Source organism: Gossypium hirsutum, chromosome D09 (genome assembly GCF_007990345.1).
Source record: "Gossypium hirsutum isolate 1008001.06 chromosome D09, Gossypium_hirsutum_v2.1, whole genome shotgun sequence".
NCBI lineage: Eukaryota > Viridiplantae > Streptophyta > Magnoliopsida > Malvales > Malvaceae > Gossypium > Gossypium hirsutum.
In genome coordinates, this window is record NC_053445.1 from 41228840 (window position 1) to 41299827 (window position 70988).

The 70988-nt window shown below is 32.7% G+C and overlaps 7 protein-coding genes across 10 annotated transcripts; 3 read left to right on the plus strand and 4 right to left on the minus strand.

Moving 5' to 3' along the window:
* Positions 1-2844: 2844 nt before the first annotated feature.
* Positions 2845-4872, minus strand: LOC107891348 (H/ACA ribonucleoprotein complex subunit 4). The gene has a single exon (XM_016816108.2). It carries the CDS (start codon positions 4687-4689, stop codon positions 3013-3015), a length of 1677 nt encoding a protein of 558 aa, XP_016671597.2. The 5' UTR covers positions 4690-4872; the 3' UTR covers positions 2845-3012.
* Positions 4873-12873: 8001 nt separating this feature from the next.
* On the minus strand, positions 12874-17390 carry LOC107891345 (GTP-binding protein BRASSINAZOLE INSENSITIVE PALE GREEN 2, chloroplastic). 2 transcript variants are annotated; one of them, XM_016816106.2, is made up of 5 exons: positions 17309-17390; positions 17082-17215; positions 15616-16985; positions 14062-14229; positions 12874-13476 (listed from the first exon to the last, which is right to left on the minus strand). In XM_016816106.2, exons 2-5 carry the CDS (start codon positions 17179-17181, stop codon positions 13126-13128), a joined length of 1989 nt encoding a protein of 662 aa, XP_016671595.1. In that variant the 5' UTR covers positions 17182-17215; positions 17309-17390; the 3' UTR covers positions 12874-13125. The 2 variants fall into 2 exon arrangements, with proteins under 2 accessions (XP_016671595.1, XP_040956622.1); XM_041100688.1 differs by lacking the exon at positions 17309-17390 and having other exon boundaries at positions 17082-17268.
* Positions 17391-19155: 1765 nt separating this feature from the next.
* LOC107891344 (UDP-N-acetylglucosamine--dolichyl-phosphate N-acetylglucosaminephosphotransferase) lies at positions 19156-24699 on the plus strand. The gene is made up of 11 exons (XM_016816105.2): positions 19156-19580; positions 20110-20197; positions 21171-21262; positions 21377-21495; positions 22670-22785; positions 22857-22984; positions 23072-23158; positions 23748-23808; positions 23906-23946; positions 24034-24154; positions 24363-24699. The coding sequence occupies exons 1-11, from the start codon at positions 19237-19239 to the stop codon at positions 24420-24422; spliced, it is 1257 nt and encodes a 418-aa protein (XP_016671594.2). The 5' UTR covers positions 19156-19236; the 3' UTR covers positions 24423-24699.
* Positions 24700-25882: 1183 nt separating this feature from the next.
* LOC107891343 (probable inactive purple acid phosphatase 16) lies at positions 25883-30107 on the plus strand. The gene is made up of 5 exons (XM_016816104.2): positions 25883-26586; positions 27465-27680; positions 27819-28092; positions 28459-28627; positions 29659-30107. Exons 1-5 carry the CDS (start codon positions 26328-26330, stop codon positions 29866-29868), a joined length of 1128 nt encoding a protein of 375 aa, XP_016671593.2. The 5' UTR covers positions 25883-26327; the 3' UTR covers positions 29869-30107.
* Positions 30108-43895: 13788 nt separating this feature from the next.
* Positions 43896-46365, plus strand: LOC107891342 (protein IQ-DOMAIN 14). 3 transcript variants are annotated; one of them, XM_016816103.2, is made up of 6 exons: positions 43896-44072; positions 44230-44324; positions 44408-44695; positions 44830-45060; positions 45238-45369; positions 45519-46365. In XM_016816103.2, exons 2-6 carry the CDS (start codon positions 44250-44252, stop codon positions 46029-46031), a joined length of 1239 nt encoding a protein of 412 aa, XP_016671592.2. In that variant the 5' UTR covers positions 43896-44072; positions 44230-44249; the 3' UTR covers positions 46032-46365. The 3 variants fall into 3 exon arrangements, with proteins under 3 accessions (XP_016671592.2, XP_016671591.2, XP_016671590.2); XM_016816101.2 differs by having other exon boundaries at positions 43899-44072; positions 45232-45369; XM_016816102.2 differs by having other exon boundaries at positions 43898-44324; positions 45232-45369.
* Positions 46366-48962: 2597 nt separating this feature from the next.
* LOC107891341 (glucan endo-1,3-beta-glucosidase, acidic) lies at positions 48963-50537 on the minus strand. The gene is made up of 2 exons (XM_016816100.2): positions 50277-50537; positions 48963-50120 (listed from the first exon to the last, which is right to left on the minus strand). Exons 1-2 carry the CDS (start codon positions 50446-50448, stop codon positions 49168-49170), a joined length of 1125 nt encoding a protein of 374 aa, XP_016671589.1. The 5' UTR covers positions 50449-50537; the 3' UTR covers positions 48963-49167.
* A 7949-nt stretch (positions 50538-58486) lies between these two features.
* LOC107891340 (glucan endo-1,3-beta-glucosidase) lies at positions 58487-59927 on the minus strand. The gene is made up of 2 exons (XM_016816099.2): positions 59778-59927; positions 58487-59565 (listed from the first exon to the last, which is right to left on the minus strand). The coding sequence occupies exons 1-2, from the start codon at positions 59866-59868 to the stop codon at positions 58613-58615; spliced, it is 1044 nt and encodes a 347-aa protein (XP_016671588.1). The 5' UTR covers positions 59869-59927; the 3' UTR covers positions 58487-58612.
* Positions 59928-70988: the final 11061 nt, after the last annotated feature.

A 70988-nucleotide genomic window follows, 5' to 3' on the forward strand; every position in this document is an offset into this window, starting at 1 on the left:
ATGAGTTCCCTTTGATGATATGAAAAAATTAAACCAAATTAAGGATTCAGTAACAATCAAAATACTTTGATAAGTTAATAGGATTTTTGTGTATGTGAAAAATAGAAGGCATGTCATGTGTAGTACGATAGCAGATGCCTGATTCAGTCCCTGACCAAATCCATGTAGGATAATTCATTTTCAAGTTAATCCAAGAATGCGATACGGTTTGAAGACTGCATGGTGGCAGGCAGCAGAAACTGATCTAGTCAATAAACAACTTCCAGATGGAACAACGCATACAGAGAAATAGGAAAAACAAAAAGAAAAATCCAAGTGGAATCTAAATGTTGGGAATTCGAACAGAGGTCATCAAGCTATAGTGTAGGGAAATCATGTTTGCAGGGTTATAAATCCAAAGATATCAATCATATTAATCAAACAACAATATTATTGGGAAAAAGAATTCATGAAGGTCGGAGAATTCAAGTAAAACTTAAAGCTGTATCCTAGTGGTCCCAGTCCCAGTCCCAGTTCCAGAGCTCTACTTTCGAAACAAATTGATTGCAATCCAAGGAAAAGGAAAGAGGTGAGCGTGTTACAGGGTAAAACTGAAATAGAAAAATAAAATAATAAGGATTAAACGGTGCGTTTAGTATGGAGGGTGTTAATGAAAATAGTGCGTATCGATTTAATGAAACGGTGCGCTTAGAGAGTAATGGCCTTAGTTCTTAAAGGGCTAACGAACTTTTGTAATGGTCACTTCCTTCCCTCTTTAAACAACTGCTGTAGGAGGGGGAAAACAGCTATGAATTTGGTTGACAATTCAGTTTTCATCTCTCTCTCTTCATTCTCCTATCTTCCTCTTTTCTTCTTTTTCGATTCAACCCGCAACAAAGGTACCAGAGCTCAAATGATCCTCCATGATTGGCGATGGGGTCACCACTCAGGTGCAAAAGGATGTTGGTATACTACAACAAGAGGTCACTAAGCTCCGAGGTGAACTCGCACAACGGGATTCTAAGTTGGAGACCAAATTCAAGGACGTGAGTTGAGATTTGAACTTCATAATTTGTTTGGGCAATATTTGGGGAATCCGACCCCTGCTGCTAGTAATGCAGTTGCTCCAACTAAGGGCAAGGGGATTTTGGGAGAGGATCCACCTGAATTTACTCCAAAAAATCCACTGGAAGCCCCCACTGGTGGCCCATCTCATGATCCCTTGCCAGATATGGGGAGTGCGAGTATGCAGTCTCGATTGGGTCCATTTGATGGTCTTGGTAGATCTCATAAGCTTGATTGCCCTCGATTCGATGGGACAGATTTTCGAGGTTGATGGTCTAAACTTGAACAGTATTTTGAAGTAGAGGGAGTGGCAGACAATGCTAAAGTTCGCACAGTAATGCTTCACCTTGAAGGAAGGGCATTGGACTGGCATCATTTTTACACTTACAGGGGGGCTTGCACAAGCGGAACTGGACCTGTTATGCTCGTAGCCTGCAGGAGAGGTTTGGATCCAGCGTCTTTCGAGATCCAATGGCTGAGTTAGTCACCTTGAAGCAGCAAGGAACCGTGGAGCGATATAATGATGCATTTCTCACTTTGTTGAATCAGCTGCAACTGCCCGAGTCATACGCATTGAGTATCTTCACCAGCAATCTGAAATTGGAAATTGGCCAGTATCTACAGTTGTTTAAGCCTCAATCCTTAGTTGAGGGCTTCCAGATCGCGAGACAAGTGGAGACTATCCTTCTCCATTCTCAGAAGAGGACTCTTTTTCCTAGTGTTGGTAGTTTTCCTCGATCTCTGCCTGTGCCTTCTCACTCTACTTCACCTGGTAAATCAAATTCTCCCACCTATAGCAGTTGTTTAAAGAGGGAAGGAAATGACCGTTAGCCCTTTAACAGTTAAGACCGTTACTCCCTAAGCGCATTGTTTCTTTAATTTCTTCCTAAGTGCACTGTTTCATTAAACTGATATGTACCGTTTTCATTAATACCCTACATACTAAACACACCGTTTAGTCATTATTTTAGTTTCCTAATTTTAGTTTTACCCCGTAATAGAGCGGAGTTATAATATGATACCCATGGCGCTTCAATTCTTTTGAAAAGCTAATCAAATACAGCTTTTCATTTTTCGTAGGATTAATGGGGCAAAGAAAAAGAAAGGTAAGAAATTGTTTCCCCTAGTAGTTGATTGAGCTCAGCCCAAAAACCGTAGCCACACCCATGGCGATGTGAGATTTGGTTTCATCACTTCTTACCCTACAACATTAAATTAAATTACAATCAAACGAAATGGCAACATATTTGGTCGGAATCTTCCTGCAGCACTTTGGAAGTACGTAAAATTTACTTACGTCGCCCACCCCGTTTTAGGAGCAGCATTGATTAAAAGGAACAAAACTTATATTTATTAGTTGGTCTTTCTTATTTAGTTATATATCAAAATATGTTTCTCTTATACTGCGAGAAGTTACTCATCTCATCCTTTAACCCTTTAACCATGCAGTTGAAGACCTCTGCTCATGAAAATAAAATACATTTTGTTATTTGCAATGAGAATAATCAGATTACTATCATTACTAAGCTTTACTCAAAAGATCAAGATAACAATAGCAGCAAAACCCATAAGCAGACATGCGCAGCATATTCACAAGTTAATCCTAATTAGTAATGGAGACCATGTTTTCATCACAAATGAAGGCACACATTCATCTATACAGCAAAGCCATGTCAAAGCATTAACTTCATAACTTAATCTTATCTCTTCATCCAATGAACAAATCTCCTGAAAATGGTTAGATGAAGACAGGTGGAGATGATAGGCAAACAAATAATGATGTGGAATAAAAGAAAAACATTGCAGACAATGAACGCATTCCATTACATAAAAGTAAATCATAAAATTGTTTATGCCAAAAACTACATTGAGAAACTGCAAAACACTTCTTAAAAAGGTTAATGTAGGCACCAAACTGCAAAACAATTTGATTTCCTACTAAAAGGAAATGTTTTAAAACCTCATCACCTATTCCTCTACTGCATCTTTGCTTTTTTTCTTCTTTTTTTTCTTTTCACTTTTATCATCCCCTGCACCATTAACAGCAACAGGAGTCTCCTCGCTCTCCTTGCTCTTCTTCTTCTTCTTCTTCTCAGACTTCTCTGTATCTGGTGAAGAAGCTTCAACCTTATCCTTGTTCTTCTTCTTTTTTTCCTTCTCAACCTCTTCAGTTTCAGCATCATCATCCTCTTCACTCTTCTTATGTTTCTTCTTCTTTTTCTCTTTCTTCTCAACTTCAGCTTCACCTTCCTCAACCTTAGCTTTCTTACCAACAACCGGAGCAGGGCTATCACTGCTGTCATCCAATTTGCGCTTGCGCCCCTCTCCATCTTCCTTTTCCTTTTCCACCGCCGCAGGTTCAGCAGAAGCTGCTAGGCTGGCAACCATAGAATCCCCACCAGTTGGCAACGCGACATTTCTTAACCACTCTTTAGGAGTGCTGTCATTTGGCTTTCCATGCTTATCCAATTTGCCTTCTGCAATCAATTTCTTCTTCATGGATGCAGTTGGCCCCAAGCCCCACTTCCTCGGATAAGTATCCCTGTCCATAACTACCCTCTTAATCTTTGCCACCACACCATGATCACAAGTAGCCATAACCGCAGTGGTCATTTCAGCAATTCCCAGAGCAATTGCCTCTCCTTTTGTCGTCATTAACACAACTTCCTCCCCAACCTCAATGTCATTCTCAAACCTCAGTAATCCAGGAATCATCAACTTCGCCCCATAACAAATAGCATTAACAGCAGAGTCCTTCACAACCAGCCTCTTATAACTAGTCAAAAGGACTTCAAGAGGCATAATCACCCTCCTCAAATAAGTCTCATCTCTATAATTATCATAAACCCATTGAGCATCCATAACATCATGCATGGTCACCATATTATCTTTCTCACCTAAAATCCCAGACCTAACCCTCCTAAGTTCCTGCATATGCCCACCAACCCCAAGAATTAATCCCAAATGAACACACATAGTCCTAACATAAGTACCCGCCTCGCAAGAAATCCAGAAAACAACCAAATGCCTATCCACATCATACTCAAGAAGCTTACTTTCGTAAATAGTTCGAATCCTAAGCTGTCTTTTAACGGCCGAAATCAAGGGCGGCCTCTGAAAAACAGCTCCAGTCAAACTTTCAAGAGCCCTAGCAACCTTGGCCACGTCGGGCACTTTGGAATGCAAGCGAGCAACACAGACATACTCTTTGCCTGCACCCTGCTGGGATTTAACAAGCCGAGTGGCTCTATCGATGCATACAATAAGATTCCCAGTGACTTTGGGGTCCAAAGTTCCACTATGGCCAGTCTTTTCGACCCGCAAAATACGCTTAATCCAAGCAACCACTTCATGAGAGGAAGGGTTAGAAGGTTTATCAAGGTTCAAAATACCGTACCTGATGTACTCAGCAAGGGGACGCTTGAGGGGAGAGAAACCGGAGGGAAGAGGAGTGTAGTGGCCAGTTCGAACGTTGAGGCGGTCGTAATTTTTTAGAAGGATAGGCCACTGGGAAGTGTCGATGGAAGGAGTGGTGGTCTGGGGTTTGATCATGAAATCTTGGTCGGACTCTTTGGCGTCAGCATCAGCCGCGGTTTTTTTCTTGTGCTTTTTCTTTTCTGAGCGAGAGAGCTCAACCTCAGACATGGTTGCCTTAGTGTGTGTGTGTGAATGCGTATTAGGGTTTTTGAGTGGGTTTTAGGGAGGGTGAAGGAGAGAGGAAGTGACGGTAAGGAAGGAGAAAGGAAATGGAAAGGATTTATAGGGTTAGGGTTTTGGAGGTTTTAATTATGGGCTGGGCTGCTGCCATTTCTACTACTCCTACATTTCCTTTTTCTTTTTCTTTTTCACTCTCTATATTTAAAATAAATCTATAAACTACACTAGATTATAGGTGAGTGAAAAAAAAAATATTTTAAAATTTATTTAATAATGACTATTAGTGTAAAGATAAAAAAAATGTTTAAACTTGTGTTAAATGAATATGTTAATTTTAATTTTTTATTTAAAATTTATATAAAAATATGTAAAGATAAATTTGTCATTGCAATACTAGAAAGAGTGTATTAGTTTACAACAAGTATAGCTATATAACAAGTAATAAAAATGTCAATTAAATCTTAGTTCGACTGGTATGGGTATTGTTTGTTGCCAATAAACAAGGACATGGGTTCGAGTGTACTAAAGTGCATTATCCTCCTATTTACAGATTGAGAAGAGGCTATGAGATCAAAAACGGACCACCAAAATCCAATGTTCATATTTAAGTTATTATAGCTCAGAAAACATATATGAACCTTTAGACAAAAAAACTTTTGATGACTTTAATGTATAAAAATTTTGTTTCATATTGTAAATATTTTTATTTGATTAATAAAATACTTACTTCAATTTTGTTCAGGGTGAAAGTGAGAAAGAGATGTAAGACAAGACAATGACTGTGAACTGGAGTTTGGCCATGTTTCCATGAGAACTAGAGGAAGAGGTGAGTTTGGTGTTTTTTTTTTTGTTCCTGTTGACTATATTCTAAGTTAAGCTTTCATAATTCATTGAAAAATTAATATGTGTAGTGATTTAGTTTTTTTAATCATCTAATGTGGAACTTTTCTTTTATTCTTTTAAAATTTTAAAATTATTATTTTTCTAGTTACATTCTACTTTATTTTTGGGTTTATGGAAGTGTGATTGGTTGACTTGGTCTGATTGGACCACATTTGTTAGATTAGTTTTGTGTTTGTCTCCACGGATTGACTGAGCCCTTCTTTTCATTTTTCCACTACCGCTTTGCAAACAAACTGAAGATAACAGCCGTGGAACTCATTTGAAAAATAAGATTCCATTATGTTTACTCCTAACAGAGTTAAAAGGTATACCACATTTTAATTTAAGATTAAATTGTGATTATTAAATTTAACAAAATTAAAACGAAAATGCTAGAATTTAATTTTAAAATCTTTTAAATCAAAATTTAGGAAGAAAAAACTGAAATTATTTAGTGATTTGGTTAATGAGTTTTTAATTATTACATAAATAAATTAATATCTTTAATATATTAAAGCTTTTTTTTATGAAATTAGTTTAGTATTTTGCTTTTTTGAATATTGAATTTAAGAGACAAATTTTGTAAACATTAAAGGTTAAATTTGTTAAATTTTTTATATTTAGGATCAAAACGATAGAATATGTAAATATTAAATGATTAAATTTTTTACTAGACCAATAAAAAAATTCATGTCAACTTTTTGTCACTCGGCAACTAATGAAAGATTGACTAAAATATTTAATTTCGAAAAGTTTAATGGTTAAATCGAAAAATTTAATAGTTGAGTGACCAAATAGAACAAAATCGATAGTTTAGTGACCATTTCTAAATTTTACCTATTTATTTTTTATGTGTTATAAACTATATGTAAATTTAATAAATTAGACGCTAAAGAAAGGAAAAAAAAAAGGTCATGGAAGTCACGAATTTCGTCTGAAGAGACAGAGCATACGGAGAGAAACAGTAAAAAGATGAATGGTAAAGGTAATGGTAATGGTAATGGCTTTGCCCAGACTCTCTTATTCAGTGGCCTATGCTTCCAAAAATGATCATGGCTTCAACTTCAATTGAGGAGATTCTAAAATGGAAGATCATTCCTTAGAGCAACGGGGTACTCCGGTTGTGCGAATCAATTAAGTGTAGAATCAACAACTGAGGCAACCTTTGGCGCAAAGCATTCATTATTAAATCAATTGCTTATAATACCTTAGTTTCCAAACTTGTGGAATCTGGAAGATGATTTTGAGTGTATCTATTTGGGGTATGGGTTCTTCCCCGCGAAGTTTTAAGATCATGGGTTAAGATAGCGGTGTGTTTACCTAAACCCACTCTTAGAGTCATTACATAAGTTTTGTAAGTTCTGATATTTTTTTTGACACAATGGCTAAATTACTCATAACTCCTCCCCAACCCATAAATAAGAAGATAATGCGCTTCAACGCACTCAAACTCACATATTTCTACATTGACAATAATGTTCATGCCAGTCGAGCTAAGACTCAATTAGCAAAAAGGAAAAAGATCTAGAAAACTCACCAAAGAAAACAATTTAGGTCAAATTTCACATCTAGTCCCTATGCATTTTCTTTTTGAGCAGTTTAATTCTTTTTCTTTAATCTTTCATTTTTATTTTCTTTTTCATTTTGTTTCTTTATTTTCCTCATTCTTTTCCTTTTCCTTTTCTTTTTTTTACAAAAGATTTGAGAAGTAAAGAAGATAAACTTAATTTGTTGATTAATATCATTGTAATAAAATTACAATAAAATTATAATAATAAAATTAAATCCAAACAATAAAACTAAATCCAAATTAATTTCTAAAAATTAAAATCCAAAAAAATTTTAATTCATCTAAAAAATAAATTTTCAAACAAATTTAAAATACAACCTAAATCTATAACCAAATTTTACTTTGTACTCATTCATTCTTACTCTTTCACTTGCCTAACTTAAACAAGCTAGAATTGAATAAGGAAACTCAATACGGTCAATAATAGCTAATCGCCTACAACCTTTTTTAACATTTGGTTGTCATCAATGGCGAATCTGGGGGGCTGGCAGGGACCCGACCCCCTAAAATATAAAATTGTATATTTTTTATTTAGCCCCTTAACTTTGAAAAGTTTGCCCCCCTTCTAACTTTGAAAAATAAAAAATATTTCTTTTTTTTTTGTCCCATATCATATGGGTTAACTTTTTAGTTTTAAATATTTATATAATATATTACAACATTCTTTTTTTTAGATGATAGTTGGTCACTTTTTAATTTAACATTAAATATGAATTTAGGTTAAAATTCAATTTGTTAACTAATGAAAAATAAGTCTCTTTTCCTACTACTATTAACGACTACTATTATCAACATTTGTCCTCCAAACGTGGCATTGAGTTCATCTTCTAAGGTTTTTTTCCATCTTTTTACAATTTTACTATTGTTTTTATTGTGTTTTAAAGTTTATAGTTTAATTTTATTTTATAGTTATTAATTTTTTTTATCTTTTAAGATATTGTAGTTATGAAGTTGAAAACAATTGATTCGTTTTTAAAAAAGGAAAAGTGCAAAGACAACACAATCACCTTCAGAAGCGTCACAAATAGAAGTACCACCTTCATCGTTTGCTCCTTTAAACTCTGGTTCTTGTCCTTCTAAAATTTTTAGAGTTGAAGATGAGGCACTTGATTTGTCTAACTTATAACGTGAACCAAGGTTATGCAAGCAAATATATGAGTATCTGATTAATATGCGTGATGGAATTCAAAGAGCTTATATTAAGGCTGGAACATATCAACCTATTCTTTCAAAATATCCTGCTTCTAATTCAAAAAAGCATTATCATTATTTTCAACCATCATGGTTTAAATAATTTTCCTAATTAGAATATTCACCTTCTAAAGATACTGTATTTTGTTCGTCTTGTTTTCTTTTTAATAGCAATCCAAGTAGTCGTTTTGGATCAACTACATTTACTCATAATGGCTTTAGTAATTGGAAAAAAGTACATGATTGATGCAATTGTGCTTTTTTGACACATATGAGAAAATATCTGAATTCATTACATAACAATGCACAACGAGCTTAGGTAGATTTAATGAATCAAGCTTGTAATGCCCCCTACTTGGCTTGGTCGCCAAATCCGAGTATCGGCTGTTGTACAACGAAAATGGCTTACTTAAATTTTCTTAAACAACTTGAATTTGAAACCCAATAGAAATTAGAATTCATATTAACCTAGTAATGGAACATTAAATTTTTGTTCTCAATAGTCCTGTAATACCCCGAAAATTACTACAGTAAGAAAGTAAGATATTATACTTAATATAGTAAAATAAGAAAATAAAATGACAAAAAAAGAAATTTTGAGTTATGTAAACATTGGGAAGTATATTATGATATATTAATTCAAGAAAGGACTAAATCGCAAAAGTGAGAAAAGTTTTGTGGCCCAAGAGTAAATACTCAAAATTTGAAGGGTTAAAGTGTAAATATGAAAAAGTTGAAGGACTAATAGTGCAAATATTTTAAGGGTGGAATGATCTAGAAACTAAAGAAAATGGATGAATTAGGACTAAATTGAATAAGTGAAAAAAGTATGAGGGGTTAAATCAAATTTTACCCAAATAAGTGATGAGTCAATGAAGGAATTTTGAAGAATCATGAGGGGCAAAATGGTCATTTAGCAAGGAAGATAATTTTGAAGAGCAACGATGATATTGGTGATATTTTAAATTAAATAAATAAATAAATAAATATTAGTTTATTAATATTTTTATTTGATTTTTAATTATATTTTATTATTATTTTATTTAGTATATAAGGAAAGTAAGATGAAGAATTCTCTTCATCTTTCCATGCTACAATAGTAAGAAGAGAAAAGAAAGAAAGAAATTTTCTTTTCTTTATAATTTGGTCCTTTCCTAAAAAAATCACCATTTTCACCAAGAATTTCAAGAAATTTTCATAATCACCAAGAGAGAAAAGTGATAAGAAGATTATGGAGAACAAGAAAATCATCTTGGATTCAAGAAAATGGAAGTTTGAGGAGAGAGAAAATCAAGTTAAAGATTGAAATCAATAGGATAAGATCAAGATTTCGTAGATACTCGTGAAAAAGGAAAAATAGCGGAATAGTCCCTGAACTCCTGCAATTATTACAATTCAATTCAGGTAAGTTCGTATGGTTAAACTTTAATGTTTATTTATTAAATTGATGAATGGTATTATGTATTTATTCATATCTATTGTTGGAAATAAAATTATTGTTAAAATATAAAATTGAATTGAATGCTCAAAATGAGTGGAACACGGGATTAATTACAACCGTTCTGTGGAAAAGGATGAATTGACGGTATATGCAAATGATGAATTGACGGCAAATGTACCCAAGTAAACCGAGGTTCAGCATTTGTTGCAAACTTTCGTGTTTACTTTTCGTTTAGCTCACACGAGCTTCTGCTAACTCATATGAGTTTCCGTTTAGCTCTTTTGAGCTTCAGTTTAACCCTTATGGGTTTCCGTTAAGCTCTTACGAGCTTCCGTTCAACCCTCATGGGTTTCCGTTTAGCTCTCATGAGCTTCTGTTCAGCCTTCAGGCTTCTGAAAACGATATACTCAAATCTGTAAGTCGTTCTTCGAATAGTAAATTATCAGGAGTTGTCTTGGATGATATATATGTATATGAAGAAACAATAAAAGATGATATGTATCATGAAATATATATATCAATATCTTAATATGTTGATACATGAAAATTATGTAAGTTGAGACGAGTAATAAATTCAAGTGTGACATTTTGAGATAATAAGGTTATTGATGTTGAAATTATATGAAATATGTCCAAGTACGCTAACAAGTGTTGTTGTTTGACGCTTAGGCAAGTGCCAAATTTCTGGTTGAATGGTAATATATTTAATTACAAGATGCATTGAAATGGTAAGTGCTCAAATGAAAATATGCTTGTGCTCATGAAAGAGTGGTAAGGTTTAAGTTATGCAATTTCTTATGAAATGGGTTATCATATGATTAATTCGAAAAAGGTCTATGTTTAAATGCACTAGCTTGTAACTATGGTTGAATGATATGTTTATGATTGGTGTGTTATGCATATGGAATGAGTGTGAAAAGTAAAGAAACACAAATAAAAATAAAGAAATTTTGGAAGAGTTAAAGTTGTTGAAAATCCTATTGTGCTAGGAATAATATGTATAAGTGATACTGTAGATTTATTCGCTTAGTGAGTTGTTAAATATAACTTCATGAGTATTGTGGTATCAATATTGGATTATTCTTGATATGTATAAATTTCATATTTAAAAAGAAGTATTATGATTGAAGTTTATACGAGCTTACTAAGCATTCATTGTTTATGTATTTGTTTTCCTTTACTTTTCAGATTATTGGAAACTCAATTGGGTTGGAAGCTTGTCGGAGTTGTATCACACTATCCATTGGTTCTATCGGTACTTTCGAATGTTTTGATTTTGATTATAATATCATGTATAGGTATTTTGTTTAATGATGGCCTATATGTAATTTGTTGAGTTTAGCCACTTATTTTGGCTTGTTTTGGATGTCTAATTATGGCTTGTTGATATGTGTAATGTTGATTGTAGATTGACATAGAATTGGGTGAGAAATATGGCTTGTAAAATGACCTATTTTAGTCCACACGGGTAGAGACACGGGCGTGTGTCTCAACCATGTATGACACATGGCCAGGTGACACGGCCCTGTGTCCCATGTATCTTAAATTTGCACAAAACAGAATGTTCACACGGTTTAGCACACGGGCGTGTGACTTGGCCGTGTGACCAAAGTTAGTATACTCACACGGGCACAGACACGGGCTGGGACAAGGCCGTGTGTCTCTATTTCGAATGCCCACACGGCTTGAGACATGGGCATGTCTCCAAACCGTGTGAGACACACAGCCGTGTGACCCTTGCAGTGTTGAAAATTTTAAATATTTCTGAATTTTTTTTGAGTTTTCGACTTAGTCCCTATTTGTTTCTAATTCATAAATTTGAGCCTCAAGGGTTCGTTTAAGGGACAATATGCATAATTTTGATTGGTTTCTAATATGAATGTTAGATGAAATGAAATGTCTAATAATTAATTTGTAAACTCCTGTAATAGCCCATAACCCTGTTCCGGTGACGGATTTGGGTTAGGGGTGTTACAAGTCCAGTAAAAACTATGGTCATAGACTCAATAATGCACTTATACAACTTAAACTCTGAGGTGACGCCTCCATGAGTGCCCCTCTATTCACGTGAATAGCTACAGTGTGCTCGTCCCTCTTGATACCCATTACGGTAGAAATCTGGCTTGTATAAATCTAAACTTAAATTTTATTTGATATATATCTTTAATACTAATTAAGTGATAATTAAAAGATAAATTCAATCTCTATTTATTTACTTAGACTTTTATTTAAGATATAACTTTATTTTATTATAGTAATAAATATGAAAATGAAAATATCATAATTTTTAAAATAATATTTTAACATTAATTATTAGTTATTTTGACCTATTGGTAGCGAGTATACTTAGACTTTTATTCATGTTATAACTATATTATAGAGTGAACAAAATTATCATAACTTATTTTTAAATAGAGTTATAACCTATAACTAATAATTCTAAATTAAATTGTAAAAAAAATTTAAATGTCAATTTAGTAATATGGTAAAAGATAAAAGATATTTTCATAAATTCAAAAGTTTTTCCAAACTCGTGCTTTTATATATACTATAAAAGATTATAATTTATAAATAAACTCTATCTAATATAAAATTATTATTTATTTAATAAAACCGAAATTCTTATTCATAAATATGATGAATCTTATAAATAATGAAAAAAGATTTAAAATAACAAATTCAATAATACAATAAATAATAAAGCCTATATCTCCAAACTCATTCTTTTATAAATAGATAGATAAACTGACATTACTATTTATTAGTCCCCAAATAATGCCTAATTTTATTTTATTTTTTAATATCAAAGAATGCTTAGATGATTCTTGCTTAAAGGGAAACTATACAGAGTACAAGGCAATCATCCATGCCATACGCCCTTCTCACTACCCCCTTTCATTTTCCAAGGATCAAAACTGCTCAAAACCTCTTATGCCTATTGGCAAGTGCTAAGAAATTAGGTGCTCTTTAAATAAAATTTGTTTTAAATATTGTGAATGGGAAAAATAAAGATTGAAAGGGATTAAAAAAACACAAGTTAGACACAGAGAGTGCACCATCTAATCATGCAAAACCAATCAAACGGTACTAAAGTGAAAAGCAGACCTACCAATATTTCATTTGTTGTAATTGTGTCGTACATAAAAAAGAAGACCCCATCAAAATTCTTCTTTCAATAAGGGAATCAATAAATTTCTAACGTACACTGCCTTTGTGGTTAAGCTTTTGGAGATTTCAGTTTCAACAGTTGAGATAAGCAAGGATCGAATTCCCTAAGCCTATAACATGTAACCGAAAAGAACATACACAAAACGCAACTTATTACGATAACTAATCCATCTCAAGCAGAAACCTCAGAGAGGTCGTCTGTACTTTCCTCAAACTTTTTCCTTTTTTGGGATTCTAATTTACTTTGGCTGCCAATGGCATCAGATACAGCTTTTGGTAGCCAAAATCCAGGTCTTTCAAGAAATGGTGCCCGGTCAAGGACTAACGGCTCTCTCAAGGTTATCTCAACGCCATCATATGTCCATAATGCCAAAGTTGCTTCACCCTTGAGACCCAAGGAGAACCAACCTAACCCAGCTGCTGCAATGTCTATGGTGTTTACATCCCAACTACTTCCAGACACTTTAACTTCCCTCTCTTGCCATTTCCCTAATTCAGAAGCTCGGTCTTCACCAATGGGTGGCTGAAGAGGAAGTCAAAAACAGTAATATTAGGCCTTTTATCTTTTATGCCATAACTGTAGTTACATAGTCAAATGCAGTTAAAAAAAGGCAATGTCATCTCCTCCATAGCAATGTATTTTCATTTCAGGATACAATAATTTCCCTCAAAGAAGCTATAGAGGAAATAATTACTCGAGTAATCGCTTAAACTAGGTACAAATTTCCCAGTGATCTCATACTGTAATTAAGCTCTCTGGGTAGGCACAACAAGCCTCCCAGAAATCCTTCTCTTTAAAAGTGAAAATCCCTTAATCTTGGTTGCAGAAAAACCAAACTTTAGGCAATAATGATCACTAAAAGTGGAAACAAAGACCAAACAATTTCCTTACCGGTATTCTTCTATTTCGATTTTATGAGGATATTATTCTAGTTCTTTAAACACCATATAAAATGAGACGACACCCTTCAAAACAGTTTAAGAGCCTATTGATTTAGAAGGGTCCTTGAGCAGCAGTTAATGCAACCAGCACAGTGAGAAACAATCACCAATTAGCATAAGATGGACAGAAAATACAGAAGAGAACGAAATAAAAGTATACATATACCTGCAACCTGATACCAACATGGTTCTTCCATATTTCATCAGCATTTTCAACCTTTCCCAAGTGCAGAGAAACATTTGGCGATGCCCAAATTGTAACATAAATTGTTTCTACTGAAGCATAATTTAGATCCAGTCTCATCAAGCCACCAACATGGACAGCTTGTCCTACCTGCATATTTTAAAAATCTAAGCATTAGACTTGATAATGTCCCTATTTGGTTGCATTGCTACCTTAAAATATTGCAAGCTTGAAGCAACAAAAGGTGTAAAGGTTTATTACTGTGGACAACAGACAATTGAAACTAAGATAACACTGGAAAACACAGAGGTGACAGGGAAACAATGAAAGGAAATCCCAGTTATTCTTACATATAATATTGAACTTTTCAGCATAGAATGACAAAGCATTCAGCTAAGGAGGTTCAGGTGCATGTTAACTAAGCATAATGACACAAGATTTGTCAATCTATTATCATCTCGGTTTGCTTTTCCCTGCTTCATTCTCTTATGACCATATATCAATAGACGAAGCTATTGTCATTGATCATGAAGGGGCATATAAACTAATGCACTGGATTTGGCCCCTCAAACTCATTGAAACATCCATCTTTAAAAGTAACTTCATCTTGGTCTAACCATCATCATAAAAAGTTAGAAATTACCAAATGAGGTAGTGTGAAGACACGTTAGGTGTTTGCACATCTAAAGAGAATGCTGATAAACACCCTTATAGAATATGTGGTTTGGCCTCTCAAACAGATTAAGGTGCAAATATTATGAAACAAGCTTCATCATATTGTAAACCTGCACAAAGGAAGTTAGAAATGACCTCATATCGGAGAAGGTAAGGGTAGTGCCAGATGATGATAAAAAAAAAAAAGGCAAATGGAGACACATTTCAGGTCTTCAGGCATGTGAAGTGAATGTCTGAAAATGTCCTCAGAAAAGGTTGCGAGTGACCACATCAAAAAAGGGAGGGGACAGAGAAAATAAGACATTGGGGATGGAGTACTATTAAAGAGGGCCTCTTTTCATTAATCTTACTACAGAATGACTAAAATAGTACGTAATTGTGCCATATAGTCCATGCATAGCTGACCTTATGCAGTGGAAAGGGACACTGTTTGTTATTCTTGTTACTGAAAACACAAACGGTATTATGAATAAAGATAAGAGACTCAGTTATTCTCGTTACTGTAAACAAGCACTATATAAAGAATAAAGATCCAGAACCCAGAAGCCAATTAATTGAAGGCAGAATGAAGATGCAGAGGAAGAGGAAGAATATACAGCCAAATAAAAAACTCAAGATCAATGATATGAACTCTTTCAATGCATTATATCCCTGATGTGCAGTACATCATACTCCCATATTTCATAAACAACTAATCATAAGATGCAACAATCAACTTTCACTTAAAAAACTTCAGTAAGTTTAAAGCACCGGGATTCTATTCAATTTTAATTGAAAACTAGACCTTCACAAAATAAAAATAAAAAAATCAAGGGAAAAAGGTCTAAATGTGCACAGTGATGATAGTAGGAGGAAACTTGCCTTCACCCTATATGTCCGAGGTTTTAGCTCCTTCCTTATTTCAACCATCTTCTGCTCATCCCTGTTTAATCTCATAGACATTAAATACGGATGTAGGAGCCCTGGAGTATCATACATCTTTGCCTTGGCCGACAAAATTCCACCAATTCGCAAAATCCCAAGAGTTGTCCCAGGAACAGGAGCTTCTGTAAGCCTTGTTATATTTGCCTTTTCCCTCTTAGCAAATGCATTGATAAGAGTAGACTTCCCAGCATTTTGAGCCCCAATAACCCACACATTACCTCGAGGACCTGCTAATTCCTTTATGAATGCCAACAAATTCTTCACACCCAAATCCTTACGGGAACTAACCAAATATACCCCATTAAGCTTGGGTGCCCCTCCAGCCTTGGCTCGGTGCCTAACCCATCTATCTAACCTAGTAGGTGAGATTTGTGAGGGGAGAAGGTCAACTTTTGTAGCCACTAGAACAAGTTTTGGCAACTTTTTGGAAAGTTTGGAGTCATTTTGGGCATTTTCCAACAACTTGAACAACGAATTTGCAGCCCGCTTTGGAAAGGAACCATCAAAATCAACACAATCAACAACCATAACGACAACAGTAGCACCAGCATTCCCAGTAGGCTTTATCAACCTAGTTGCTATTAGTCTATCAAAATCAAAATCAGGAATCAAATTTTCAACAGATTGGTTCTTCACCTGTCCATAGTTCCTCAAAGAATGACATCGCGCGCATACAGTAACCTCTTCTTTCTCCTTCTGTGCTTCCCGAGCCATCCTTTTCCTTTCTGCTTTTGACAATCTCTTCCTTTTACTCTTCTCCATAATCTCTTCTGTAATGTTACCATACCCAACACTTGCAGGAGCAAAACCATCAAACTCTATATCATCCTCTCCTTTTAAAAAATTAGCTTCCCATTCATCAGAATCCCAATCAAACCCATCCCCCTTTCCCAAATTATCTTCTTCTGTATCACTTCCCTCAAAATTTCCCTCAACTTCATCCACAAAATCCTCTTCTTCTTCTTCTTCAACATCATCATCATCATCCAACCCTTCAAGTCCACCCTCAAAATGCTCCTCCAGATCCTCTACATTCTCATTCTCCACTAGTGTCCCCTCAACAACCTTTCTTTTCTGATAATACCCCGGAAGATTAGGATCTTTATCTTGCATAAAGACTCCACAACCAGGGCAAACAGGCCCATAATTCTCATCCTCATCTCTCCCCTCACTCAAAACCGGATTCCTTCCTCTTTTAGGTGAGATTTTACCACGAATTTTCTCTGTTGTTCGATGAAAAGCTTGGTCCTTTACCGCTAAACTAATAATAGAAACTCTGTTTCGTTTATTCTTCTTGTCACCCACTCCTGCAAAAGTAGTGTTTTTGAAACTTGGGTTGTATACTAAGCATATGAAAGAAAGTAAAATACAATACAGACATACCAATTAGCAAAGGCAATTACCAGAGAAGAAGCAAAGTGGGGTTTTCAGTATACTTCTTGTGGTGTTGTAATGGAGCTTAGGGGTCAGCTTGACTATTGTTGTTGATAACAGATATGCCATTTCTTCAAGGTACAAAGACTTCAACTTTCATTATCTATCCAATCCAAAAATCAAGAGATGAGCAAATCAGAAAAAACATATGAAAATACGAAACTAGTTGGAGTACCAATAAAACATATAAGATTACCGTCAAAAGAGCAAAACCGAAAACGAGCCGGAGGGCTTACGATGGGCCAAAATGTAGAGGGTTAATATAATATTTTTTTTCCCCGCAACCAGCAGTTTTATTTTGATATTATTACTTAAAAAATAATAATTTAACTATTTATTTATTTTGGTATTTGAATTTGGTAAATTGATTATTATTTTTATCTTGAATTGGAAAAATATAAAAGTTTGCCTTATGGTTCTTTGAGATTTTACCATGTCTTTAGGTTGACTTTTTTTTTTGACATGATATAATTTTAAAATATTTTATATTTTTTAAAATTTAAATACCTAAATAGATCTAATTGTTAAGTTCAAAACATAATTACAAATTTTAAAGACAAAAAATTACATTAATCCAACTTTTTCTTTTTTGAAAAAAGAAATCATAGATTCAATAAGGTTTCCTTATGCATTCATCAAAGGTTGATAGGCAATGTAGACTTGTTGTTCTGCTCGAAAAATGAGATGTTTGGATAAAAATATAAGCCCAAAAAAGAGTTTGAAAAAAAAATAATGTCTATTTTTCTAAATGGGACGAGCTTTGGGTAAGCTTTTTCAGCTTAGCCCAACCAAAATCTTATGCCCGTTTATTGGACCTGACTCGAAAAATTGGCTTAAGATTTTGCTCAAGCCTAGCCCAGATAAAAATACTAAAATTCGGACTTGGCCCGGTTCACCCATATTAAATTTTATATTATTTTTAAAAATGTATATAATACATCAAAAATACTAAAAACATTAAAATAAATGTTTCCCAACAAATTAAAAATAAATTAAAAAAATATTTAAATAACACTAAGATATGTGCTACTTAACAAATAAATGTCTTTAAAATAGTAATAAAATTAACAATAGAATAAGAATTATACAATATCCAAACAATAACAATAAAATAGTAACAACATAATAATGCAATGGTAGCAAAATAGTGATAAAACAACAAGAAAAAAAAAGAAAACAATAAATGTTTTTTTTATTACAAATTTTGGTCAGGTTAGGCTCAAGGCCAAAAAAATCTTATCTAAAGCTCGATTTATTTTCTAAATAAATATATTTTTTTTGTTATAACTTATTTTTCGGGCATATATTTTCACCCAAATTTTTTCATTTATTGGACGAGTGGCCCAACTATAAACAGGTTTAATAGTATTTTACATTGATAAAATGTATTTTTCTTTATCATAGTTATTTTTTTCCTTTCTGAAATTGAAATTGGAATTTCTTATGCCGAATTATTTTTCTTTGACAGTATACACATTTTTCATTTTGGCATTTATTTACTTTCACTTCAAAGGATGTTAAAAAAATGGACCAACCAATAATGACGTGCCAGTTGTCTCTCTATTATGGTAAAATTAAAATAAAAAATATTTTTAATTAAATGAAAATGAATTATTGTTGAATTTTTTTTATAATTTTTAAAAAAATTATGAATTTTATTATTTTTTAGAATTTTATCATATTTTTATATTTATTTAAAAAAATTTAAAATTATTGTTAAGGGTAATGAAAATTAAGGAATCAATTACTAAAATTTAATAATTCAAAATATTAGTAATTGTTGTATAACTTTGATTGAAATATAATTTTAAATTATTGAAATCAGTTACCCGAAAAAATAATCCAACTTGTAGTGAAGGGTAAAATATAAAGTAACCCAATAGTAATTAAAGAGGCAGTCGGATGCATGTAGATAGCTTACGTGGAAAATACTTGACACCTAAGCATGAAGTTGGGTTTAGTGGCAATATCTGGTTGGTTCAATGACGCCGAAAATGCCCAGTCCAAGTCTTCTCATCAGAATAACATAAAATAAAACGACTCCATTTAATTTCCCTAACTTTAGATCCAGTGAAAATTTTAAACAAACTAAAACAAAATTTGCAGAGAAACACAGCAGCAGCCATGGCAGCTCGCAAGAGAGCTTCAGCGGCAGATACAAAGCCAAGCCCTCCTCCTCAAACCCAGGAAACAACCACCCAAATTGACCCGCCTATCGCTCCACCTAAGAAAGCCTTAATCTTCAAATTCTGTCTTTTCTTTTCAATCCCATACTTTTACCTTCTTTACCAACACTACACGATCGAGCAAGAACTCAGGAGATCCATCCTTATCAATGCTTCCCTTTGTGTTACCGGCTTCTTCCTTACTCAGAGAATGATCCCTGTTGCTTCTAGATATGTTTTGAAACGCGGTTTATTTGGATTTGATATTAACAAGAAGGGTACCCCTCAAGGCACTGTTAAAGTGTATGTCCAAATTCCAATCTCTCTCTTTTTTTTTTCTTATAGGAAAATAAAACTTTGGGTTTTAATTGCTTTTAAATTTTGCTGATTGAGGTATGTTTTAATTTGCAATTTCGATTGGTTTAGCTATATTGCGTTTGGATTTTGTTCAAGATCATAAGCTGAGTATACTGGCTAGATCTTTGTTTTTATTATTTTTATTATATATATGTATATATAACTTACTTGTTTAATAAATGTCTCTGTTTTATCATTTTATTGTCAACTCAATGACTTGTTGAATTGTCTTTAATTTAGACCCTCAACGTTGGTTTACTGTTCTTTTTAGAACCTTTGTTTGATACTATTAAATTCTTTTTTCTCCCCTAGTTCTGTTGGTAGTGCTTGCAAATGCTGATATTATCTACCATCATGCTTTCGAATCATATGCTCAAGTTTGTTTTTTCTTTTTCCATTCATGAAATTTATAAGAAAAATGAAGGAAAAAAAAAGGTAACACTCTAATTAGTAAAGGCTGCTTCGGATTCTGCAGGCCCGAATCATTGGGAATTGTTGTAGGCATTGTTTTCTTGGTATTGGCTATTCTATTCCAGTATTTTAACTTCACAGCTGATTCAAATGTAAGTGTGATATTTCCATGAAGTTTCTTGTTGCTCTTTTCACATTTTTTTTTTGATTTTTAATTTTGCAATCTGCAGTTGTATTTTACAATATCAATGAAATAGTTTATGACATAATTCAAACACTAGCTATGGGTGGTACCATTTTTAAGGGAAGAGAGTTGACAGTTTAACGTATAATTATTGGTGCATTCTATGGAAGTGAAAAGTGGGGTGTAAAGGGTAGCGACAGAAGGAAAAATAAGTAAAAGATTGAAAATGGGAACTTTATTAGAATGTGTAATTAAGGCAAAGTGGTGTAGGCTTATAGCAAACATAAAATAGACTAAAACTCTAAACTCGTACGTTATTCCTTATGACCAACTGAACTAGTTCTTAGTAATATTTGTTCTTATTCTTGTATTTTCATTGGATTCTTGTCATATTCCTTCCTTAAACCAAACATATATTCAGCAAAAGCATGCTATTGAGTTTTTATAGACTGCTTCTGGTAGGTTTTGAAACAAGGATAAGGATATTGATATACTATTGTTATTTGTTATTCAAGTAGAGTTAGATGTAAAAATATTACGTAGTTGAAGTCATTCTAGAATATAATTTCACTTCTTCAAATCTTTCTTCTGTTGTTAAGTTCTGTAATTGAGTAGAACAGAGAGAAACTGTTATGTACCTGACCTCAAGTGGTTTGGCTTAAGGCCTAGTTAACTTGAGAAAAATGCTGGGAATGTTGAACTTTGAGATAACTCCACTTTATTCTAAGAAACTTTTATTCCTTGTTCCTTTTTTTTTTTTTTTGGTACTTGTCACATTTAGCGCTGTTATTATTCCAACTTTAAGGTAATAAAAATTTTGTTTCTTGTATAATAATTTTAGTGCGAGTTCTCAATGCATTAGGTCTGATGTTTAGCTTATTCATGCAGAGTTTAATGTTTTATGCAATTTAAGAGCAATCTGTTGCCTATTGTTTATTCAGTGGCTCGTTGAGTATAATGCAGCCTTAGCATCCATCTGCTTCATGATTTTACTTGGATTTGTAGATGATGTCCTGGATGTCCCTTGGAGAGTGTGAGTATATCCTTAGCCTTCTGGTTTTCAGCCTGTTAATTATTTGGAAGGACGTCTATGGCTTCTGAACTAATGCTTAACAAGATCCTCACTTTCTTTTTTTGTGAAGAGCAGGAAACTACTACTACCGTCAATTGCTGCACTTCCATTGTTGATGGCCTATGCTGGACATACAACTATCATAATTCCAAAGCCTCTTATTTCATATGTTGGGCAAGAGGTGTCGGATCTAGGTATGGAACAGTACCAAGTTAATATGGCAGTAAGAATAAGAGCTTTTTGTAATGTTGATGGTGTTTGTTCTGTTGGTCTCATTTTCTTGTGGTAGGATGCCCCATTCTCTTTTCTTTTCCTTTAGGGTCATCAACCTAACTCTAATAAAAGCTATAATCTCAAAGTTCTGGCTACTGGGCATGTGGGGTCATCTTTAGTTCAAATCATTTAGGGTTTTTACCTTTTCAAATTATTTCAATGGAGGTTCCAAGTTGTTGATTGTGGCCAGATATAGGGGCCTTTTGGTTAATTCCCTACCAGGTGACCCTTCTGTTCATAGATTAAGCAGAAGACATTGTGTATCTTTTTAGCTCTTCCTTGATGCACTTTTTAGCACTTAATTTTTAAAGTAAAAGTACGGCTGGACAATGATCAAGTTCTAAAACTTCATTCTTTGTTCTCTTCAAGGGGGGAAAAAATTGCCGTGGCACAATGATATTAAGAATGGTAATTGGTTAGTTGAATACTTACCCTAGGATAATATATTATGGAAGAAACTTGGCCTGGACCTATGGTTTAATTATGAACTTAGTATCATTGAGCCATTCCAAGCAATCAATCAGCATGATTTGTTTTCAATGATGAACTGCATCATAGAAAGTAGTCTGTACATACTTGCTAACATGCAAATATATGTACTTTGTCCTTTTATTTTCAGACAAATATTCGTCTTTGAACCAATGACACTCCAAATTTTTACCATGTTAAAATTGTGTCTATATGCTCATACACGTTGGAGGGTACGTGAAGATATAAAGGAATGTATTGAGATATGCCTTGGATATAGTTAGAGTTAACATTAATCTTTTTGTATGAAAAAACAGAGGGCCAAAATGTTGGAGTCAACATTAATCTTTCTATGCGTGAAAAAACAGTGGGCCAAATATAACTATAATTTTTTATGCAGATTTTAGAGTTCAATTTGGGCATAAAAGTTGCCTTATCTTGTGTTATCTTCATTTTCTCTCCCATTTTAAGATACCTTTTCAGGATTAATTCATTTTGAACTTCTAGAGCTTTTTTCATTCTTTTTTCTTTAAAGAAGGAAATCTCAATTTGTTTCTGTACATAGAGCATCAAGTCAGTGGGCTGTTTATCCTTGCAAGGAACTAACAGTTAGTTCTGTTGTGGCAGGATGGGTGTACAAATTGTATATGGGGCTTTTGGCAGTATTCTGCACAAATTCAATTAACATTCATGCTGGTTTGAATGGCCTTGAAGTTGGGCAAACAGTTGTGATTGCATCAGCTGTAAGCATAAACACTAATGATATTGTAAATCTGGCATTGTAGTGCTCTAACTTCTTTTTGAAATTTTACAGATTTTGATACATAATTTAATGCAAATTGGAGCATCTTCAGATCCTGAGTATAAACAAGCTCATGCTTTCTCTATTTATCTTGTGCAACCCTTACTAGCCACTTCCTTGGCCTTACTTTCCTACAACTGGTAATAATCCTGGCATTTTGCTGCCAGCTGTTTGCAACTTCTTCTTGGCTAATAGTCTTGCTAATGGCTTTTTACTCTTGTTTGTAGGTATCCTTCTTCAGTTTTTGTTGGGGATACATACACATACTTTGCTGGAATGACCATGGCTGTAGTTGGAATTCTGGGACACTATAGGTGTGTGTTCCTTGCCATAGGTTTCATTTGCCTGGTCTTTGTTTACATACATGTACGCATGAATGTATGTATTGTGTCGGCATGTCCCTTCACCCAAATGTCATGATAGTAAACTCAGTGTTTTCCGAGTTCTGAAACATTCGGGAATTAACGCGTCTTATTTTTAAGATTAAAAAAGAAAATAGTGATGCAGTAACCTGGCAAGTCAAATTGAAGGCCATGATTTAAGAAATGAACTTTATTGTCTATTAATGGCATGTTGGGTCCTAGAATATCTATCCCCGACAAAACAAAACAAAATTAATGATTTTACCGTTGTTCTTTTTCTTTTTCATTTGATGTTGATTTTTGGCACCTAATTACTGGGTAATACAATACATATTATTTGGTTAGAAGCAGGTACCGCTGAGTTATAAGCTTCATGCTGCCATCTGCTATTTTGCTGTACTTGGTGGTTTATTGTTTATTTTCTTTCATGGCGACTAAAATATTTTGACTTATCATCAGCAAGCTTTAAAGTAGAGGGGCTATGCTTATAAATATTGATTAAATTTCTTTGTTCTTTCTGCTTTAAAATCTCTTGTTCCAGTGAAACACTGTTGATTTTCTTTCTTCCTCAAGTGTTGAACTTTCTCTTGTCACTTCCTCAGGTTTGATCTACTGCTCTCTCTCTCTCTCTTACTATATATAACTTGACTAAATAATGTGCAAAACATCTAATTTGCATTTTCATAAATTCTTTGTTAGCTTTCTGGCTATGTCAAATGTCCCCGACATCGTCTTCCAAGGTAACTCTTGATACCAGTATCAGACTTGGACTGCAAGCATCAAACTTTTCTCATCTCTTTTATCATTAATGGCTTTTGTATCTCTAGATTCAATCCTGAAACTGGATTACTTACTGGAACACGTGATGGTACACTCATAAACTTTTACTTGAGAATGGTTGGGCCGAAATCAGAAAAGACGCTTTGTATCCACCTCCTCCTTGTTCAGGTGAGTTTTTCATATTTCCATTCATTCGTTTTTATGTCATCTAATCCTAACAAGGAGTTAGCTAGGTTCTGGATGCTCTGAAGATAAACCAATTTAAGCAAACATATAGCTTGTGATAAATAGTTGTAGTTAGAGTGTGTAAAGTTGAATGATCTGTGAGTACCGTGTTTGTTGACCAATGTCTTATGTGGTTTCCCATTTTCACTAGGCCCTAGGATGTTGCTTCTGTTTCTTGCTGAGATACTTGCTGGCTGGTTGGTACAAATAAGGTGGCAGCTTTAAAGAAATGCAAAATACATTTGCTATACGGGTTTGTGGTGTAGAACAGGAGAAATGGTTTTTTCAGCTGAGAGAAATGAGCCTACTATCTTGACATACCATTTTCATTTGACAATTTATATATTTGGTGGAAGACAAAGTTTGAGAATATTAGATATGGGGAAACCAAAGCCTCAAATACTGTATTTTTGTTTGCGTTAGGAGGTCCGTGTTTAAAACTGTACATTGAGTCATTGATTCACATAAATTTTAACTACTTTTTTATATATTGGGGAATTCAGAAGAGGATAGAGGGCTGCAATTTGCAATTTTTTTAGTGCCCATTATGTGTTTTATTGACGTCTTGTTAAAAAATTTCACTTTGTGTATCAATTATTATTTCGACAATCACAGAAATTTAAAAAAAAAAAATTATTAACGGTACAATAGTTGGTTACTTGGTTCAACAATTTTATATATATATGAGTTTTGCCTAAACAGCAATCCAAATCAAGTTTTAGATGAGATATAAGTTTAATCCACTTATCAAATTAGATATTTTCAAACAAATAAAAAAAAACAATAATGAACTTTTTCTCCAATTCAAACAAATTTTTTTTAAATAAAGATATCCGATGATTGGGATTTAAAAAAAAAAAACTTGCTTGACTCATTTTTAAAGTTGCGCTCCTTAGGCCTACTAGGGACTAGATTGTTATACATTAGTAGTCACCGGCTTGAGTCCTAGAAAAGATATGGGTTTTCAACCCACGACCCAGATAGATTTCACTTGAAGATTAAGGGTTAGGTGAATCATGAGAGGATAGTGAGGTGGGTTCGCCAATAAGAGCTCGTAGACACGGCTTGCAAAAGGAGGTCTGTGAGCACGGGTTGTAGATCGAGCTAGATCACAGCTTCAGTTTGCATGCACCCAAGGAGTGCGCAGAAAGGACCGTGTGCCCCATAGGCCATCCAGACACGTGTCCAACAAGTACGAGACCCGCTCAGTATATTAGTCTCAAGAACAGAAAGGACTGCGTGCTTCGTAGACATGTGTCCAGTTGGCTTGGAGTTCGCAGAGGATGTCAGCACTAGAGACAGAAAATGTCAGTGCCAAAGGCAATAGAATAAAGACAAAGTAGTGGGACCCTACTATGAGTTGAAATAGTACTTGTAATCGCATGTATAAATACCCCAACATTTCTATCAATAAAACATGAGAAAATATTACTCAACACTCTACATTTTAGTTAAATGTTGTAAATATGTGCATTAAAAGATTCAAAATTTTTCTATTAAAAGATTATGGTAAAAGATCATTCTTTTTAATATTTTAATAAATTTGTTTATCCAAATCTAATAAGTTGAAAAGTGCTATTAATTTTTTAAGATTTAATTTCTATTCTTATTTGTTGGTTTGATATATTTTAAATGTATTTATGTGACGTATGATGGATAAAAAACAAATCTGTTAAATTGACAAATTCTAATAGAAATAAATGAATTAGGATTGATTTTTTAAATGTTAAAGTAAGTTATAAGATTAGTATGAAGATTGTGAAGATTGATTTGGAGCGTGGGTTAAAGTTCGTAGTTAATATTTAGATGAGAGGAGATGTGAATGGGTATCAAAATGGAAAAGAAATGTGGAGTGTGAAGATTAATATAGAGAAAAGAAAATTGGTGTAGGTAATTGAGAAAAGTGGAGGAGCGAATGGGGTGCCTTTAGGACTGACTTTCACAAGGTAAGGTAATGGTGTTATACGTCATTTGATAATTACAATTTACAAACCAACGGGAATATCCCATCCCAATATTCTGTACACACAAGGCTAATTGCTTTGCGCCATCTCCAAAGCTCCTCTCCCACTATTAACCTCTTCAAACAATTTAACTCTCTCTATCGCCCATTAAGATGCCTACCTCCTCCTATTTCACCATTTTATCCAACTCTTGTCTGGTATTGCTCTTCCAAGCTTTCTTCATCTCCATCGCCGCATCTTCTGATCGTCACACGCCGGAGAACCATATCCGAACACGGGCGGGTGCACCCTTTAAAGTTGCGTTATTTGCCGACTTGCACTTCGGGGAGAACGCCTGGACGGATTGGGGCCCCAAACAGGATGTCAATTCTATCAAGGTTATGTCTAGTGTGCTGGACACTGAAACTCCAGGTGATTTTATCTATCTATCTCTTTATTTATTTATTTTTAAGTACATGGAAAACACCAAAATTATAATGGTTACATAAAAGAGAATACATGAGTGAATAAATGAAATATAATTTAATTAAGTTTTAAAAATTAAGAAATAAATAGAATAGAAAGATGGTGTTTTCTATTGATAAGTAGTACAATCTTTATCAAATGATTTTCAACATCATTTCAGCATATTTAGGGGTTTTATTTTCTTAATCATTTTATATACATACATCAAAGCATGTCATGTGACAACAATTCATAAGGAAACATATCTTACAAGGTTTTTTTTTTTGGGATTCAATAATTGTGGTATTACACTAGAAAGGAATACATCAGAAAATGTAACTCTTATTTTTATTATTTTTTTAAGATGCAGAGTAATGTTATTTTTATTTTATCAAATTTTCAATAATTAAAATATGAAATGTATTTAGTTCTTATTTTCTTATAATAGAAGCATGAAAAATAAAATTAAAAATGTTTCACTCAAATAGGGGTTAAAGATTTGATATTTAAAATTGTTTAAAAAATACTTGTTGTGTTTTATGTACGTGAACCAAGTTGAATTCATCAATTAAAGAATTTTCCAACTTTTTCCAGCATCCCACCTAAAACTAGTTAGTAATATGTCAACTAAATATTTTACTGTTTTCTGCTATCCACAGCTAAGGGCAAACATATCTGTACAATTATCTGATATTATACCTGGTTAAAATAGGGCACTGAAAATGCCTGGAATAAATTTTGAAACAATATCCTCTTTAAATGAAACTAAATACTTAATCCTACTACTAAACCCTGCTTCCTTGTTTATGTATTTATTCATTATTAAGAAGCAACATACTTGACAGATTTTGTAGTATATCTTGGAGATGTTGTTACGGCAAATAACATCCCAATTGCAAATGCAAGCTTATATTGGGATCAGGCAATTTCTCCAACAAGATCCAGGGGCATTCCATGGGCTAGTGTGTTTGGAAACCATGATGATGCACCCTTTGAGTGGCCAATGGAGTGGTTTGCAGCCTCTGGAATTCCTCAGCTTGTTTGTCCTGTGCTGAATTCGGGTAAGCAGCTGGATGATCAAAATGAATTCCCATTAATATTCTATACAATGAAACCTAACAAGTAAGAGGTAATGAAACTTAGGTGCTTTCAGAAAACAATTACTATTTGTTTCCTGAACTCAAGAGTTTCTTTATCAGGTGAAGAATGTAGTTTTAGGGGAACATCACGATTGGAGCTGATGAAAAATGAGATGGATAATAATGTCTTATCTCTTTCTAAAAGCGGACCTCAAGATCTATGGCCAGGTATATCCAACTACGTACTCCAAGTCTTGTCGAAGGAGAAACCACATACGCCTTTAGTGTATCTCTACTTTCTAGATTCTGGTGGAGGTACCTATCCAGAAGTTATATCAACAGCTCAAGCTGACTGGTTCAAGCACATATCTGAAGAAATCAATCCTGATTCAAGGTACAAAAACGGGTGTCTTCTCTCTTTGATTATTTGAATAGTTTTTGTTGGTGTCTTATTGGATAGGATTCTTGAAAAAATACTTGAAATTCTTACTGATTTTTACGTGTACATTAGGTTAGATAACAAGGGAGAGAAATGAAGTGGAATGGATGGATAATTTAACATATTGGTCTCATGACATTAGGCCCAAGAGGAAAAGAAGACATAATTTTACCAATTTGATTAAATTGTGAATGAGTTTATTTCGAGTTTTGATATCTTCTGAACAGAAGAAGGATGCTCAATTCAATCAAACAGAGAGCGTGTCTCAAAAATCTGATTTTCTCTATGTTTTGTGACAATAAAAGAAATGTTATTGTACAGGGTCCCAGAACTAATCTTTTGGCATATACCAAGTAAAGCTTATAAGAAGGTGGCTCCTAAGTTCAGAATACACAAGCCTTGTGTGGGTTCCATTAACAAGGAAAAGGTTGCTGCTCAAGAAGCTGAAATGGGTATCATGAAGATTCTTGTTAAAAGGCCATCCGTCAAGGTGATTTCATGGATAAATATGCTTTCCTTTTTAGAGTCCTATAAATATTGTCTCTTGAACTATTCTCTGGGGTTGGGGGCGACAAATTTCTAAGGTCTAGACTTAAGATTTTCAAGTTGGAAGTTGCAATTTCTAAGTTTGATTGTCTTTTGGAACACAAGCAACATATATAGCTATGTTACTTATATGCATGCAAAATATAGTTAGGTCAAGACAAAAACACGCCAAGTGATGGCAACTGCTAATATTTGGGTCTCATAAGGGTGGGGAAAAATAGTAATTTCTCAAGAAAGTTCATTGGAGTCTTTATATATATACATGTGTGTGTGTTAAAGTTTGTCTTTTCCTGCCCTCCCCTCATTCCGAGAACCTGCGTCATGTATTCTAAGTGGAAATCTGTGCATTAATTATCAAATATGCTCAAAATAATTTATGGCTAAGCTCAGACTTTACCAGTGGGCCTTTCCATTGCTTGTATAGCAGGGCAGGAAATCCTTACTCTTGAGATTTAATATTTTTCTTAATATTTCTTTTCCATTTCGATTCATGAACTAATGGATTGCTAATAATACATAGAAAAGGAATGAATGTTCTTACTATCTCATTTGGGATCCGGTTCTTGGGCATCTAGAGAAGATTCAAATCTATTTGTAGCTCAGCTGGTCAATGTATACATGGAGCCCCTATCAGACATCTTAAATTGTTTCTTTGTTCTAGCTTGTGTTAGAAGAAATCACAATATCTAGACTTACTAAAGCCATTGCTAAAGGAGTATGCCATGAACCAATTACTGCAGCAGAATTAGATTAATCTGGAAATTTAGGAATGTCAACTTTGCATGTTTATTTGAAAAGGTGAACTGAAGAGAGTCCAATGCAATGAAACTTGGAAGAATAGTTTGAGTAAAATACTTGGTAATTTTGCTATATGGACCCGAACTGTATGTAGTAATATTCATCATCAAATCAGAAAATGATTCAATTAGGTTGAATGGATGTTAACTTGTTAGTTTTGTGAATGCATGGTGGCAGGCAGTGTTTGTTGGGCATAACCATGGATTGGACTGGTGTTGCCCATACGGGCAGCTTTGGCTTTGCTTTGCTAGACATACCGGTTATGGTGGATATGGAAATTGGGCTAGAGGATCTAGAATCCTTGAAATCAATGAGAGACCCTTCTCTATAAGCTCTTGGATTAGGATGGAAGATGGTTCAGTTCATAGTGAAGTGATCCTGAGTTAATTCTCAACAAATTATTAGTCTCCGAGGTATTGTGTCCTGTTTATGCTATATTTATCTGCCTAATCATTTTATTGCAACTAATTTCTTCTTCCGCAGATGGTAAAAAGCCAATGTAGGGACATTTTAAGTTACAAATTTGTGCAATTTATAGGGAGATAGAAATGTAAAAGTTATAATATGAACACTTATGGATGATTCTTTTATTTTTTGAACACAATTAAAAATGTTTTGTTTTTTTATCTTTCGGAAATGGCATCTCAAAACATTTATTTATGTTGGAATATTTTCAAAATATATAAATGAAAAGTTATAAGTAAAAGTTATGTCACTTTGTTATTAATCAAAAGTTGTCACATTTATACTGATGAATTATGCCTCTTAAATTCAAAAGTTAGATCACTTAATTATTAACAAATAGTTATAATTATTCAAGTAGATATCTATTGAATAATTATGTTTATTGCTAAAGATATGACTATTCATTCGGTAGTTATGTCCCTATAAAAAGACATAAGACCTCTTATAAATAGGAGAGAAATTTCATTTGTATGACACACCTAAAAACATAGAAATAATTTTTTTCTATTTCTCCCACCATTTTTATATTCATGGATTGTTTTATAAAGAATTTCTAAAATTCATATCTTTGCTATGCTCTGCTTAGTGTTCAATGGGCTGTTTCCATCAATACAAAACGTAGATAGTCATTGGGCTTTATTGTATCTTCAAGGTTCACTTGGCAGTAACTTTTTTACACATCATAATATAGGCAGGAGCGGATAGAACTTTAAAGAAAGTGGCATTGATACATGCCTTGAAACCTTCATTAATTTCTCCTAAGTTTATTTTATCCCTACACACCAAAAATGTATGTCTGTGTGTATTATTTTCATGAATATAATATTTTTCTATTGTAGATAATATTTAGTCATTTTTACTGAATCAGATTCATTATATGTTATATTACCTTATGTCAAAACCTTTTTGAAAATCGACTTTTTATTTTTAAAAAAATGAAAATGGAGTCGCCACTAATCTTTTTTTAATTAGGTGTGATTGGATCACCTCAACTTGGTCATTTTAATAAAATGTTAGATTTACCACTTTGATGATTTTCGGTCTACAAAATTCAAGAAATGGGTTCAGGAGTCAATTACGTATGAGGAAGGATTAGTATCCTCATAATGCCCAAAATTGGTACCTAATTGATTACTTGATGTCTTAGTGTCGAAAGTTGAGAACTCAAGGAAAATTTAAAATACGATCCCCTTCCTGCATGACTTGATTAAAATATCGCTAACTAAATTAAATTTAATGGAGAAGGCCTTATCTCGAGTTAATCGAGAAGGAAAAATCATGTCCCATAAGTTAGTGCACGATGTCTTGAATCCTCGAAAACAAGAATAATCGCCATTTGATTATTACCTAAATCCTATGTGCTTTCATTTTAAAAAGGATATTCGATTACTTTGGTTCAAGGAGAAAGTCATATTCCGTAAGTTAGGAGCACGACCCATCGGATTCCCCAAATAAAGAATATTGCCTCAGTCTTAAATCATTTCTTATGCGTTTGCGCAGAAAAACAGATGAACGTATGCAACAATATTTTCAATTCACGATGATGGCAAAATTATGATATTGACAAAATAACAACCTAAATAATAAAATGAAATGACAATAATATGATGACTACAATAATAAGAAATAATAATAAATAAAAAAAATTATTCAATTAATACTACTATATAATAACGATAATAATGGTGAAATAATATAAAAATGCATGTTAATAATATAATTACGTTCATTAAATATTGATTTTTGAGCGAATTTTAACATAAATAATATTAATTAACAACGGTTATCACTTAATAGTATTAATAGTATCAATAATTAAAAAAATAAAGGACCGAAATAAAATAATCAAGAAATTCAATGGCAAAAAATTAAAAAACAGCAAGTACAGGGACTCAATTAAATGAACAGGGGACTAAATTGAAACTGTGACAAAACCTCAAGTATAAATAAATAAAAATAATAAATAAAAGGGTTAAATAAAATAATAATAAAATACAGGGACCAAAAGGGTAAATAATCCCAAACCCAGTACACGTCATTCCCAAAGGGTCAATAGTTTGGGGACTGAATTGAATATGTAACAAAATTTAAATTATAAATCATAAAAACAATAAATATAAAGGATTGAATTAAAATAAAATGGAAAAGTACAGGGCCTCAAAGGGAAATTATGCCAAACCCATGTCGTTCAATAGTGGGTCACAAGACCAACTTGCAAGGAAATTAAAATTATGGGTAAAGATGAAATAAAATAAAAGATGCGGGACGAAATTAAAAACAAGCAAAAAAGCGGAAGGGCCAAAACAACAAATATCCCCTCTCTTTAAAAAACATGCGGATCTTGGAAGGGGTCCGGTCGAATATTCGGGTCGAGCTCGAAACGATGTCGTTTTGGGCGTCTGAGGCCAAGCACAAAACGACACCGTTTTGAAGGCCTATATAAGATAAAAAATCTAAAAAACAATCGTTCTGAATCAGTTTTTTTTAAAAAAAAATCCTTTTCCCTTTTTTTTTTCTCTAAAGCTACCCTCCCCTCCAGTCACAGGGCCGACGAGTGTCCGCCGTGGCCACCAATCATTGGTGACGGAGACTGCTGCCTCCGGTGGTCGAAAATTGCAAAAAAAAACCCTTTTTTGAAACCTTTTTTGTGTAGAACACTTTATATTCATAAGCATTATAAGCACAACCAATAAATTTTATTCATATTCAAGAACATACACTTATGCTACTTACCAAATTTATCTATTATCAACACTGTTAACTCAATATACCATTAACTTATCAAATTACACATCTCTTCACATTAGCTCCTTTCAAATATCAAGTCACATTACAAACATACATACTAAATTCATTCAATATACAATTTCAATGTCTTAGCTCATTTCTCTTATCAACTTACTCATAATGCTACACATGACATTCTTTTTTATAATTCAAAACAAGGTAAACATGGCTAGAATCCTTAAATTACCTATTAAGCTTACCTTTTTTGAATCACCATGAACTTATTTACTTTACCATACATAATAAAGGACTTGTAAACATATACATGATCACACTAATTCATTAACATGTGCCAAGTTCATCATATAACAACATTACTTACTCATTGCACTTACAATCAAATTTATAACCAAGAATTATAATAACCACTAAGAGAATGAATGATTAATAGTTTATGGAATTAAAGGAATTAAGGTAAATTATTATGAACGAAATTGCTATGATAATATTGATAGTGAATTTGGGGAATTTATAATCCAAGTTAATGAAATTTATTATTAAAGAAAAAGATTACTATACATGTATTGAATTAGTGAAGAATTAATCATTGAGAAATGTAGTATGAAAATATTTATATGAATAAAGATATTCACATGTGAAATTATTGAGAATTCATATATATATTTGAATGGTATTCAATGAATAGAAGAGTATTAAAAATGAGAAAGACATGTGAATTGCCTATTCAATTGAGACATGAAAATATGTGTATTGCATTAGTAAACATGGTGTGAATTAGTTTAGATCTGATTGGCATACCAATAAAAATTGAATAGCACGCTTAATATGATGTGTATGGGATACAAAGTATTCGAAGTACCAATTGCACTTATGTGCCATAATGTGTTGCGGGGATTATATTATGTGCAATGCACTCATATACTTTGGTGTGTTTTGTATGGATGCACCGTTGGTAAAATTGGTGTGTTTAGTTGAATATGATTTTGTATATCTAGCTTATATCCACCAACAATTTACTAAGGGGCTATTATCAAAAATTAATTTGAACATGAATCTATGTTGTTAATAAAAGAGATAAAATAATTGTTATAAATATGTACGTAATTAGTAATTTCCATGAGTCATTTATAAATTGAGTGAGATTTTCTATTAATTTTATGATATTACTAAGGGGTTTAATGTTTTAATTTATGAGATTTATATATGAATTGGTAAGTGGTAAGTTATGAGAATTCATTTGAGTACTTATCAAGCATTTTGTATATAACAGCCCAATTTTCAGTGGTGTTAGAAATACTGGTTTGAGACCACTAAATTCGACAAGTGAGTTTGATTTATTATTTAGTAATTATGATTTAAATGTGATTTTAGAAAGATTTGTGAAATAGTGATTTGAGTTTAGAAGGAATTATTAGGTTAATTGGTTTTGAGAACGGGGTATTTAGACCTCAATTTTATAGAAAAATATTTACGGAGTGTCATTAAGTTAGTATTAAAGTTTTGTCAGAAAATTTTAACATTTTGATAGCTAATTAAATAAGAAGGACTAAATTGAAAAAAGTGCAAAACTTTCTAATTAAAGAAATAGTGATTAAATAGCTTAAGTGGTGAATAAGGAAGGACCAAAAAGGGAATTAGACACTTATTAGAAGGCTGAAACGACATGTGCAGAGAAAAATATTGAAATTGGATGAATTAGGGGTAAAATGGTCATTTAGAAATTAAGGTAAAAATTAAAACAATAACTAAATTGAAAATCTAGACATTTATTCATCAATCTTCAGCCAAAAATACCATAGAAGAGTCTCTCAAAATTTGGTTTTTCTTATTTTTACACCATGTGAGTTCAATTCTTGCTCTTTTCATTTACAACTAGGTCCAATTATCTATTTCATTAGTTTTTGATTTTATGAGTAATTTTGAAAGTTACCATTGATGAGTGCTGGATTTTTGTGATGAATTAATATGGATTTAGGGCTTTAATTTTGTTATATGATGATTTTATAAAGTGAATTTGATAGATATTAATTTTAAGACTAAATTGTGAAGAATTTAAGAATCAGAGTTTACTATTAAATTTTTATGTATCAAAGGCTGTAAGATAGCCTAGAATACTTTGATAAAGTGTCAATTGAGAAAAGTTAGTTCATTTGGTAGACTAATTAGTAAGGGACTAAATTGCAAAATTTGTAAAAGTTGGGGTAATTGTATAATTTCAAAAATTATAGGGTACTGATTGTAAAGAGAATTGAAACTGAAATATATGCTAATGCATGAATAATTTTATATGTTAGATCAAGAGCCCGTAGATCAACGAGAAAAAGGGAAATTAACAGAATAATCATTGAACTACTACAAACTTACAATTTAACCTAGGTAAGTTCGTATGGTTAAAATTTCATGTTAAATGTTAAATTGAGGATTGGTATTATGTAATTTTTCATATCATGTGTTGAAAATAAAATTATTGTTAAAGTTATAAAAATTGAATTGAACGTTCGAAGCAAAAGGAACACAGGATTGAGTACATTTGTTTTGTGCAAAGGAGGAATTGATGGCAAATTACCCAAGTAAATCGGGGTTCTGCATTTGTTGCTAACTTTTGTGTTTGCTTTCAGTTTAGCTCTTATGAGCTTCAGTTAACTCATATGAGTTTCAGTTTAACCCTTTTAGGTTTCAGTTTAGCTCTTTTGAGCTTCAGTTTAACCCTTATGGGTTTCTGTTCAACTCTTATGAGTTTCTGTTTAACTCTTATGGGTTTTTGTTTAGCACTGATGTACTTTTGTGCAGCCTTTGGGCTTCTGTATACGATGTACTCATATCCGTAAGTCGTTCTCCAATTTGATAAAGGCTGGTAAGTGACATATGGAGTATTATTGGAAAAATTAATGATATTATCGATTTTGAGATGAAATAAGTGAAATCATCAATTGAAGTTGTGATTGGCAGGAAATGTATAATGAACGATTTAGCTAAATGCATCATTATAGTATGTTCGGTAAGATTTAAGTTTAAAGCCAACGAACTTACTAAGCTACATTTAGCTTACTTGTGTTGTTTAATGTTCTTTGTAGATTTTTGAATAGTCGGGAGGTTGGATCAAAGCATCAAATCTCACTATCCAACTTGCTGGTAGATTTGGCTAAACATTCTATGTTTTATATGGCATGTATAGGAATTTAAATGGATGTATAACCATTAAAATTACATTTTGGCTATGTTTGATATTAACTTTATATGTATGGTTTGTCATGTTTGGTATAAGTGTTGGTATGGGTAATGAATGAATTGGAGTAGCATATTAATATAATAGTTGCATGTGTGAATTAATTTATGTTCTATTTTAGATTGTTAGAGTATATGTGATAATATGACTATAATAATGATAGGATTGGTTGTTTTGAAGATTTTGTTATGGCCTATATGTATGAAATTTGAGATGTGTAGGTTGGAGTCAAGAATGGGTGAGAAAAGAGGCCATAAAATGGCCTATTTTCGTCCATATGGCTAGAGACACGGGCATGTGTCTTAGCCATGTGTGACACACGGCCTGGCATATGGGCATGTGGTCTGGCTGTGTGTCCCTTGTACCTTGAAATTTTAAAACATAATACCCAGGTTTTTATACACAACCTAGCACATGGGCGTGTGGCTTGGCTGTGTGATCTTTGCACCTTTCACACGGCCTATCACATGGGCATGTGGATGGCCGTGTGACCCAAGTCAGAGAGTTACACGGGTATGGACACGAGGTGGAACATGGTCGTGTGCCTTACATTGAATGCCCACACAGCCTAAGACACGGGCGTGTCACCTCACACGCTGGCCACACGAGCGTGTGTCCTCTGCTCCTAAGAAAATTTTTGAGATTTTGAGAAAAATTCGTTGAGTATCCAGTTTAGTCCCGATTCACTTCTAAGGTGTTTATTGGGCCTCGAGGGCCTATATAAGGGTCAATATGAGTGTTTTATGATTGGTTCTTAATGTGTATATTAAATATTGTGAAACGTTAGTATTTAATCCGTAAAGTTTAGTAATACTTTATAATCCTGTTCCGGCGACAGATAAGGGTTTTAAGGGTGTTACATTGTATGCTTAGCACATTTGTTGTTTTTTTATGCGTAAGTTGAAGATTGAATTGAGAAAGATAGTAATCATTTTGTTGCAATTTCCATATCACATCACATCACATCACGCAAGCGCTAGCAAGTTAATCTGCCATAATTTAGTGTGACAAATTAAGCCCTTTTCATTACTTAAGAAGCTTGTATTCAAGTAATTTTATGTCCTTTATGTTTATTTCTAGAGTTATTTAGTTTTAATTTATATTGAACAAAATTGAGTTTTTAGTGTTGCTTTATGACTTTTAAGGCCGATCTAGGCCTAAGGAAGAACTAACAAGATGATTGAGTGTGCAGGAAGATATTTTAGGTCAATGAGTCAGTGGACTGTCTCGGATGTCGCAACATTTAGAGGGGATGTCGCAACAACGAACTTCAAATCGAGAGGGGGAAATACAACCATCGATGTTGACAACAAACTTCGAACCAATAGGAGGAGCATTTGGCGTGCAATGTAGAGACACTAGCTATAGGTGTTGTGACACCAGCCCGACGAGGCCCAAAATTAATGCAAGGTGTTTTTATCCTTACAATCATATTTAACTTGTTAATCAGCCTGTAATTGATCTAATTAGGTCATTCTACACAACTACTATATATATCAGCTCAAAACAATAGATTAGGGGACTTTTCGACAGTTTTCTTTATACAAATTTCAGTTTTGCTTTCAGTAAATTAGGGTTTTTGCTTTTATGTTTTCTTAGGAAGATTTCTATTTCGAAGTTGAGACGATTGTGAGGGAGAATGTTCCAAATTCGTGTTGTTAAATTGATTCATCAATGAACATTCTCTTTCCCTATTCTTTTATTTATATCTCTTTTGTTAATTTCATTAATTGAATGTTTGTATAAATATTGAATGTAACTTCTGCTTTATACATATGTCGCATGAATCGATTGTTTAACAGATTAATTGATTAAGTGAATAATTATCTAAAATTGGGTATTTATTCAAGTTTTCTAAAGAACTTAGTATACTAGGATTGACGACCCTAGTAAAATATTGAGACAAGGAAGACCGAAAGAATATCCTGTTGGGTAAGCCTTTAGTAGACTTGTGTTGAATGGTGAGACCGAAAAGGTATCAATGTGCCTAGGTGAGACCGAAAGGGTATATTAGGAAGTAACTCTTAGCGAAGATGAGACAGAAAGGGTATTCCTAGTTAAGAGTGGTAAATAACTCAATTAAGGGTAGTTATCGGCTTAGTTAATAATTAGTGATTCAATTGATTCTAGGCTATGTAGCTCACATCGTTGAAACTAAGAATAGGAAATTCAACAGTACGTAGGTTTAGTTTAATCTAATTTGTTTTATTACTATCTTAATTTAAAATTCGCACTACTAATTTGTGACTCAACTAGATTAGTAATTATTTTCAAGTAATTAATTTAGTAATAATTTTCTCTAATATAACAATTCCTTGGGTATAATCTTTGAAATACCTTCCAAGTGTTTCGTTGTAAACAAAATCTATATTACAATTTGACTTGTTTGCTTGCATATACCGCACTTCAATTCTTTATCTAAATTGCATAACTAAAAGCCCTAACACATGTACGTCAGGGTGCAATCAAGTTGTTGATGTCGTTGTTGGGTTGTAGTATAATGATGAATATTCCCGCCTGTTATGTGGCGACCGGGGTTTGATCCTTGGCAAACAATTCGAGAGAAAGAGAGAGAGAGAGAGATTTATTTTTTGTGAACATCATAAAAGGCACAGTGGATTAATGTACATAAATGATGGTATTGGAATGCTTTATGTTCCAAGTGCATGCATTGCTCTTTCCGCAACCTTTATTTTTGTTTTGGTTTACATTATCCTAATAGCTGCACTATGAGCATTTTAAAGTTAAAATATTTTGGTCTTGTTGTATAATATAATAATTATGAAGGGATCTTTTAATTACGAAAAATATATTTTGTTAGTTAATTATTTATACTATTATAATGTGTTTTGGTTAAATGTGGTAAGACCAAAATTTGTGTATAGCAAACTTATCAATTAAGGACAAATATGGAATTTGCTAAAAAAAACTATCCACTAAGCTATTATTTATTATTTTCATTTCATCCATACAAATAAATAATTAACCATATTCACTTAGAAATCTTAATTATTTTTCACTTTTTAGTATTTATTAATCATATCCTATTTGTCTTATAATGTTGTATATTCAAAAGAGCTTAAATAATGGGATTGATCCCTGCTGATGGCATGATTTCTTTCTTGGATGAATGATTGCGATGGGTTAGCCTTTGACTGCTCAGTCCAACTTTATTTTATGCCACATTCAATATCTAAATGTTTAACTAAAGTAGTTATGAAATGAGAATGGTAATCATGCCTACCAATGTTTGATCCAAATCTAAAGTTTAAGCCAAGTGTTGGCAATATTTGAACAGCTCAAAAGCTACTTTTTTCCATGTGTATAATTACGACAAAACCACCATTAGCTGCTGAATTAGGCATAACAAGTTTTACAATTTTTTGATGGTCATTCTACAACTCCCCTGCTTTTTTCTAGGACTACTTTGGTATTTAATTTAATGTAAATGCAAGAATAATTGATGATTCAGAAAAGTGGTCAAAGTAGAGTTGTCAGGCAGCCTTGTTTGACTTCAACCCACTGCAGTTTCACTTGGGGAAGTGAGGGGGCATGAAACATAACCAGGGTTTGGTCCAATGTTGTGTACATCCTAAATACCCACTTCCACCATCTAACATCATCAAAAACAAAACCAAATATCTGCTTCCATAACCTTAGAAATGTCTATTGTTAAAAATTTAGGTGTCTCATCACTTGTCAATCCATGATTTATATGAGGAAATTTCACCCCCAAAAATTCACAAAACATATTTAAAAATAAAAATAAGCATTATTTAGTAGAATTGTAACTGAAAAATTAATTAATTGTCATATCATTTTTTAGTTAAGGATATATACAAAAGTAAAAAATTTATAAATTAGTTAAATACTTACACATTTTTAAAATGCGCAAATATTTAACTTATTTGTAAAAATAGAAGCTTAGCTTAAAAAGTAGTATTTCTAAGTCAAGAATAAAGATCAAATAAAAAATAGTCAAAATTTTTAATTATTTCTTTTTGATACACAATATTTGTTAGTGCGTAATTTCGGTAAGAAAAATCCCGAACACATGGATGGGGCACGAACAACAACTCAAAAAAAAACTATACAATAGGACAAGACTCCAAGACGTGTATCAATACACAATATTTTAGGTTCTATTCGCCCTCACATGTACTCGGTATGCAAATAAATTTCAAGCAAATGAACCTTGAGAATACAATAAAGTCCGGTGACCATTTACGTTTTACATTGACAAAAATAGTCCACTAAACACTGAGAAAATATAACAAAAAAATCAATTTTTATAATAAAAAATTTGCAATTTTTTTTATAGAATAATCTAATAATAGTAAAAGATGAAGGAATGGTAATTAAAAAAATTTGAGAATTTTTTGGTATGTTTTACAAATGAAATCTCATTTTCTTATGTCTCTTCGTAAAGACATAACTTTCAATAAGTGCATTTTCTAAATAATCACTCTTTAAAAGAGACATAATTATTCAACTAATACCTCTTAACTTTTCAAGTAATATTGCTTGAATAATTATAATTCTTTGTCAAAAATCAAATGATATAACTCTTGATTAAAAATCAAAAGATATAACTTTGATTAAAAATCAAAAGATATAACTTTTGATTAATTACACCCTTTCATTTATAGTTATTGGAATATTATAAATATTTGAAAATGTTTCAACAATATTATGGGTGGAGAATAGGGGTAACACGGTTCGGATCCATGTCAAATAAACGTCTAACAAAAACTTTGACCACCATTCCATACAAGTCAAAATATTAAATTACTATAAGTTCTTATAACATAAATCTCATTATATTAACTTCTAACCTGGAAAAGTTTGACTAAAGAATATGTTGAAGGTGTAAAGGACTTATGTTGGAATATTTACTTACATCAATATTAAATTTATTTTTTAGATAATTTCTAATTTTTATCCTTATAATAATGATAATAATACTCATCCCTATACACAACCATCAAGTTTCCACATCACATCTTAATGGAGCCATACCTCTACAACCACCCTATATACAGTAGGGCATCATTCTAATGGGACCTGCGTTAAATCTCATCACAAGAAGAGAAGGTCTAAGAAGCCTACCAAAGTTCTACCGAATCACTTGCAAGAAACTTTCTAAGCTCATAAGAACCCCTAAAACCACCATTCTTAATGGCTTTCTGCACATTTCATGGTGTGAATCGCCCTTGTTCTAGTGGCTCTCTGTACCCCCTATGGTATGGACCATTGTAGCTACCCACCTTTAACTTTTGTGTTGTAAAAATTGATGTCGTTTGTGGAAATTAAGGGTGGGTTTGGATGGGCGATACGTTTACCTGCGATTAGTGTAAAAACAGTGGTGGCGGTGAGATTAGATACTGTAGCGAAATTGTAGCGTGAGACAAAAAGTAAACTAAATGCACCGCACCGCACCGCACCCAATCGTCCATTCAAACCCACCATAAGAAAAAGGTCATGTCTTTTCCTAAGTGAGGATCCATAACTCAATCCCCTCAAACTCTTTTATCTTTTTCCATTTTGGGGTCTCTTGATCATTTGGGGTCTTCTGAAGTTCTCAATATTTGGGTTTCTAGGAGCTTTCAACTTTGGGGGAGAGAGAGCAAATATGTCAATAGAAGTACTCCTTCCACCCTCAAGTAGCGGTCAAAAAAGGGGACAACAGGGAGCTTACTCTAGCAAACCGAGAGGGCTTTGAGCACACTGAGGGGGACCTTTACCTGCACATTAGGAGACCTTTTGCTAGTACCCCAAGGGGGCTTTTTGCCCACACATTGAGTGGCCTTTTGTCAATATGCCAAGAGAGTCTTTTGTTCGAAAAACATTTAGAAAATATGTGAGAGTCGACGTTGTGGAATTTTAAAAGTATTAGTGTTTCGAGAGGATAAAAAACTACGGGCAAAGATAATTTTATTATAATGGCAAAAGAATGAAGAGTACAAAAGATGGAGATAAAACTAAACCCCAAACCCCGAAAACAAAGAACCCTCAAAATGTAAACACAAAATTCTCTAAATGTGTTATGAGTTCTAATCTCTAAATGGGGTATTCTTTTTAAGGTTGTAAAAGAGTCTATTTATAGGCTAAATTTATATCTCAAATAATAATAAAATAATCTAAACTAATCAGTGTTTGATTGAAACAAATAAGCAGAGTTTAACTAGAAGATTATTTCTCAAATTTGACTGAAAATAAGAGTCATACTTCACAACAAAAGTTTAATTCTCATTCGGAGTATGTAATTAATTAAATTGGAGGAGTTCAAGTCCAATATTTAGAACTTTCCATACCATATGGTTGTCGGGTTCAAGGGGAGAAATTCTCTCACATGCTACGACAAACATGCCCTAGTGGGCTAGTTGGGTCGGTTCATGATCAATCCAATTTTATGAGCTTACATCTTTTTATTTAAATAATAAAAAATAAAAAAAGCATATATTTAATTAACTCAATAATTAAATGTTCCTCCAAAACGTAATTATTATAAATAAATAATTTAATTAATTTTAATTGAATAATTTACACAATTCAATTCTAATTTTATTAAAATCATGTCAACTTTATCATTTTAGAATTTATGTGTACACTTATTTAAATATCCAAATAAAATTAAAATATGATGACTACATGATTTAATTTTCACTTTGAACTAAATTATTTAATTTATCCATCCAATTAAATAATAATCCAAAGAAATTAAGTTAACTATAAGTCATCTCTTGCATTCTCGAGAAAGTGAATTTACTACATGTAGTAATTCACGTAACCTATTTCTCATTCATTCACAGTTTTTATTATGCATCTCAGAAAGAGTTATATTAAGCTAGCAAAAGGATCGATCAAAATATATCATTAGGGTTTAAAAATTTTGTAATTAGGTTTCATCTCTTTGTTTATTAATTACAAAATTATTTAGTTATAGAGTCAATCTACTAAAAGTACCCTAATTGATCTCCTTATTAAATACCATTACGAAAGCTATATATAGAGCTTCTGTGCAATGATTTTGCCATACGTGTGCTACCATCATAGAATATCCATGATCCCTTTCAGTTAAATATGTTCACGTAATCCGATCCATTTTATCTGATGGTTACAATTGTAACTTCCATGATGAAAATGATTATTAGTCATACTATTAATGATTAACCATTTGTCCTAAACAATTTACCCAATGTCAAGTCTATTTTCATTATCCATACAATGTCAATAAGAGGATACTATTTACATTTGTCATCGAGCTATAATTTCACTATTGTGATGAAGTAAAGTCATGCGCAAATTATGTACCCAACATGCTAACTTTCGGCCCACTACCTTAAGAGCACTAAGTTTCCAATATATCAAAACACATAAGTCATACACACATGGTTATTCACTTACTCATAATTTAGGTAAGTCACACTATGAACATCATAAGTGAAAAAAATTCATAAATGGATCTAAGATAAATTGAACTTGAATATTGTTTGATGTATTGTTAGTCCAGACAATCACATCTATGTTTCTGTTTTTAGGAGTCAATTTAACTTTGACAACTATGACAAGTTATCTCCCTAATTGGAATTATAGATGATATAATAGTCTTAACATGAACCAAGCTCAATCTGATTCCAAGGACTACAAACAATTTAAATTACCTACTACTATAAATTTTCATCATGCATTATAATCCGACCATATAATACAACTTAATATTAGTTAAATTTTAAGTAATCAACGAGTCAATATTTACTTATTCATTTTACTTTATATGCAAAAGCACCATTCTGAACAATCATACAAAAATAATCATGTGGTAATTTTTATATATATTCAATCAATTTAAAATTTACAAGTAAACTATGACGAAATCACTATACTAAATTCTAGTACTAATTAATGCAAAAACATAAACTTTCTTTCTCAAGTCCACTCATTTTCGGCCAGACAGCACGTGGTTCATCTTTGTTGAAAAACCAAGGCAATTTATATATATTCAAACCTTCAAATTCATTCGTAGGGTTAAAGAGCATTGACCCACTCGGATCATCATCATCATCATTCACCAAAACATAAATGGCATGCTGCTGATGGGTGTCCTTGAAATTTATTCAGCCATTTCAATGTCATGAAACAAGGAATTCAGGTCTGTTCTTGCGTCTTCTTTCTAAATGCTGATGAAATGAGGAAGTAGGATTCTTTACAGACTTTGATTCATACAAATTGTCAACTCAGCTGCAATTTTTCACAATATTGAGATATTCTATCCTTTTGTTCTCATACCATCTTTCCTAATTGATTAGAAATTTCCCATCAACTTTCAATGGGAAAGAAAAGGTGCTGGTTTAGTTGGGTGAAGAAGATATTCGCTTCTGATGCGAAACCAAAACCGGAAAAGGTTCATTTTTAACTCCTTTTTTTTGTTGTTGTTGTTGAGAATAATAGCTTTTGGTTTATAAAAAGTTTGATTGTACTTTGCAGAAATCAAGGAGGTGGAAATGGATTTTTAGAAGACTGAAACTAAAGCAATACCACCCTGCACTTCCCCCACTTCAAAAATCATTGTGTGAAGCAAGGGAAGAGCAAAGAAATCATGCTTTAAACGTAGCCATTGCAACAGCTGCCGCAGCGGAGGCTGCAATTGCTGCCGCCCAAGCAGCGGCTGAGGTTGTGCGTCTCACATCTGCCTCTAACCCTTCTCATCATTTCACTACAATCGACAGAAACTTGGCTGCTCTTAATATCCAAACTGCTTTTCGGGCACACCTGGTGAGCATGCATACCTTTCAAATGTTTGCTCTTTTTATCATCTAAGCAGCCTGCTTCCTTGATGCTTGGATTTACCAAATTTATACATGTTGTTCAATTTGGAATTATATGAATTTCAAGTCACTGTGGAATAGGCAAGGAAAGCACTGAGGGCATTGAAGGGAGTAGTGAAACTCCAAGCTATTGTTCGAGGCCGAGCTGTGAGGCGTCAGGCACTGATTAACCGGAAGTGCTTACAGTCTGGTACAAATATGTACCCAAAGGTGAAGGAGAAGAGTACTTCTCCAACTAGAGTAATTTGTCAAGACAGCAGGAGAAAACAGAGTCTCATGAACAAAGATGAATTGCAGGACAAAGACATTAAAGTATGTTTGATAATTCAACTCAAAATATTTATTTTACTATCATTATCAATGCATTTGAGGGAACAAATGAGCCACAATGATCAATCATTTGCTGTAGACTTAATGTGTATATTGTATGAACTCTGTTTTCTTAATTGGTGACCTTTGTTCAATAACTAAACATGTTGTCAGGGGCAGTATGCATGCAATAGTGAAAAGAGCTGGAATGACAGTGTGCTTTCTAAACAAGACATTGAAGTCAAATTTTTAAGAAGCCAGGAGGCAATGGCCAAAAGAGAGCGTATGAAGAAATACTCCTACTCCCATCGGGTAATTTCATCTCATATATTTGGTGATTATCAAGGGAAAAAACAAATTCCAACTGTCGCCATTCTAATGACCTATTCCCAAATAGAGTGCAAACTTTTGAGTATGTTTCCTGTTTTTGTTCATAGTTAACTGACTCATTTTCCCTTCAGGAGAGGCTAAATACTCGTATGCTTGATGAATTGGTGCACGTCAAAGAAGCTAAAGCTGAGGCAAATGAAAGGGATAGAGTGATGATTTCGAAACTGGATGTGCCTTCAAATTTGAGTACATGGGAAATCAATGGTCCACCTCATGTTAGACATAGAAAATTGAAAAAGCAGCAAGATACACTAAATGGAATGAATTCGCCCTTTTCATTTCCAAGAAGATCATTTAGTCGTACGCAGCAGAGTGCAGCCGGGGATGAAGGTTCCATCCCCAATTCGCCAGTTTTTCCTAGTTATATGGGAGCAACAGAATGTGCAAAAGCAAAGGCAAGGTCAAGGAGCACGCCAAGGCAACGGGTAGGATTTTGGGATAGTTGCTTTGATAATAGTGGGGCATACAAGGGTGGACTTTCTTTGTGGTCCACTTATGAGGGTGAACCATTCAGCATCGATGAGAATTGTTGTCTTCCTATGAATCCACACATTGGTTATATGACATCAACATTTGTAAAATGAAAATCAGAATGCTGGTCTCAATAGGTGCAATGCGTCTTTACCAGTTATAAAATGGCATATATTCGAGAATTACGACAGCCTCATATTACAAGGAAGGTTTTTCTGTATTTGACAAGGTATATATAAATGGTTTGTTTGCTCTATTTTTATTTTTTTGTGGAAAATGGGTTGTTTTTGAAAGAGTTTTGTGCCGACTAATGTGCAGTGAAAGATTTGGCTTGTATCAAAAAGGGGAAACTTCACATGTACTCGTATCTATAAAAATGTTCAATCATTTTATTTTCTTGAAGATGAGAATGTATTTCTCTGCTTCAGCATGAAGCAGCTTTGTTGTCATTTGGGGAGCCTCTCTGCAAGTTTATGATGGCAAATTGCAATGTTTAATAATATAATATAATGTCCCTTGGATTTATTATGTGATAGTCAGTTTTTGCTAAAAGTTGCGCAGCAGAACACAATATTTTTGGAAATGTTTAATTAAACACGTATAATTAATTTCATGCTTAAACAGTAATATTACATTTTATTTAAATTTAGACATATAAGTAATACTCATTAATTTAAATTTAGATTTAATTATACGTGTTTAAGCATGAAATTAATAAAATGTAATAGGGAGTATTCGGGCATACATTGTCTCGACTCTAGTTATAGGGTGTTGCAACACCGGCCTAAGGAGGCCCAAAATTGATGCAAGCGTGTTTTTGTTGTACAATAATAATTAACTTGTTAATCAACCTGCAACTACTATATAAATCAGCCCAGAACAATAGATTAGGTAACTATTCGACCGGTTTCTTTACACAAATTTTCGTTTAGCTTTCAGTAAATTAGTGGACTAATTAAAACTAAATAACTTCAGTTTAGTGTTGCTTTATTTCTTTACACATCATGTTAGTAAAGTTGTTCACTTAAGTAGCTGTCACTACATTATTTACATTTTGGGATCTGCTTGTTGTTTTTTTTTTAAAACTCAACTCAATAAATTTTTTATCATAAAAATTTCAAAATTTTCACTTAAGCCAATTAATACAGTAAATTGTTTTAATTTTCCCTTATTATGCTGCTACGCAGCTTTGAACCTTTTCACTAAAAATTAATTATCTTTCAGTACGGGACTCGTATAATAATTCCGTTTGTTTTCCTTAAAAATAGACACATCAATATTTTAAGAATATAAATTTCATCTCCTAATTTCCTTTTTAAAATTTTTAATAATTTTTCAAAGTCAAAACAGGGGAACCGAAAACCATTCTAACCTTGTCTCAGAAAAATTCATGTCTCATATTCTACAATTTCATTACTTACGCTATTTCTTTTATGAAAAACTAGACTCGATAAGATTTAATTTCATATTTAATTCAACCTCTAATTTTTTTTCCTACAATTTTTTGGTGAATTTTCAAATTTAAACCATTGCCATTGTCCATAACTATTTTAATGAATATATTCACTTATTATGATTTATATCACTCATACCAATACTTAAACATCTATTTTACTTATCAACTATTATATTGTTATTCAAGATCACTTAATTACGTACATCATCACACTTAAATTATTATTCAATTTAATCCTTTAATCTCACATATCATGAACATATAGTTTTATCATAACTACTCATACACAAATTATATCACTCTCTATGAATTACAATTTATAATATACTTTCCATCTCTACTAATTAAATAAAATTCACATATTTAACACTCAAATTATTACATATCAATGGAATTAAAATGAACACTTACCTCTTTTTGCAAGAACTTCTATTTCTTTCTCACTTTCATCACTCTCATGCCTTTTTTTTCAACTTTCATCACTTCTAATTTCTCATTTCTTGCTTCTAAGATGGTCATCTAACTCTCTAGTATCCCTACAACACTTCTCCTTTTGGGTGCCTATGGAAATTTTCAAAGAATTTAGGAAAATAGTGGGGTTTTATGGTAAGGGAGCAAATTGTAAAGAAATGGAAATACCCTTGCACATATATATAACTGACGTTGGTAGCATGAAGAATTTTCTTCATGTTTACATACAAATATTTTACAACAATTTAATACAAAATATCTTATAATAAAATATTCAACCAATCATATTTCAACACTTTTTTTTCTTTAATTATCACACCATATAGCTATCTATTTTGAGTAATGACCATTTTAACTTTCATGTTTCTTCTAAATTTCATCCTTAATCACTTTTCATTTTTGGTAAAATTGTGGTTTAATCCCTCGTATTTTTCTACTTTTTCAACTTGGTCTTGCACATCAATTTCAAGTATAAGAAGCTAGGTTATTTTTTCTTTTGGTCCTTCAATTTTTCTTATGTTTATACTTCAATCCCTCAAATTTCAAATAATTATACTTGAATCTCATTCTTTTTACATCTATACGATTTAATCATTACTTTAATTTAATATACCACAACATACTTCTCAAATTTTTGCATGTCTTTAGGGATTGTCCAATTGCTAAGGAGGTTTGGCAGTACTTTGTGCAAAGGAATTACCAATCATAGTTCTTTTCAAGGGATCTCTCACAATGGGTTAAGACAAATTGAGAGAATTCAAGCTAGAGGTTGAGGAATGGGGTTCCTTAGCCTACTCTCTTTGGTTTATTAGCATGGCACATATGGAAAAATAGAAATCTTTTTATCTAGCTATCAGGGTCTACCTTGAAAATTTTTAGAAACTATTAAGACATCAGTAAATTGGACGACACAATATATCACTGCACAATTAGGATTAGATTAGTGAGCATAACTTAGATTATGAGCATTTATTAGGAAATATTGGAATAATAGGGATAGGTAATTGTTAGCTTTAGGGAGTTAGTTTAGTTAGGTTTATTTCACCAAAAATAAAAAATTTATTACTGTTTTAATAGTAGAACCGATTTTAATGATGTTACACCATACATATGCAAGTAATCTAAATAGGAGATAATCTTATTATTTTGAATACTTTAACATATGGGACTGATTTTCATCATCTTATTTTGAATAGTATTTTGAAATTGATAGATGCATTGTTTACCCTCCCTTCCTAGGGAGAAGTGATACGCTCTTATTGGCAAAGTAGAATAGCTAGCATGGTTGAAATGCCCTTCATCTACAGATTCTGTGCAGCTATTTAGTTAAAATTTATTTGGTATTTAGGCTGCCTATTTGGAAGAAAAAGTCCCCAGTGTTTTTCGATTTCTTCGCCCGTTTTGGTATTCTCATCAAACATGGCAAAAATATACGTTTCTATAGGCTTTCCAGGCTTCTTAGGCGTCCCTTTTTTCACGTGGTTGATCAAGTTCTGGTTATAGGTTCTTGAATTTTCAATACTTGTTGCTGCCCTTTTCCTACCTCCAGCGGTAGGCCATCCACTTTCCGATATTACAATCTCCAAAGAACCCCCACCAGCCTTCTCCAGGGCGGAGTAAACTGCATCCAAGATGGCATCGAACAGGTTACTGTACCGCAAGGGGGGATCCTCCACAACAGGGTTTGGAGCAGTGAAGAGTGCGTATGGTAGATCGATAACGTTGTTGTCATCGTAGCTGAAATAGGGGTACAAGTTGACAAGCAATGGGGCTTGGTTGTTAGCCAAGAAGCCAATGATGGGGTCCAGAACCTCTCGGGATTCAGGCTTGAATGACCCTTTGGATGGAGGGGAAGATTCTGCAAGGGTGATGGTGTCGATGGCGGTTGAAACTTTGATTTGGTTACTAAGCCCAGCAGCAACGATTGCATTGTGAATGTTTTGCATGGCAGGGAATAGAGATCGTGCCTTGGGATCTGAAGGTTGGACTTCATTCCCAACAGCGATGTACCGGAACTTAACGTCGCCATAGTTTTTGACGTTGTTCTGGACCCAGGTGTTTGCTTCGGCTTGACTGCCGGCGATACGTGGAAGATCATCGTTGGGGAGGCCTAACATTACCTCAATGTCGGAGCCTTTGAGAGCTTGGAGAGCAGGTTGGTTTGGATCGTAGAGTCGCATTCTTCTTATGTTTCTCTGCTTGAAAAGAGATACAACGTCTGGTTTTGATGGTAAGTCGTTGCCCATCATTCCATAGCAAACACCTACTTGGGCACCTGTGTTAAAATAATAGCTATAGTTAATGAAGGGTATTGTAAACGTAGAGCGACAATGAAATTAAAGTGGTAAATGCAACACTTCTAATAACAGATGTTCCGATCAGAATTGGTAATAATGAGAGAGAGAGAGAGAGAGAGAGAGAGAGAGAGTACTAGTGGGACGGAAAAATGCCAATAGCAGGCCAAAGAGCATCATTGCTGAAGCCATAAAACCAAAGTTGGAAGCTAAAAAGGATTTAGCCATGGGAGAAATGGAGAAATTAAGGAGACAAAAAAGAGGAAATTTTGATCGATTGATTGATGAGAGGCTTAATCTGTAGTGCATGATATAGGCAGCTAAATGTCCCCAAGTCAATTACTCCATGGAAAAACTATGTCATCCAAAACAAAAGAAGTGTTGAAAAATCCAAGTTCCAGCAGACCCTTTGAAAGTCTTGGGCCGTTCAGTTGTGTCCTCTTCAGCTAGTTCCTTTCCTACGTTAAACAACCGGTTTTCGACTCCGATGAAATTTTATTACCCATGTAACAAAATTAGAACCATGCATGCATAAGATAAATATTCCTAAACAATACCAACACCCCAACATAACCTTCGACATGTAAAAGAAACACATCTAAACCTCATATAATGGGTTAATTGCCTTTGAACCCTCCATTCATTTTAGCATGTAGATTTTTATTTATTTTTTGGTCTAAAAGAACACGTCTGTAGTTAAAAGGTTTGCTTCCTTACTACTCTTCTAAGTATTGGTACAACAACATGTACTATTATTTTAGGCATAATAACTTATTTCACCTTCCAACTTAAATTTTTTTATTTTATTTTAGCTATTCATTTAATTTTTTATTTTTTTAGCTTTTAAACTTATAAATTTTTTTAAATTACCCTAAAATAGATGAAAAAGTTAATTTTTTTTAAAATTTGCTATATGTGGCATATACGTGGATGACATGTTTGCATTTAACTAAATTTTTTTAAAATTTTAAAATTTCAAAAAATTTGAAATAAAATTATTTAAAAAAAATTAAAAATCATTAAAATTATTTAAAATATATAAAAATAGATTTTAAATTTTTTATTTTTTTAAAAAAATTAAACGTTAACATGTCATCCACGCAACAATCTATGTATATGTCACGTCAACAAAGTTAACAGAGTTAATTTTTTCATCTATTTTGAGATGATTTAATAAAAGATACAAATTTAAAAGTGAATGAAAAGGTAAAATTAAATGAAGAGTGGGTGGGGGGGGGGAATCATTATACCATTATTTTAAAATGGAGATATTGGATATGGTGGCAATTGGGGAAGGAACAGTTGTTAATATTATTCTTTTGAGCGAATGGGAAATCATTTCAAAATAGTAAGAAAAAATGTAACTTAATTTGGTCTTATCCTAATGGTTGTCACTCCTTTACATCTAATTTCTAGAATTATGCATAAAATTCTACATGATTACGTGATCTAGAGGAATTAATTTGATATTAAAATAAATAATAAGTTAAAAAATAACACTACAAATTCATAGAAGTTAAAATATTATTTGTCATATGTGAGTTTTATATTAATTATTTTTGTTACTTTAGAATTATTATATCAGAATAATTTATATAAGGCTTGATAAGTTTTAATACCAAATTGAATAAAAAAATTAAGTATCAAATTCAAGTACTAAATTGAAAAAAGAAAGATTTAATTATCAAATTAAAAAATGTTAGATTTAGATACTAAATTAAACAAAAAAAAACTTAAACAATAAATAAAAAATATCAAATTCAAGTGCAAAATATTATAGGCTTAGGTTTAGATTATTTTTATAGATAAATAAAAAAAATATGTGGTGGTGTCTTGCAAACGTAATAGACAAAATTTTCTCCTTCAGATTCTTTTTATTGTATTTATTTATACACAACTATAGAAAAAAATGAATGGTGAAAGGTCAGTTTCATAAAGTTTGGCAACAAAAACTCGTGGTCATAAATATTGGTAAATAGATATTGGTTGATTATAAGCCTTCTACATCCACAGCTTTTCATGGCAAAAACCCATATCACTATTTCATATTCATATTAATTTCTATCATTTTTATCTAGTTGGTCTCTATTTCTTTTTGGACCTACTTGGCCTTAAATTTGTATTTCATCAACTAAATTAGTGCCTCCACTAATACCGTTATTTTTTATTGACATGATATTGCTAGTCAATCCAATAGTGACAAGTGGTGGCCTCTCAATGTCCTATGTAACAAACATAAATTTTAATTTAAATATATAAATTATGATTGTCACCTAACGTTCTGAGAAGATGTCATATGGCACCACCACATTGGCTAAAAATATCACGTCGACACAACTAATAGTATTAGTGCAAAGGTACTAACCTAGTTGATAGAATACAAGTTTATATTTGTTTACATTTCTCACTTCCATATTAAAAACTAAACTCAGGAAAAAAAAAAGTGGTCCTATTAATTAAAAATAAAAACCTTAAAAAAAACGAGAACTAAAAACAGGAGTGCTACTTGAGTTTAATAATCAAAAAGGCATTTTTTTAATAATTTATGAGAGTTATTATAAGGTTTATATTAATAACATTGCATATATAGATATTATTAGGCTTAATGCATAATTTCATATATAAATGCTATGAGGTTGTTGTTCAACCTTTCACATTTCATTTTTTAACTCTTCATTTTTTTATTTTTTTGTAACTCCTTTCTTATTTATGTATTAAAAAAATGGAAATTTTAATCTCCCTATATATATATAAGGGTATACTACTTGTAAAGATGATGAAAATATAAGAAAAATGCAGTAAAAGTCCCCTTATTCTCATCTATTATTTTTGTGTTCTTTACATTATTATTACTATTCTATGACCGTATCTGAATTTGACACTATTTTTTTGGGTCCAATATGGTACTTGTATCAAGGGCTAATTTAGGGGGTTGGCAGGGCCCGACCCCCTAAATTTTGTGAATTTTAGTTTAGCCTTTTAAGTTTTAAATTTTTTTATTTTGACCTTATAATTAATGCTTAAAATATGATAAATTTATGTTTGGCCCTTCAAAGTTTTCTAACATTTTCTTTTTTCTTTTTCTAAATGTTAATTTTGGTGATCAAGATTATCTTGGATTTAATAAATACATTTTTTAAAGTATGCCAGACCCATGTTTAACATATATATTTTATATAACTATCATGTTCCTCCATTGTCAATATTTTTAGTTTCGCCCTTGACTTGTATTTGACAAAAGTTATATATTTTGGTGCCTAAAGATAATAATATTAATTTTTTAGCGTTTAATTCAAGTTTTAAAGTTGATTTGATAAAATTTCATAATTAGTTAATAATATTAGCAATTAATTTTCATCAAATAAACCCTAAAACCAAAATCAAATCGCATTCATTGAACTATATTTGACAAATTAAACACAAAATTAAACAAATTCGTAATTAATACTAAATTTATTCTATTAAAAAATTATGAAAAGTCCAAACCTAATAATGTTTGTAATTAATTTTTATCAAATCAACCTTAAAGCTTGAATTAAAAACTAAAATGTTAACATTGTTACTTTTGGGTACCAAAATATATAATTTTTGTTAACTATAAGTACCAAATTGATCCAAAAAATAACATAAGTATCACATTAGAAGAAAATTATCAAACTCAAATATCAAATGATATATTAAAGCATATTATTACCACGCATATATAATAAGGATTAATATCACAAATAATGCTCCCTTCAAAGAAAAAATTACAAATCATGCTAGGTAAAAATAAAAGCTCTAAAGGATTGCTATGCTTACATGCGTCCTTTTAAGTGTATTAAAAAAACAAAAAAAAAGCTTATTGTACCAAACATCTCAAAACTATGACTCTCATTCTAAATTAGTCCACAAATTTTAAAACATTCATCCTAAATTATCAATGTTATATTAATTAGGTCCCTTTGTTATGAAAACCATTAATTAAACCATTAAATGATACATAAAATCTTATGTAGCTAAATTTAAAATAAAAATTTTAAAGAAAAATAGAACATTGACACATAACTTTTAAAAGTAAAATTGAAAAAAAAATTAAAGAGTGAATGATAAAGCTTTTATAAAAGCTTTTAAAATCTCAAAATTAAGATTTTTAGAACATCCATCTTCTATAATATTCATTTTTTTCTTAAAATTTTAATTTTAAGTTATTTCACATAAGATTTAATGTGTTATTTAGTTATTATATTAACAGTTTTAGTAGTGGAATGACCTAATTGATATAACATCAATAATTTGGGAATGTAATTAGAATGACTTAAAGTTTAGAGACCAAGTTAAAATGAGGGTCATAGTTTGAGGATGTTTGGTGTTATTCACTCAACAAATAAATAGATATGTGTCATTATAATAAATTATGAAGCCAAAATTTTATTTTAGGAGATAAAATTGTATTATAAAAGGGACCAAAATATATTTTTATTATTGTATTAAGTTCTTGTATCGGAATTTTTAAAGGGATTAAACTAAAATTTTCTTATCTTAGAGGGTAAAAGTGCAAGTTTATCTTTATATTGATTTAGAATTTTAGAATTTTAAAGAGGCTAAATTGAAAATTTACCATTTTGGGAGGGGAAGCCCTTGTCAACTCCTTTGGCGCCTTTCTTGATAATAATATTTTTTAGAGTTAATTGTAGTACACATCCTCAAACTATGACCCTCATTTTAAATTAGTTTTTAAATTTTAAAATATTCTAATTATAGCCCTAAACTATTGATGTTATACCAATCAGATCCTTTTGTTATTAAAATCATAAAATGACACGTCAAATCTTATGTAGCTAAATTTAGAATAAAGTTTTTAAATAAATAAAACCTCAAAACTAAGATTTATAAGACATCTATTTTACAATATTCAATTTTCTTAATATTTTTTTATTTTAAATTATGTCGCATAAGATCTAACGTATCATTTAATAGTTAAATTAATGATTTTAATAACGAAATGACTTAATTGATATAACCTACTATGACACCACTTCTAAAAAAGAAGAGCACCGATGAGATAAGGATCTTCTTCCACATTAGCAACCCTGAGCACTTAGTCTCTACAATCAATCTTTCTAATCCTCACAACAATCTACCTCCTCCCTTTGTCTTTCTCCTTTGCACCATCATCCTCTTTCTTTGTTTCTTCTCTTATTGAAATATGCATCAACAAATCTCGATAGATTTAGAGATGTAATTAGAATGATACAAAGTAAATAGAGGGTCGTAAAAGTGAGTGTTGATTAGGACTAGAAGATGAATAGAGCAAATATGATGATTCAGAAAGGAGTCCATGTGCTTTTAACTGAAATAGAATTCCGTATAGAAAGAGAATTGTCTGTTGGGATCCATTATGAGGAAAGGAGAATTTTGAGGCACTTTTTATAAATGAACCCAGTCACAGTCAACCAATAACTGATTTTGTCTTCTACCATCATTCATGCTTTGGACAAACATAGGCTGCTTGCTTGACTTCGTTACAAGTAGAAGCGCAAATTATGGCTTGACTTTGTTATATGTTCATCCCTACTCATGGATGTTAAAAAGGTTGCCACTAGTTCAATATTTATAATTTTCTAATATACTTACATCACTCTAAAATTAAATCTACCATTATATTCATGTTAAATTTCACGTAAATTAAAATTTTTTAATTTTTTATTTTACATAAAAAGTAATTGTTCAATAAATATTAATATATATAGTATTTTAGATCAAATAATAGAAATATTGGATCGTGTAGGAAATTAACCTGTGTATGCAACAAACAAGTAAATAAAGTAAATCGAAAAGATCGAACACGTAAATTTTATGTGAAAGAACTCCTCAAAAGAGAGGATAAAAAAATCAGATCTCACTATAATAAAGGAAAGTACAAAAGATGGAGAGAATCAAAGGAAAATTCGGAGCTCCAAAAAAACAACACCCTTCAAAATAAAGAATAGAATTCTCTCAATCTAAAATTTAATGTTATGTAAAACCTAGAGTAACTAAGGCTTGTTTATAGGCTGAAATTCGTAGCATATATGACTAGAATATCTCTAGGTTAAACAGAGCTTAACTAGGAGAGAAGAAAATAAAAAAACTTGAGGTGCACATCGCCACGTCGTCTGGACAAAATTTCTCTTCTCGCCATAACGTCGGCTGCTCATTGGGACAAAGAACACTTCCTCCTTGCAACATCGCACACTGTTTGATCGAAAATGCAAGGCATAACTTTATAAATCTCCACCTTAACTCGTATTTGACTTAACTCCCTTACCAAGCCCTGTTATGGGTCTAGTTTAATCTTCGTCAGGTACTCACCAAGTTTAAGCAATACTCGAACTTTAAAATCGAAAGACTGTTTGTCAACATGTTTTATCGGGATTGTGTCTTATGTCAATTTTATGAATCTGAACATCCCCTTTAATAATCACATCTCGAATAAAATGATAACGTTCAATTCAATTTTTAGTAAACTTTATATTAAAAAATTAATTTCAAACTCTTTTTGAGTTTTCTTTAGATACATAAGTGACCATATGAAAAAAAAATATTCTTTAATTGTTTTTAATGGTTATTGATATTAATTTAGTGATAATAAGTATGTTATTATACTTTAGATTTTATATTATTCTCATGCAATCCATAATATTACAATTTAATTAATTATTATTTTTACTATATGTTTAAATATGAATAAATTGAATACATCATTAGGTATATTTGCATATTATAATTGAATGTGTTTTTTATGATTGAATTCATTATTTAAAAAATTACTTTCATTCTCCTTTTTATTATTGACTTGCAGGTAAAAGAAAAGGAGTATTTTATAAAATTTAAATTTTATACAAATGATGTTTTTCATAGAATTTGTAATTTTCATTTTTAATACTGCAAAATATTAATGTACTAATATAAATATTTTTATAACTTAATTAATTATTTGCAAATAAAAACCTGTAAATCATTTATTAAAAGTTTAACATTGTAAAAAGAAGTCATTGATCACCTTTTTTTCAACATTTTTAAATTTCAAGTCTTGCATTATTTAGCTTATAATTTTTATATTTAAAAAATAAAAGCATATTTAATTATTAAAAATCCTAATTTATTGATATAATTAAGTGGTAAAAACAAATTTCCATATAATAAGAATTATTATCAATTTATGCGCCATCATAAATTGTCGACATTTTACTGCAAACATTGTGAAAGGTATACAAAATTGGGGCAAAATACCATTAAAAGCCCCTTTTTTTTAAAAAATTTTATCGAAATTGGCTGATATTTTATTATTTACCGGAATGGGCCCTTTTCCCCTAAAACGCGTCCACGTCAGCGCGATGTCAGAGGACGTGTAATCAAAACGCGTCCCTGAGGGCGCGCTTTGCCTACGTGGCAACAAAGCGCGCTTACATGGACGTGCTTTGTTGCCACGTATGCAAAGTGCGCTGACGTGGACACATTTTGCTACCACGTAGCACGCCCCTGGGGACGCGTTTTCCCCGCACGTGAACAGTGCAACGGTCATTTTTTTGACCGTTGCCCCCCCAACGGTAAAAAAAACTATAAAACCCTCCACCCTTTCATTTTTTTTCACAAACTAATCCTCTCTCAAATATTTTCTCAATTTCCTCTCAATTTGCTCTCAATTTCCTTCCAAATTTCTCTCAAATCCATATTTAATTTCAATTTGCTCAATTTCCTCTTAAATTTCTCTTAAATACCTATTTTTAATTATTTTTAAAAAAAGTTAACTTAAAAACCCTAAACCTTAACTTAAAAACCCTAAACCCTTAACTTAAAAACTTAAAAACCCTAAACCCTTAACTTAAAAACCCTAAACCATTAACTTAAAAACTCTAACCGTAACCTTAACTTAAAAACTAAAAACCTTAAACACTAACCCTAAAAACCCAAAACCTAATGTGGGAGAAACGACAAATACGCATCTCCAGGGGCGCGCTACGTGGCAGCAAAACACGTCCACGTCAGCGTGCTTTGCATACGTGGCAACAAAGCGCGTCCACTTAAGCGCGCTTTGTTGCCACGTAGGCAAAGCGCGCCCTCAGGGATGCGTTTTGCTGACACGTCCCCTGACATTGCGCTGACGTGGACGTGTTTTAGGGGAAAAGAGCTCATTCCGGTAAATAATAAAATACCGTGCCTATTTCGATAAATTTAAAAAAAAAGGGACTTTTTTTGGTATTTTGCCCAGAAAATTGTTAGGGGTTTTGTATTATTTTTATCAAGTGCAAACTTTATTCAATCTATTTTTTTTCATTTTATTTTAAAAATAATAATATTCTTAATATTAGACTAAACTTATCGATTATCATCCGATGTAAGTAATGTTTAATCATTTTGAGTAGCTTACATGCTCTTATTCTGGCAAATTACATTAGGGAAAGGTTTGGCAGAAATGGTAATCCAGGTTCTGCACCTCTTCATGTATAATTTAGTTAAAATTGATAGGGTATTTAGGCTGCTTATTAGGAAAAAAGAGTCCCCAGTGCCTTTCAATTTCCTTCCCCTGTTTAATATTCTCATCAAACATGGCAAAAATATAAGTTTCAATAGGTCTTCCAGGCCTCTTTGGAGTCCCTCCTTTCACATGCTGAATCAAGTTCTGGTTATAAGTTCTGGCGTTATCAATATTGGTTGCCCCCCTTGCCCCACCTCCCGCACTAGGCCATCCGCTCTCCGACACCACAACCTCCAAGGAACCCCCACCAGCCTTCTCCAGTGCTGCGTAAATAGCATCCAATATGGCATCGAAAAGGTTACGGTATAGCAAAGGAGGATCTGAGACAACAGGGCTTTGTGATCTGAACACAGCATAATCCAGACTGATAACTGAGTTGGCATCGTAGCTAAAATATGGGTACACATTAGCAAGCAATGAGGCACGATTGTTCACCAGGAAACGAATGATTGGATCGAGAAGTGGGCGGTATTGAGGCCTAAAAGACCCTTTTGAAGGAGGGTAAGATTCTCCCAGTGCACCTGTGTCGATCGCTGTGGAAACTATGATTTGATTACCAAGTCCAGCTGCAACAATTGCATTACGAATGTTCTGCATGGCAGGAACGAGAAATTGAGCCGCCGGATCGGAAGGTTGGACTTCGTTTCCAACAGCAATGTAGCGGAACTTAACGTTGCCAAAGTTTCTAACATTGTTCTGGACCCAGATGTTTGCATTGGCTTGGCTAGCCGCGATACGTTGAAGATCGGAATTCGGAACGCCGAGCATCAGCTCAATGTTGGTTCCTCTGAGAGCTTGGAGACTAGGTTGGTCTGGCGCGTAGAGTCGCATTCTTCTAATGTTTCTCTGGTTGAAGATGGATATAACTTCGGGCCTTGATGGTAAGTTGTTGCCGAGCTGTCCATAGCAAACACCTATTTGAGCACCTGCATGCAGCACATGTAACAACAAAAGCTTAAAAATAAGAATGATTTCTACCGTTATGGTTAACTACGTAAAAGGACCTTAGATATCTTTGCCTCTAAAGTCGGATTGGACCCCAAAAGAGAGAAAGCTAAAGAAATGAGAGAGAGAGAGAGAGAGAGAGAGAGAGAGAGAGAGAGAGAGAGAGAGAGAGAGAGAGAGAGAGAGAGAGTACTTGTGGTATATAGGGATACCATAAACAGCCCAAAAAGCAGCATTCTTGAAGCCATAAACCCAAAGTTTGCAGGTAAATAAGATTTAGCCATTACAGAAAGCAAATTAAAAAACGAAAAAGAAGTGAAGAGAGGTGGAACCTATACATGCGAGTAACCCTACATAAATGGCATTATATTGACAGGAAATTAAATAATTAAGGCTCCCAATATTTCCACCACTAGCACTTCCACTTGTTCAATGGGAAATTATGTGACGCAAATAAAAGTTATCCACAAAGACCAGCATGATTCCATCATTGAACTAGACCACCATCTCTTGATAACCTTTCAAAAGTATTGCCCTATTGATCGCCTACTTCAATCGTGCACTTAGCCTTAGTATTAAATTAGATTGCTCCTACTCTTGTTATTTAACTTTGCCCTCTACTTCACGTTAAAAACAATTTCCTATGGTATCAGTTATATCAAATATAAAGTTTCCCATATAAGTTAATTCATCCTTCTTCCCTCTCTAATCTTCATACTCACTTCTTTCACTAGTCCCATTTTAAAGTTATTTCTTTTTGAGCCTTTTCATAAATAAAATTAAACTAGTTTACAACATGTCTACGACATGGGTAAAAAAGAATTATATACCAAATATATTTATAAAAATTTGTTTTAAAAAGACAAATAAGGTTTTTGCTGTAATACTAAAGTTAAGATATTAAAGACAGGTTCAAATCCCATTATATTTGTTTTTCTAGATTTTACATAAAATACAAAATAATTAAAATACCCTTATATTCAAATCCCATTATATTCTCTTAACCTTGCCCTCTTAGAAAGAAACATATTTTTTCCTTTCTCTTTCAACTTTATGATTTAATTTCCTTTAAAATGGCCTGAAACTTTGCTAAGTTAAACTCGAAGCCCTAATGGACAAACTCTTTGATTTTTATCCACCTTCATTGGATGGTCGCCTCGGTAAAACTTTCTCCTTGCATTTTGGATTGTGCCTCCATTGTTGGGAAGTCTCCACCTAATTATTCACCAAATTTGGTACATTTAAGTATTTTTTTTATATTTTATCTTTTCTCTAATTTTATTTTGTCCTTTGCTACTGTAGGTCCTATTTAAGGCTTGCTTAAACATGAGAATTTCGGTTTTTTTTTTACTTGATTTTTCTTTTGGTATCTTTCTTTGATTTTATTGTGGTTGTGGTCATGTTTGGTTTCTAATTTGCAATAAGGATGTGTGAATATCTTGATTGTGGATTTTCTTGGGTTATAATTTTGGTCGAAGGGGAAATGGTCAACAGGTTAAGAATGAAGGGTTGCTAAGTTGGTTCAATTAGAGGTGAGGCATGAGATTTACAACGACTTTGCTAAGGTTTGAAGCTTGAGTTGTTGTTGATATTGTTTGGATTTTTGGGTTAGGTAGTAATGGTGTAAAGATTGATCAAAATGTAAACTTATTAGTAGTAGAGTGCCAAAAATGTGAATTTACCAATCCTCACATCTGACGTCTGTTAAAAAGGTAATGTGTCAGTGATCAACTTTTAACTTTCGAATAGTTCGGTGATCAACTTATAACTTTCAAATAGTTTGGTGAACAAATTGTAATTTTTTTTTAAACTGAATAACTAAAATGTAAAATTACTAATAATTGCGTGACCTTGGATGTGGGTTTCCTAATTATCAGTTAGTAATTTAATATGTTTACAAAAAATATAATTAAATTAAAATATAATACTTATTGCATAATATTAACAGAAAATAAATATATGATATTTTTATTTTTATATATGAATTGTACATGAATTGATTAAAATAAAAATATTATTTTTTAATGATATTATTAATTAATTTGATGTAATAAATTTAAATTGATGGTTTAATTGTAAGTTCATTTAGAATTATAGTTTTTAATATAAATAGATATTCCTATTAGTTATTATAAAATTGATGATATTTGTAATAGGTCAATTTGCCCAGTCCATGTTAAACCAAATAAAAAAGAAAGAAAAATAAAATATTAAAGTTTAGCCCAAATGTCCATTTACAAAAACTCAATCTTAAAAAAAAACCAATTAGCTCAATCAGCATAAGCCCAACACCCTAGCCCAACTAGCCTAAACCAGCAGAGACCCTAGCCCAAATACCCCTAGCCCAACCATAACTCAGCCCAAATGGCCCAACACCAGAATACACAGTAGCAAACCCTAGCAGCATTCAGACCCCAGCGCCGCAGCAGCTCCTCTCGTCCGCACGGGCCAGGCCTCTGTACTCACACGAGCCTCCGTACGCGCGCGCCCGCGCACATCCGTACGTGCCACGTCCACCTTTCGTACTCGTACCTGCAACGCAACAAACGCAACAAAAGCAGAAACAGCAAGCAATAACAGGCAGGAAAAAAAATGAAAAGAAAAAAAAGGAGAGCAAAATATTTTTTTTTCTTTTGTAATTTTTATTGAGGGCTATATAAAGCCGTTTTTCAGAATCTGAAAAAAAAAACAATATCAATACAAAGATACAAAAATTTCAAAAACAACAAATATAGCATACTTTTGAGGTGATTTCCGATTCCGATTTTCCCTTTTCTCTTCTTTATTTTTTTTTCTTTTTTTTCTTTTAATTTGTTTTCATAAACCGAGTAAAGAATAAAAAGAGAAAGAAAGGGAACCTACCGGGAATCTGTCGTATTCTCGTCGGCTCAAATCGCCGTTCATGGCGGAGCCATGGTGAAGGGGCGGCGGATCCGGGCAGAGGAACTAGTGGCCAAAACCCCACTGGAGGCAGAAGCAGTTTTTTTAATTTAGGGGCTGCAATTTTTTTTAAGGTAAAATTTCGTTTAAATAACGTCATAATACGACGCCGTTTTGAGCTAGGGTTCCTAGCGTCAAAACGAAGACGTTTAGTGGCCATGACCCACGCAGTGACCCAACCCGGGGAAGGATCCGCGCGTTTTGGCCTCTGTTGAGTGATTTGCTCAAACGGCCCTCTCTCTTTTGTGGCGTGTTCAGATTGGTTCTTTTCTTTTTAAGTTTGCCCTGTAATTTGTTTCTCGTTTTACTTTAGTCCATGCCGCAACACAGCGTTTTGGAGGGCTGGAAATATTTTCGGGTTAACCCTCCATGTTATTCGCGCATCGTATATTGGCCTTTATTTTGTTTATTTATGTTATTCCCCGATTAATTTCGTTTTAGTTGCAATTTAATCCTCTTTTTGTGTTATTGGTTTCTTTTTAATTAGTTTATTATTACTATTATTATTATTATTATTACTGTCATTATGATTGTTGATGATATTATTTATACTAATTTACATACACTTATTTACCTATTTATATATGTATACATCATTTTTTATGTATTAATATTTTAATTTTTTATATTATCATATATTAGTATCCCATTTCGTTATATTCTATCGGTACTATAAATAACCATTTTAGAGTTACTATACATTTGGTTTTTAATTTATTATGTATTATGGCTTTAAAATCATGGTGTATTATTATTTCAAAGTTACTATGTATTATTATTTAAGGTTATCTTATATTCATTTTATTGTTTTAATTATAATTTGTATATATTTTAATGTTTTCATTTTATTTATAAGATTTGTTTTCTGCACTTTATTATGTTTTTTTTAAAATCATGTTCTTTATAAAAATAAAACTCTCATATATGTATTATTTGCTTTAAATTTATTTTCGCATATGGTTTATTAATGATCATTCCCATTCTCTCATGCTATTAATTATTTTCAAATTTGTATGTTTTATTTATGTTTTGTAAATCTGCTTGATTTTTAATTAGTTTCCTCTTATTAGCTAATGTTGATATTTACATAATGTATGAAATTATTATTGTTATGCTTGTTTGTATTTGTTTATTAATTGCTTATTATCCATTGGCGTACATTTTAATTTACGAATCACCATTTCGCGTTGTACATTATCATTCTATCGCATTTTATTCGCTTAAAAGGTTATGTTTCATATCATTTAAATATCAAAAGCATTTTTACTCAAAAAGATTTCAAAATAACGCGACACTCGAAATTTGGGATCCTCGAAAAAATTGTCTCCTAACTTACTAGATTCTAATCTTCCTCGTTGTATCTAAGAAATCGAGTATCCTTTTTAAAACATAAATAAAAAGCTCATTATCGAGAATTCGATACGTTGTGTCCTAACGCATTGGATGTGACATGTTGATTTCTCGATACGAGGATTTTTCTAACAAATGAAAATAAAGGCAATTTTCGATATTTAGGAACTTTGTGAAATCGAACCCTAACTTACTGGGTTTTAATCTTCTCATTTGACCCGAATAATCAAATATCCTTCTCAAAATGCATGAGTTTTAAAAGTCACAAGTCACTTAATTTCGAAGATTAAAAATATTGTGCCCTAACTCACTAGTATGACACTTTATTTCTTTAAAATAAGAGTGTCTTATTATCCAATTCAATTTATTCAAGTTAAAAGGATCGTATTTTAAAATCTTTTCAAACTTTCGACACTAAGACATTAGACAATCGATTCGGTACCAATTTTGGGTGTTACGAGGGTGTTAACCCTTCCTCGTGCGTAACCGACTCCCGAGCTTGTTTTCTCAAATTTCGTAGACCAAAATCATTTTCAAGGTGAGCCGATCACACCTCAATAAAGGATCGGTGGCGACTCCAATTTTTATTTTTTTAATAAGTCGACAACTAAATTTTTATTTTCGAAAAAAAGTGGTTTCGACAATATTTATAATATTTTCTTTTTACTTAATTGACAAGTTATATAACTTTTTAACTATCAAATTTAGTATCATATCGCCTCCACCACTATTTGGCGAGGAGAGGTATGTTTTCCATTATGAACATCCTCATGCCTAATCCACCCTCTAATTTTCATCTCACAATCAAATCCTAAAACAAATCTTATTTGCAAGTAATTTAGGTTTCCTGATGAAGATTTGATTATGTCAACTCATGGACTTCAAACAACTAAACCCAAACTTGATTCAAGATTAGAATAGTTAAAACACTATTTTAAAACAAAAAAAAAATCACGAGTTAAATTCGTATACGATTTTTGCTTATAGTGTTTTTTAGTCATATCTTGAACTATAGAGTATCGTTTTAGGCCCATATTATATATAAAAAAGAAAATTAAATTTCGTGTTCTACGTGCCTTTGTGTGAGTTTAAGCCCAAACTGCACTAAAAGATGTCCAAAAACAGTCTAGAAGTTTATTGCCTAAAAGTTAATTGATAAATGCTAAAAGTAACTTGTTTTTAACCTCATTCTTAATGCATTTTTGGATGACTATTCGATGTTAATGGTAAATTTTATGCTCTTAATCCTTTAAACTCATGTTTTTATATTTATGAGAGCATTTGGGAGCAAAAGAAGCGAAAACTGGAAAATTGGAGTAAGTTACAGGAGCCACACGGGCTGGACCATTCTACACGGTCTGGACACACAGCCGTGTAAAGCACACAGTCATGTGGCAGACCGTGTCAGTTTTGCGAATTGCACTCCAAACTGCGAGAAAATGCTTTTCGGGCATTCTAAAACCTATATATGACAAAATTAAGAAAATAAGAATGAGCCGTCATAGAATATTCAAGAAAACAACTTGAAAAACAACATTGGAGTCAATTCTGAAGCAGATTTCCGCCAAGATTGAAGACTCCCATTTGATTTCTCAAAAGATTATAATGAGTTTCTTTATTTCTTTCAGATATATTGTCTCTGGGATGTTTTTATATTCAAGCATGAACTAATTTTCTAAATACCTAGGGCGATGAACCCTATGATGGATTATGTCTTTTGATTTTTATTTCACGCAATAAATACTTAGATCTTGTTCTTAATTATGTGTGCTTAATTTTTGGTTTGATATTTCTAAGCTATTGATATATGTTTGATGTGATTAAATCAGAGGAGGAATAGACCATGTTTAAGAGTAGGTCTAGCGTAATTGAGTGGAGTTGCATGCAATCCTAGAAATAAGACAACATAAATCTATTGGATTAGAGTCAAATCTAATAGGGGCCATAACACGAGTTAATGCGATAATAAAGGTTTTAATTAGAAAGAAATTTCAATTAATCAACCTAGAGTTAGTTACTCTTACTTTAGATAGAGATATTAGCATAATTTACGCATTTCTACGGATCAAGATACTAAGTGAAGAAATTGTGTAATTTAGATTAATAGTGATAGATGAAATCTAGCTGAATTCTTTATTAGGTATTGTTTCGCTTCTTAGTTATTATTCGATTATTTTCTAATTTGTTCTTTGTCGCGTTCGTAGTTAATTAATTTAGTTAATTTTAGTTTTAATCAATCACTCGAATTTATCAGTTAAATAATAGAAAGACGGTAATTACTAGTATTTTTAGTCTCCATAGCGTTAGAGTTGTGTGACCCAAATTCTAAGAGATTGCTTGCAAGTCAAGTTAAACAAAATATATCTTCTTTCTAGAAGATTTAGTATTTATGAGTATAATATATTTAGCATTTATTAGCATAATATATTTTACTCTAATTAGAATTAGGTTTTTTCAACCTATAAATCGATGTAGTCGAAACTCCTCTTGTAATCATTCGAATTCAACATAGTGAATTTTCTTCTCCTCTGCCCATGGTTTTTTCCCCGAAAGTGTTTCCACGTAAAAATCTGTGTGTTCTTTATTTTTATTTTTCTTTTCTTTGCGATATATTGCCATTACCGATGTTCTATTTTTACAAATTGGTATCCAAGCTTCCTTGTTGTTCATCTCGATCACGGTAATGGCGTCTTTAAAGTATGAAATTTCACTGTTGGATCACAACATCAGATTTACTTTGTGGCAAATTAAGATGCAAACAGTTCTTGCACAGATGGACCTAGAGGATGCCCTGCTATGGAGAGATTAGAAGCTTTCGACATTAACAGATAAAGAGAAGAAGCGTAAGGATTGAAAGATGTTAACACAATTACATCTGTATTTGTCTAACGAAAATTTACAAGATATGATGAAGGAGAAGACCGCCGCTGCATTATGGAAAAGGCTAGAACAAATATGTATATCAAAAACTCTAACCAGCAAGTTGCATATGAAGCAACGTCTTTATGCTCATCGTTTGGAGGAATGTGCGTCTGTGCACGAACACTTAACAGTGTTTAAAGAAATTCTCTCAAACTTGGAGGCCATGGAGGTTTAATATGATAAGAAAGATCTAGAGTTGATTCTACTTTGTTCGTTGCCTCCGTCTTATTCAACCATTAGAGACACGATTTTATATAGCCGCGAGTCTCTCACAAGATGAGGTTTATGATTCTTTGACCTCGTATGATAGGATGAAGCATATTGTGGTTAAACTCGACTCTAAGAGGGAAAGTCTCATTACTCGCGGGAGATAATAAAGGAATGCTAATGATGATCATAGAAGGACACAGGAACAAAATCCTTGCTGTAAATCTAAGGGTAGATCGAAGTCTTCAAACAGAGGTAAAACTTGTAACTTCTGTAAGAAGAAAGAACACATTAAATCTGAGTGCTATAACTTACAGAACAAGATCAAAAGGGAGGCTGCAAATCAAAAGGGAAAATAACCAAAAGATTCAGATGAAGCTAATGTTGTAGAAGACTACAGCGATGGTGAACTTCTAGTCGCTTCTGTCAATAATTCTAAAGTGAGTGAGGAGTTGATCCTTAATTCGGGTTATACCTTCCACATAAGTCTCAATCAGAATTGGTTTACAACTTACGAAATAATTTCTGAAAGTGTTGTTTTGATGAGAAATAATGCTTCGTGTAAAATTACAAGTGTTGGAACGATTAAAGTTAAGATGTTTGACGGAGTTGTCAAAACACTTAGTGACATACGACATGTTCCAAAATTAAAGAGAAATTTAATTTCGTTGCGTACTCTTGATTCAAAAGGGTACAGATACATAGCTGAAAGTGGAGTTTTTGAATATTTCTAAAGGTTCCCTCGTTGTGATGAAAGGGTAGAGAAAGACTGCCAAGTTATATGTTTTGTAGGGTTCTACTGTTACTAGTGATACAGTTCTCGCTTCTTCTTCCTTGTCAGATGATGATATTACTAAACTTTGACATATGCGCCTAGGGCATATGAGTGAGAATGGCAAGGCAGAATTGGGCAAAAGAGGACTTCTTGATAAGCAAGGAATTTGCAACCTAAAGTTCTGTGAGCACTGCATTTTTTGGAAGCAAAAGAGAGTTCGATTCACTATAGGAATCCATAACACGAATGAAACATTGGAGTATATTCATTCTGATCTGTTGGGGCCATCCAGAGTGCTTTCGAGAGGTGGAGCTAATTATATGCTAACTTTTATTGATGACTTTTCCAGAAAAGTTTGGGAGTTCTTCCTGAAGCAAAAAAGTAATGTGTTTTCCGCATTTAATTCTTGGAAAACTATGATTGAAAAATAGACGGGAAAATAAATAAAATACCTCCGTACAGACAATGACTTAGAGTTCTGTTCTGATGAGTTTAATAAACTATGCAAGTCTAAAAGGATCGTGAGACACTTGACAGTTCGTCATACTCCACAGCAAAATAGTGTTGCAGAACAAATGAACAGAACGATCATGGAGAAGGTTCGGTGTATGTTGTCAAATGCCAACTTACAAAAGTCATTTTGGGGAGAAATAGCCTCTACTGCATGTTTTTTGATCAATCGATCTCCATTCGTTGCCATTGAGAAAAAGACTCCACAAGAGGTATGGTCTAGTAATCTTACTGACTATTCTGATTTAAAGATCTTTGGGTGTCCTGCGTATACTCATGTTGATAATGGAAAATTGGAGCTAAGATCCATTAAATGTGTTTTTCTTGGTTATAAAGCTGGTGTAAAAGGGTATAAGTTATGGTGTCCTGAAAATAGAAAAGTTGTGTATGTTGTTTTTGATGAATCTACTATGCTACATAATTTATCTCTTAAAGACTCTTCTAGTAAATAAAATTAAAAATAGGTGGAGCATCAAATTAATCTAGAATCTACAATAGAGTCGACTCCTCAAGCTAGTACAAAAATTCAGAATAGAGTTACTTCTTTACCACAATACTCTATCGCCAAAAACAGAACTAGAAAAGAAATTAAACCTCTAAAGAAGTATGTCGAGGCTGATCTAGTCGCTTATGCTTTAAATGTGACTAAAGATATAAATGTAAACCAAGAGCCATCTAATTATTCTGAGGCGGTTAACTGTGAAAACTCAGAAAATTAGATGTTTACTATGCAAGAGGAGATGGAATCACTCCACAAAAACAGAACATGGAATCTTGTGAAACTTCCTAAAGATAAAAAGGTTGTTCGTTGTAAATGGGTGTTTAAAAAGAAAGAAGAGACTCCAAGAGTTGAAGAACACAGATATAAAGCAAGGATGGTTGCAAAGGGTTACAATCAAATTCCAAGAGTGGACTTCACAGATGTGTTCTCCCCAGTTGTGAAGTATAGTTTGATTCGAGCTTTGCTTGGTATTGTGGCTATGCATGATTTGGTGCTTGAGCAGTTAGATGTAAAAAATGTATTTTTGCATGGAGAACTTGAGAAGGATATTTACATGCAACAACTAGAGGGTTTTACATTCTCAGAAAAAGAGGACTATGTTTGCTTGCTGAAAAAGCCCCTTTATAGTTTGAAACAGTCACCAAGATAGTGGTACAAGAAGTTTAATTCCTTTATGACTTCTCATGATTTCAAAAGAAGTAATTTTGACAGTAGTGTTTACTTTAAGAAAAACAATGATGGTTCTTTTGTGTATCTACTCATTTATGTTGATGACATGTTGATAGCAGCAAAAGATAAAGGAGAGATAAGAAAGGTCAAAGCCCAACTAAGTGAAGAATTTGAGATGAAAGATTTGGGACCAGCAAAGAAGATACTTGGTATGGAGATTCTCAGAGATAGAAAAACAAGTAAATTGTACCTAAGTCAGAAGGGGTACATTGAGAAAGTTCTTTGCAAGTTCAATATGTAGAGTGTTAAGCCTGTTAGTACTCATTTAGCAACCCATTTTAGACTTTCATCAACTTTGTCTTCATAATCAGATGATGAGATTGAGTACATGTCACATGTTACATACTCTAGTGTAGTGGGATCTCTCATGTATGCTATGGTTTGTTCACGTCCAAATTTATCATATTCAGTCAGTGCAGTTAGCAGATACATGACGAATCCCGGTAAAGAACATTGGAAAGCAGTTCAGTAGATTTTTAAAATACTTACGAGGTACTACTAATGTTTTCTTACAGTTTGGAAGAACTAGAGATGGAGTCATTGGGTATATTGATGTTGATTTTGCTGGAGACCTTGATAGAATAAGATCTCTCACAGGTTATGTCTTTACAATCAGAGGTTGTGTAATCAGTTGGAAAGCTGCTTTGCAAACTATAGTCGCTTTGTCTACCACTGAAGCTGAGTACATGGCAGTTACTGAGGCTTGTAAAGAAGTTATTTGGTTGAAAGGACTCTTTAGTGAACTTAATGAAGACCTTCAAGTAAGTACAGTATTTTGTGACAGTCAGAGTGTCATCTTCCTTACAAAAGATCAAATGTTTCATTAGAGAACAAAACACATTGATGTTCGGTATCATTTTGTTCGTGATATTATTGCTCATGGTGATATTGTTGTGAGCAAAATTAGTACTCATGAAAATCCTACAGATATGATGACTAAGTCACTTCCTATAACCAAGTTTGAGCATTGCTTAGACTTGGTTGGTATTCATTGTTGAAGTTAAACCCTTAAGAGGTTTTATGGAAGAGGTGAAAAACTTGTTCGTTGAGAATTCGTGTCAACTTGGAGATTGTTAGAGTTGTGTGACTCAAATTCTAAGAGATTGCTTGCAAGTCAAGTTAAACCAAATATATCTTCTTTCTAAAAGATTTAGTATTTATGAGTATAATATATTTAGCATTTATTAGCATATATATTTGACTTTGATTAGAATTATGTTTTTTCAACCTATAAATAGATGTAGTCGAAACTCCTCTTGTAATCATTCGAATTTGACATAGTGAATTTTCTTTTCCTCTGCTAGTGGTTTTTTCCCAAAAGGGTTTCCACATAAAAATCTGTGTGTTCTTTATTTTTATTTCTCTTTTCTCTGCGATGTCATTACCGACGTTCTATTTTCACATAGAATGATATCTTTGCTCACCGCATCTATACTATTAACTGATAGGTGCACTTGTCTTAGTCAGAT

What these genes read in the sequence shown, in the direction of transcription:
- LOC107891348 (XM_016816108.2), bottom strand. Translation starts at nt 4,689, where the DNA reads ATGTCTGAGGTTGAGCTCTCTCGCTCAGAAAAGAAAAAGCACAAGAAA.
- LOC107891342 (XM_016816102.2), top strand. Translation starts at nt 44,250, where the DNA reads ATGGGAAAGAAAAGGTGCTGGTTTAGTTGGGTGAAGAAGATATTCGCT. An exon ending in CTGCTTTTCGGGCACACCTG is followed by an intron (nt 44,696 to 44,829) that starts GTGAGCATGCAT and finishes ACTGTGGAATAG; the next exon opens with GCAAGGAAAGCACTGAGGGC. An exon ending in AATACTCCTACTCCCATCGG is followed by an intron (nt 45,370 to 45,518) that starts GTAATTTCATCT and finishes TTTTCCCTTCAG; the next exon opens with GAGAGGCTAAATACTCGTAT.
- LOC107891344 (XM_016816105.2), top strand. Translation starts at nt 19,237, where the DNA reads ATGGCAGCTCGCAAGAGAGCTTCAGCGGCAGATACAAAGCCAAGCCCT. An exon ending in CTGGATGTCCCTTGGAGAGT is followed by an intron (nt 21,263 to 21,376) that starts GTGAGTATATCC and finishes TGTGAAGAGCAG; the next exon opens with GAAACTACTACTACCGTCAA. An exon ending in GGAATTCTGGGACACTATAG is followed by an intron (nt 23,159 to 23,747) that starts GTGTGTGTTCCT and finishes CTCTTGTTCCAG; the next exon opens with TGAAACACTGTTGATTTTCT.
- LOC107891341 (XM_016816100.2), bottom strand. Translation starts at nt 50,448, where the DNA reads ATGCACTACAGATTAAGCCTCTCATCAATCAATCGATCAAAATTTCCT. An exon ending in GGCATTTTTCCGTCCCACTA is followed by an intron (nt 50,121 to 50,276) that starts GTACTCTCTCTC and finishes ATTTTAACACAG; the next exon opens with GTGCCCAAGTAGGTGTTTGC.
- LOC107891345 (XM_016816106.2), bottom strand. Translation starts at nt 17,181, where the DNA reads ATGGCATATCTGTTATCAACAACAATAGTCAAGCTGACCCCTAAGCTC. An exon ending in CTCGGACATATAGGGTGAAG is followed by an intron (nt 14,230 to 15,615) that starts GCAAGTTTCCTC and finishes TAAAATATGCAG; the next exon opens with GTAGGACAAGCTGTCCATGT. An exon ending in ATGTTGGTATCAGGTTGCAG is followed by an intron (nt 13,477 to 14,061) that starts GTATATGTATAC and finishes CTTCCTCTTCAG; the next exon opens with CCACCCATTGGTGAAGACCG.
- LOC107891340 (XM_016816099.2), bottom strand. Translation starts at nt 59,868, where the DNA reads ATGGCTAAATCTTATTTACCTGCAAACTTTGGGTTTATGGCTTCAAGA. An exon ending in GGTATCCCTATATACCACAA is followed by an intron (nt 59,566 to 59,777) that starts GTACTCTCTCTC and finishes TGCTGCATGCAG; the next exon opens with GTGCTCAAATAGGTGTTTGC.
- LOC107891343 (XM_016816104.2), top strand. Translation starts at nt 26,328, where the DNA reads ATGCCTACCTCCTCCTATTTCACCATTTTATCCAACTCTTGTCTGGTA. An exon ending in GCTGGACACTGAAACTCCAG is followed by an intron (nt 26,587 to 27,464) that starts GTGATTTTATCT and finishes CATACTTGACAG; the next exon opens with ATTTTGTAGTATATCTTGGA. An exon ending in GAAATCAATCCTGATTCAAG is followed by an intron (nt 28,093 to 28,458) that starts GTACAAAAACGG and finishes GTTATTGTACAG; the next exon opens with GGTCCCAGAACTAATCTTTT.